This window comes from Pithys albifrons, chromosome 5 (assembly GCF_047495875.1).
Source record: "Pithys albifrons albifrons isolate INPA30051 chromosome 5, PitAlb_v1, whole genome shotgun sequence".
Classification (NCBI taxonomy): domain Eukaryota; kingdom Metazoa; phylum Chordata; class Aves; order Passeriformes; family Thamnophilidae; genus Pithys; species Pithys albifrons.
Window position 1 is genome coordinate 1,362,719 of NC_092462.1, and position 60,948 is coordinate 1,423,666.

Consider the following 60,948-nt stretch of genomic DNA (forward strand, 5'->3'; position numbering starts at 1 on the left):
CTGAGCATTTCTATTTAGAGAACTGAGGAGTCACAACATTTCTGTCCTGAAGAGAGTCAGTGTGCCAGTGCCAGCAAGACAATGGCTCCTCCAGCTCTTACAGCACCACAGACTCCACTGTCTACCCTCCTGGGACCCCCCAGAACCCTCCTGAGACCCCCCAAATCCACTTGAGACCCCCCAAATCCACTTGAGACCCCCCCAAATCCCCCTGGGGGTCCCCAAACCTACCTGGGGGTCCCAAAACCCATCTGGGAACCCCCAAACCCCCCCAGGTTCCATCTCGGGATCCACCAACACCCCCGAGGGGGGAGTGTGAGTTGGGGACCCCCAAAACCCTCCTGGGACCCCCCAAAACCCTCCTGGGACCCCCCCAAACCCACCCAGGGGTCACTGTCCCCTCTGGGACCCCCCAAACCCACCTGGGACCCCCCAAACCCCCCCAGGTTCCATCACGGGCTCCACCAACGCCCCTGAGGGGGGAGTGTGAGTTGGGGGTCCCCAAAACCCTCCTGGGACCCCCCAGAACCCTCCTGAGACCCCCCAGAACCCACCCAGGGGGTCACTGTCCTACCTGGGACCCCCAAAAACCCCCCAGGTTCCATCACGGGCTCCACCAACGCCCCTGAGGGGGGAGTGTGAGTTGGGGGTCCCCTAAACCCACCTGGGACCCCCCGAAACCCCCCCAGGTTCCATCACGGGATCCACCGACACCCCTGAGGGGGGAGTGTGAGTTGGGGACCCCCAAACCCTCCTGGGACCCCCCAAAACCCTCCTGAGACCCCCCAGAACCCACTCACTGCCTCAATCCAGGCACCTGAACCTGCAGGTTAACAAAAGCAAGGGAAGAATTCAGGGTGCAAACAGCCCATGCAGCAGGTCTGGGAAGGAATTAGGAAGTGCCAAGTCCTTCCCCAACGGAGCTTCTCTCCCAAAAGGTAAGGCAGTGGTTAGAAAGAAATTGCAAGCCTAGAGCTTTCTTTTTGGTTTGTTTGTTTCTTTGTTTAAACAAGGATCAGTGGCACAGGCTTGAAAGTTTTCCACAGACACGTGATCTTTGCTACAAAAACAGAATACAGGTTGTTTATTGCTACACCACGGAGTAGTTTCAATTCCCTGTAGGCTTTTCAGGGGTACAGTGACCACTGTCATCATAACTGCTTTGAAATGGTGCCTCCTTCCACTGGAGCAGGAAAATCAGTGCTTTTAGATTTGTCATCCTCCACCTGTCAAGGTGGGGACTAAAATCTGCCTTCCCCTTAGAGGAAAAAGTGCTGTATTCACACACTGGATCCCAGACAGGATGGGATGAAAGTCACAATCTCATGAATCAAAAGCACAGGTCCCACTCTGCACAAGACTCTACATGTTAAAAGAGCCCAAGATTATCAGATGATTCATACCCAGGAAAGTTGTTTAAAGTAGCCTTAAGGAACAGTTTTGCTTTTGCTTGTCCCAGCCACCACCCCCCAGTGTCAGAGCTGTCAGAACATGTACACACCCACAGTCTTCAAAACATCTTTTTCTCCTCTGCACACGCATTTCAGAGTCAGAGCAGGATTGGTGCAGCAAAGCTCAGATGCTCGTAGGAGCACCAAGGCACACCCCCAGGGAAGGCTTGGCTGGCTGGGCTCTGACCAGGGACAACTGACAGTGTTTGGAGAGTGAATGACTCCCCATTCCCTGTGACACACTCCCTCAGCTGTCCTGCAGGGACACTCAGTGCCAGACCCACAGGGATGGTAAGTGGCCACAGCCTGTTTTCCAGACAAGCCAAGCACCTACACTTCTTCTCCTGGCCTCTGATTTTCCCTCTGCAGGCTCAGAATGTGCCTGGAAAACAAGGGGGAGGTGTCATGCTCCAACCCCACCCTCTGGTGTTCCTGCTGTTTGGATCATAGAATGGATTGGGTTGGAAAAGACCTCTGTGATCATCAAGTCCAATCCTTGATCCAAGCCCACTGTGATCACCAGCCCAGGGCACGAAGTGCCCTGGGCTGGTGATCACAGTGGGGTTGGATCAAGACATGGTGGATTCTCACTCAGTGCCACATCCATAGAACCATAGAATGGATTGGGTTGGAAAAGACCTCCCAGATCATCAAGTCCAACCCTTGGTCCAACTCCAGTCCCTTTACCAGATCATGGCACTCAGTGCCACGGCCAAGCTCAGCTGAAAAACCTCCAGGGATGGGGAATCCACCCCCTCTCTGGGCAGCCCATTCCAATCCCTGAGCACTCTCTCTGCAAAGAATTATTTCCTGCTCTCCAACTTCAATTTCCCCTGGCAGAGCTTGAGCCCATCGTGCCCCCTTGTCCTATTGCTGAGTGCCTGGATGTGGCCCTTCTTCCAGTGACTGCAATTCCCAAGGCAAGGAAGGAGAGTGTGTAAAGCCCATCCCATAACCAGGGAAGCATCACCATCACTTGGCTGTGCTCACACACAAACCAAATCATTTACAACACATTCACTTAACACACTTTCACCTCCTGGAAAACCCTCAGAACAAACAAGGCCAGTCACAGTTGCCCTCAGTGGATACTCAGAGCCCTGTCTGTGCACTCCAAACACAATCCAACCATTCCCAAGACAGCCCAGGCTGAGGAAGTGACTCAGCTCCCAAGGCCTGTCCCCTGCAGGACTAACAGGAGCACAAGGAGAGGGGCAGAGCCACAAACACGAGTGTCCAACTGCACCCAGCACAGCAAAACTGAGCACTGGCCCTGGCTGTTCTCTTGGGAACTGTCCACCAGATCCAGGTTCTGTCACTACTTCAGTATTAACATTTACTATCACATCATGGAACTGTAAGGAATAATCCAAATTAGATTTATTTCCTCTAATATGCTCACAGTCACATAATACATCTTTAAAGGGCCAGGCCACTGGCAGCTTTGCAGAAGGTCAACAGGAGGTATTCCTTCTTCTCCAACTGCTTGTTTCTTTATCCCTACAAGATGGAGTTCACTATTTTGACCACTTCAGTCATTAATTAAGCTCCCTACAGACTAACCAGCACAGTTTCCTCATTAATGTCCCCCCCTTTCCTCAGGAAACCCTTATTTCTGTCAATTAGCACCAGCCTGCTCAAAAGGGAGGGCACAGCATCAACTCCAACTCCGCCCAGAACTCGGCACAGTTTTGCTCCCAAGTGTAATTTCCACAAAGGTTCAAACCTGTTTCCTGCAGAAATGTACCCAACTCACTGTTCAGTGAACAGAACTCCACTTTTCTGTACAAAATTCCTGCCCTTTTGCATCTATAAAACTAAGCAATTCCTGAGGAAATACATAAAGCTCCAAGTCTGGGTTGTTTCTTTCAGCAACACAGTGGATGGTGTTCAAAGAAGGGATCCTGGAAGCTTTAGGACAGAGCAAGAAGGTTTAGCAAACCATTTATAAAGGCATGAAGGAGTTCAAGATCTTTCCCCAAGTCACTGAGAATATCCTGAAGTGGCCAAGAGACTCCAGGTTGCCTCAGGAGTCCCAGAAAGCATCCCTGGGGGTCAGGAGGAAAAGGGGGAGCATTTCCATGAATTAAAGCAGGTGATGGGCAGGGTTTGCCTGCCTGGGATTCCTTTTCTCCACAGGACAAACAGGGACAAGCATCCCACTTGCTCTCCCCAGCAAACTGCTCCTCCTGCCACACAGATTTCCTCACATTCAGCTAAATTATCTTTACATGCCTAATTCCCTCTGCATCCCAAACTGCTGGGAACAGTCCCACCCTGTAAATACACTTAAGAAGTGGGAAGAGCTTTGCAGAAAAACCATCCACAACCCGCTGAGGGTGATAAATTGCAGCAATAAAAGCTTGGCTCCAGCATCAAATTAGATCCTGACTTGTACACCAAATATAGTGCTTGGAGAACATGGCTCAGAACATGGATGGCTTCCCAAAGTGCTGAGCAGTGCTTTGGGAAGCCAGTGCTTAATGAATGACTAAAGCAAATCGAGTCACACAACCCACAGAACCAGAGCGGGGCAGCTCTAAAGGGAAAAGGGAAAAGACCCTTTTAAACACAATAAAAGCAACATTCTCTTCATGTGTTGAGGGAAAAGGCAGTTAGGGGAGAAATTTAACTAAATTTTCATGGGAGAAGAGTCACTTTAACACTTTATAAAAGGCTGCCCTTGAGTGCAACCCCCCCTCAGACCAGGCTGAGGGTGTGAACGTGGCAAAGGAGGAACACTCGGGAACTTCCCAACAGCAACGCTCACACCCAGAGGGAAGATCACACTTCCACTTGGAAGATCACACTTCCACTTGGATCAGGAGGCAAAGCAGAGTCTGGATCCAGGAAACAACAACCATTAGAGGCAAGAAATAACAGGGAGAACAACAGGCAGAAGGAATGGACAGGAGGCAGAAAAGAAGAACCAACAGCTTTCCAAAAATACACTGCATTATCTCAGCCCAAGGGTTTCCTACACACCTCCCCATCTAATACAACCCTCTCTGTGCTCCCTGTAACCATCTGGGGGAAAATTTGCTCATCTCTTGCAAAGTATTCCATGAGGAAAACCACCTGAGAGGGAACAAGTCCTACTACACACCCAGGAGAACATTTCTTTGGATATTATTTCAGCTTGTGCATTTGACAGTTGAATACAAATTTAGTTTAACTGTTCTATGAACTTAAGTACAGATTTTTCTGCTTTTTTCTCACTCCCACTGCAGCAAGAAATTTTAAGAAGAGTTGTCAACCACAAAAAGCAGCAATAGGACATTAGAGACACTTGGGTTTTATTTCTAAAAGGTACATTTCAGTGTTAAAAAACCCAGTACTTTGTGGGTATAAAGCAGAAGTCACACTATGGCATTTTGATTCCTGGCTCCAGAACACTCAGCAAGTCACTGAAACAATTAATCCATTCAAGCAAAATGTGCTACTTGAGTTGGTAAAAACACAATTAAAATAACAGCTTCCAAACCAAAATAAATACAGGTTGTTTCATTCAAGTCAGCAAAGGGAACCCACCCAATCACCACCTGTGTGGAAATTATTTCAGTATCAAAAACGAGTTGCCTCAATTTTTAGCAAAAGAGGAATTTACCAAAGCTTCCTTAAGCTCATTTGTTCCCTTTGTCATAAAGAAAGGCATTAGACTGGTGATAAAGACAACAAATCCAGGCCTGACAAGTCCTTATCTGCAAGATGTTCTCCTTCTCTGAGGAAGGGATTAAGGTTTTGTACCTCAGGAGGACACAAGTCATTAACTCTGGAGCAAATGACCACAGGGAAAGGTGAAGTGGTGCAAGCACAGACAACAAAGAAACCCCAAACTTCAAGGAAAACCCAAGTGAGCAATGGGCAGGACCACGGGATCACTTTTAAAGGTATCCAAATACATTTGCAAGGCAAAAACTCCTGTTACCTTCCTGAATGCACAGGGGGACTGGCACACAGAACCACCATCTCATCCATGTCAAACACGGACTGCTGACTCAGGGTATGGGTTTGAATTGGGAAGCAAAGCCTGGGATGAAACAGAACATGCCTGAGATGCACCACACGTGGCATTGCTGTGCCCCAAACTGGGGGTCAGGCCCTGGATGCCACATCCCACTGTGCCAACTAAGAAATCACCAGTTAGCAAATCATAGAATCAGTTGGGTTGGAAAAGCCCTCCCAGATCATCAAGTCCAACCCTTGGTCCAACTCCAGTCCCTTTACCAGATCATGGCACTCAGTGCCACGGCCAAGCTCAGCTGAAAAACCTCCAGGGATGGGGAATCCACCCCCTCTCTGGGCAGCCCATTCCAATGCCTGAGCACTCTCTCTGCTAGGAAGTTTTTTCTTCTCTCCAACTTCAATTTCCCCTGGCAGAGCTTGAGCCCATCGTGCCCCCTTGTCCTATTGCTGAGTGCCTGGGAGAAGAGACCAACCCCCACCTGGCCAGAACTTCCCTTCAGGCAGTTCCAGACAGTGCTGAGGTCACCTCTGAGCCTCCTCTTCTCCAGGCTGAACACCCCCAGCTCCCTCAGCCTCTCCCCACAGCACTTGTGCTCCAGTCCCTTCTCCAGCCTCGTTGCTCTTCTCAGTTGGGTTGGAAGAGACCTCAGATTGTCAAAGCCAACCCTTGATCCAACCCCTGATCCAATCCAATCCTTGATCCAACCCCACTGTGATCACCAGCCCAGGGCACGGAGTGCCCTGGGCTGGTGATCACAGTGGGGTTGGATCAAGAGAGGTTGGATTCTCTGGCCCTGGAGGTGTTTAAGAAGACACTCAGTGACACATCCAGCCCCTTCTCCAGCCTCGTTGCTCTTCTCTGGCCCCGCTCCAGCCCCTCAATCTCTTTCCTCAACTGAGGGGCCCAGAACTGAACACAACACTCAAGGTGTGGCCTCCCCAAGGCAGAGTCCAGGGGAAGGGTCACTGCCCTGGGCCTGCTGGCCACGCTAGTTTGGATCCAGGCCAGGATCCCATTGGCCTTCTTGGCCACCTGGGCACACTGGTGGCTCCTGTTGAGCTTCCTGTCCCTCAGTCCCCCCAGGTCCCTCTGCCTGGCTGCTCTCCAGCCACTCTGTGCCCAGCCTGGAGCTGCAGGGGGTTGGGGTGGCCTCAGCTCTCACTCCTCAACCCTCCCCAAAATACTGACCCAAGCAGCAGAGCCCTGAGAAAACACCTGAGAGATGCACATGCAGACCAAACCACCACGCTGGCTCTGGGAAATTATTAGAGAAATCATAAAGTTTGTGGTTACTTCTTTATGAGCTGCTTTAAACTGATCCAGAACAGCTGCCTGAATGTGGTGTTTGGACAACCTGCTGGGGATGGAACTCTGGAGGGGAATTTATAGTACCCACATCTCATTAATGCCACAGAGGTGCTACAAGGGCAAAAGGGAAGCAAATGGACAAGGGGGCAAGGGCTCAAGCTCCTTTAATCTGGAGATCAGGAAAAAACTTCTTTGCAGAGAGAGTGCTCGGGGATTGGAATGGGCTGCCCAGAGAGGGGGTGGATTCCCCATCCCTGGAGGTTTTTAACCTGAGCTTGGCCGTGGCACTGAGTGCCATGATCTGGTAAAGGGACTGGAGTTGGACCAAGGGTTGGACTTGATGGTCTCAGAGGGCTTTTCCAACCCAATCCATTCTATGATTCTGTGATTCTATGAGCAACAAGGCTGGAGAAGGGACTGGAGCACAAGTGCTGTGGGGAGAGGCTGAGGGAGCTGGGGGTGTTCAGCCTGGAGAAGAGGAGGCTCAGAGGTGACCTCAGCACTGTCTGGAACTGCCTGAAGGGAAGTTCTGGCCAGGTGGGGGTTGGTCTCTTCTCCCAGGCACTCAGCAATAGGACAAGGGGGCACGATGGGCTCAAGCTCTGCCAGGGGAAATTGAAGTTGGAGAGCAGGAAAAACTTCTTTGCAGAGAGAGTGCTCAGGGATTGGAATGGGCTGCCCAGAGAGGGGGTGGATTCCCCATCCCTGGAGGTTTTTCAGCTGAGCTTGGCCGTGGCACTGAGTGCCATGATCTGGTAAAGGGACTGGAGTTGGACCAAGGGTTGGACTTGATGATCTGGGAGGGCTTTTCCAACCCAATCCATTCTATAGATGGGGCACTGAGTGAGAATCCACCATGTCTTGATCCAACCCCACTGTGATCACCAGCCCAGGGCACTCTGTGCCCTGGGCTGGTGATCACAGTAGGGTTGGATCAAGGGTTGGACTTGCTGATCTCAGAGGCCTTTTCCCACCCAATCCATTCTATGATTCTAGAAATGCCACATTTAAAAAAGCAACACACACATGACAAGGCAAAGCACTGGATGCTGATAATCCCATGTCATGAAATTTAAAGGTTAGAAAGAGTTTTTCAAGTCTGTCAAAAGCAATTTACAGTCGGTTGTAGCTGAAAACAGATTTTACAGCAGCTGAGTTTTTATTTAACTCAGAATCTCAGCCCGTGTGTGTTTGAAATAAAAATAAAAAGGACAAAACCCAAACAGCAAGGTCGTTGTTGCTCCACACTAATAGGAAATGGCTCAGTTTAAAAATGCTAAAAGACTCATAAAGCATGTCCTGTGGTTTGGGTTGATTGGTGGGTCAAGGGCTTATTGATGGATCTGGAAGCAAGAACTGCCTTGTTGCTTATGAGAGAAGACAAATTGGCCCAATTTAATGCACCCATTTACTTCTCTAAGGAAAACGAGCAGCTTGATCTGTCAGACTTGTGCATCCCTCCAGCCACTGCCCGGTGGCCAAAACACTTCGAATACCTCACCCTTTTCCAAACGATATAAAAGCAGATTGTGCATCTCTCAGGACAGCAGCAGGAGGAACTGTGACCCTGGGCTGCTGCCATGAAGGGAGCCTAAATCCAAACCCGAAATCCTGTCCAAAAACCAAAAGGTGACAAAGATATTTGCTAAGAATGAAAAGCTCCGCCACTTTCCAGCACCCAAATCCTCTCCTGAAGGCGATCCTCGTTCCAGAACTATTCCCTGAGAACAGCCAGTGGCTGCACACAGAGAGGGAGGGACAAACAAGGGAAACATCGCGGCACAAAAGCAAACAATTAGGAAGCAATTAAGGCCGGACATCACTGCGCTGTAGTAAACACAACTTTCACACCGAACAATGCCTTTCTTCCTACGTCTTTGTTTTTCCATCCCAAACGTTTCTATGTGACAAAGCAGCGTCTAAGATGGTTTCAAAAGTGATTTTATGGGAACACATTGCTGTGTGGAGAGCCCCTTCCCTGCTCTTACAGTAATATTACACTCATCAGGCTAAACCAGCACATAAAAACACAGGGAGAAAAGTATCTGGATGTTTGTTTTATTTCCCAGACAACTCAGCATCTCGGGAAGCCGAGGAAGGGACAACAACAAACAGCCCTGATGCTCTCCAAGAGCAGGAGCAGCCTGGAGAAGCAGCAAGACCATCAGTGGAAACAAACACACCAGCTCTGCTTTTGGGAATATTCTGCAAGAGATGGAAGGGAAACCAAGGGAAGCCTCACTGTACCTCCTGCATGTGTATTTACACACACAGTGGGATTTTAATTGAATTTTAAAGAAATAATCCATGAGAAGCAGCTGCCAGGCTGAACAAGTCAGACAAGAGAGAACACATTTCACCCCCAGTTTGGTTTACAAGTTAACTTGGCCTTCACTCACAAATGTGCCCCCAACAACAGCCCTGACCCTCACTTGGTGCTTCCAGCAGCTCTTCATCTTTCCAAGACTCATCAGGCAACAACTCCTTAAATGAACCTCATTTTAAAAACAAAAACTGCTGGAATCTTCTGAGAGGGATTCACTAGCACAATGGATTTTTTTATTATTATTTTTTTAAAAGGACAATTTCACAACTTCAAAATTAAAACTGAATCTTTTCATAAATAAAGGGTTTCCATCGAGCTTCTTTTTTATGTAAGTTTTGCCAGCAGAGGATAACACAGCCATGTCACCATCTGGCACACCCACCAGAACTATCTTTAATTTTTTTCCCTTGGAGATGTAAAGCTCAAGTCCCTGCAACTATGCTGTAATTTCCTTTTAGAGACAACTCACCCAGCAGAGTTTTTTTGGAACTGAAGACATTTTCTAGTCCGACTCCCGTTTTTAAACCCTTTTTAAAGAGATCCAGGACAACCTTATTCAACCATTGGAGAGGTTTGTAAAGGAAAGGAAGCAGCAGATCAGAAAGAGAAAACAGCGGCGCTGAAAATAACAATGGCTGTCAAACCCGAGCTGTGTTAATTCAGTGAGTCGCTCACAAGACAGTCTTTTTACAATGTTCCCCATGTCGAGAGAAGACAATGCTTCCCCTTGACTTTATTTCCTCCCCCACGTAGCTCTGTCTGTCACCGGGCCCGGCAACAGGGAGGAACAGCCACGGATTTGTCAGCGAGGGGGCCCAGGCACCCTGTGCTGTCCCAGCACAATCGCCCTGTTATCTCACGACAGGCGACTCCGCAGGAGATCGTGGCTTTTGGCATCGTGCTGAGTGTCAGAGTGACGAGCTCCAGCCAAGCTCCCGGGGAGAAACCTGCGCGGCAGGTTGGGAAGAGCTCCCCGTTCGTTCCCAGTGTGTTTGCTGCGAGTTCCAAAGCGTCAGTCGGCCCACGGAAGGACAGCGGTGGCAGCGACACAGCCAAACACCTCTGGCTCCTCCACACCAGCGAAAAAGTACCACAAAAAACTATGTTACAAGTACCGTGAACGTCCAGGAGGGGCTTGCACTTCAAAATGCAACTCTGCACTGCTAAGCCTGCAAAGTGTAACATCCAACCGCTGTGTCGAGTTAAAATCCAAATTTGACAAAAAAGGTGATGGTAACTTTCTGAATACTTCAAAAAACCCCCAAACAAACAAAAAAATGTAACTCCCTGCACAGAAAGTTTCCCTGGCGTCCCTGAGGCCTCCCAGGCATACTTTGAATTTATTTTTTTAAGAAATCAATCCCTATACAGCAGATGAGCAAACGAGGTGCCATCTACAGCACTCAGCCAACAGCAACGTTGCCAACATTTCTGGCTTTGCTGTGCAGCAACTCCCAGTTTCCATTTCTATCCTTCAGAAGGATCACTCGGAACAACAGAGGTGGGGGGTAAAGATTTGCTTTCCTACGTTTCAGAAGGGTCTGGAAAAAGAAACAAGCATCTTATTTCTGACAGAGGGTGGAGGGTTTCTTGCTTTTCCATTCCCAGTTTGCCCAATGCCACGGAGAGGGAGGCTCTCTAATTTGCAAACCAGACTCCCAGGGCACTCGAACTCCTGTCCCCCCTTCTCCACCGCAGCAGCTGAGAATTATGAAGGAGAGGGACAGCTGGGCTTCTCATTAGGAGCACGGCGTCTGAATCCAACAATCAGCAGTACCCACCTCCCGTTCACAGCTGAGAGGTGTCTTTCAAATCCTCTGGGGGTATGGAGAGGGCTTGGGAGGGCAGCGTTAAACACAAGGCAGGGATTGAGGAGGAAGCTGGCGCTGGGATTACTGGTCTCCATGAGAACACAACTCACCAGAACGCCCCAGCTCCGAGGTAAAGTCTCCCCTCTAAAAGCAGGCCACGTTCACATCAGCTGGTTATCAATTCCAGTCCCTGACACGGCCAGACATTACGGACACAGTCCCACTATCTGCTCCGAGGTAAAGTCTCCCCTCTAAAAGCAGGCCACGTTCACATCAGTTGGTTATCAATTCCAGCCCCTGACACCCCCAGACATTATGGACACAGTCCCACTATCTGCTCCGAGGTAAAGTCTCCCCTCTAAAAGCAGGCCACGTTCACATCAGCTGGTTATCAATTCCAGCCCCTGACACCGCCAGACATTACGGACACGGTCCCACTATCTGCTCGCAGGAACTCGGAACACTCAGCGGGGCCAAGGCCTTAATGGGGCTCAGTTCTGCCAGGGCGCCTTTTTCAGCTGCCCGGATCTCCCTTCCTTCCCTAGAGCGCATCTCCGCCTTAATTAATAGGTCACTCAACCGGTTTATGTTAATTGTCACAAGTACCTCGTCTTTGTTCCCAAGGGGAGGGACCAAAGTTCACAGGGTTGCTGCCCACGAAGCAGAACTGCCAAGTGCGGGTTCTGTGCACACCTGGCCTGGCACCGGTTCCTGCCTTGGGATGCCGCAGTGAGGCCTGGCCTGGCCCTCGGGCTGCCGGGGAGCCCCTACGGCCTGCTCGGCCCTCCCTGCCCCTCCAGCCGCGGCACACAACGCCCCAGCACCAAGCAGGAAGGAGAAAATCCCGTGCAAACATCCCAACAGACCGCTGGGGAGGGTGTTTTCCCCCAGCGACACCCCCGGCCGGCAGCACGGCGCTCACCGGGGAGGCGGCCCGGCCCGGCCCGGCCGCCGCGGGGATGTTTCCCAACTCGTGTGGGCTCCGGAGGGGAAGCCGTGCAGGAACGGGAAGCGCGGCTGGGCTCGGCCGCCCTCCAAACGTCCTCCTGGGGCTAAGGAGAGCAGCTGGTCCCGGGGGACCGCGGCACAAAGGGAGGGAGAGAGCGAGGAGCGGGACGGAGCGGGGCCGCCAGGCCGCCGGGCAGCGCCAGGCTGCGAGCGGGCGGCGGCCGCGTCCTCTCGGCGGGCAGCGCTGCCCTGCCCTGCCCTGCCCTGGCCGGCGGAACGGGGCAAAGGGAGAGGAGAGGCCCCCCCACGCCCCGCGGGTACTCACAACAAGAAGCTCATGGCGATGGCGGCGGAGCGGGACCGGCGGCTGCCTGGGCTCGGCGCGGCGCGGCTCCCAATGGCAGCGCAGGGCGGGCGAGTGTGGGGAGAGCGCCGCGGGGCGGGGACACGGCCCGGCCCGGCCCGGCCGCCATCGCCCCCAGCGGCCCCCGCGCCGCCGCCGCCTCCCGCACGGCCTGCCCGGGGCGCGGCCCCGCCGCTCCGCCCGCCACGGCCATCCTGTCCCACTGTCCCCTCACGGCCCCGGGGCTGCCCCGGGCACGGCCATCCTGTCCCACTGTCCCCTCACGGCCCCGGGGCTGCTCCGCACGGCCCCGGGCACGGCCATCCTGTCCCACTGTCCCCTCACGGCCCCGGGGCTGCCCCGGGCACGGCCATCCTGTCCCACTGTCCCCTCACGGCCCCAGGGCTGCCCCGGGCACGGCCATCCTGTCCCAATGTCCCCTCACGGCCCCGGGGCTGCCCCGGGCACGGCCATCCTGTCCCAATGTCCCCTCACGGCCCCGGGGCTGCCCCGGGCACGGCCATCCTGTCCCAATGTCCCCTCACGGCCCCGGGGCTGCCCCGGGCACGGCCATCCTGTCCCAATGTCCCCTCACGGCCCCGGGGCTGCCCCGGGCACGGCCGTCCCATCCCACCGTCCCTTCACGGCCCCGAGGCTGCTCCGCACGGCCCCGGGCACGGCCATCCCGTCCCCTCATGGCGATCGTCCTCAGGCATCTCCTCACGGCCCCGGGCACGGCCATCCCGTCCCACCGTCCCCTCACGGCCCGGGGGTGCCCCTCACGGCCCCGGGCACGGCCATCCTGTCCCAATGTCCCCTCACGGCCCCGGGCACGGCCATCGTGTCCCACCGTCCCCTCCATCCTGTCCCACCGGTCCCTCATGGCCCCGGGCACGGTGATCCCCCTCAGGCGTCCCCTTACAGCCCTGGACACCGTGATCCTGCCCTGCCATCCCCTCAGAGACACCCATGGGCACCCCCTGCCCTTCCATAGCCCCCTTCTCCCCTCAGAGACCCTCCCTGTGTGCCCCCTCAGCCATTGCCGTGGCAGAGAGCACCCCCTGCCCCTCCACTGCCCCTTTCTCCCCTCAGAGACACCCATGGGGACCTCCTGCCCCTCCATAGCCCCCTTCTTCCCTCAGAGACCACCCCTGTGTGCCCCCTCAGCCATTGCCCTGGCAATTGGCACCCCCTGCCCCTCCATAGGCCCCTTCTCCCCTCAGAGACCCCCATGGGCATCCCCTGCCCCTTCATTGCCCCCTTCTCCCCTCAGAGACACCCACGGGCACCCCCTGCCCCTCCATTGCCCCCTTCTCCCCTCAGAGACACCCATGGACACCCCCTGCCCCTCCATAGCCCCCTTCTCCCCTCAGAGACCCCCATGTGTGCCCCCTCAGCCATTGCCCTGAAAATGGGCACCTCCTGCCCTTTCATAGCCCCTTCTCCCCTCAGAGACACCCACGGGCACCTCCTGCCCCTCCATAGCCCCCTTCTCCCCTCAGAGACACCCACGGGCACCCCCTGCCCCTCCATAGCCCCCTTCTCCCCTCAGAGACACCCATGGGCACCCCCTGCCCCTCCATAGCCCCCTTCTCCCCTCAGAGACACCCATGGGCACCCCCTGCCCCTCCACTGCCCCTTTCTCCCCTCAGAGACACCCATGGGCACCCCCTGCCCCTCCATTGCCCCTTCTCCCCTCAGAGACACCCATGGGCATCCCCTGCCCCTCCATTGCCCCCTTCTCCCCTCAGAGACCCCCACGGGCACCTCCTGCCCCTCCATTGCCCCCTTCTCCCCTCAGAGACAGCCATAGGCACCCCCTGCCCCTCCATTGCCCCCTTCTCTCCTCAGAGACAGCCACGGGCACCCCCTGCCCCTCCATAGCCCCCTTCTCCCCTCAGAGACACCCATGGGCACCCCCTGCCCCTCCATTGCCCCTTCTCCCCTCAGGGCAAAGGAGGCCTGGTCCCAGCCCACAGATCACCATCACAGTCAGAAAAATCAGGGCAAGATCTTAACCAGCCCTCAGCACTCAGCCCTTCTTTAAAGAAACACATCAAAATGGATTCAGGTATTTCTGGGATTTCTAATATTTGATTTGTGAGGGATTTGTAAGGGGGCTGGTGAGGGTGAGCAGTCGGCTAAGGAAGGGCACACCTCAAAGGTGCAAACTGCTGAGGTAAAAAAAGCCCAGTTTCTCTAAGAAAACCTTGCCAGGCAGATTTAGTCACATCCCAGTGCTTTTTATGGCAGAAATTACAAGGGCAGGGTATAATTTCATACAAAAATCTGCCTCTGTTTAGGTCAGTAAAAAGCCAGATTTTGGAGAGGGGACAGGACAGGCAACACAAACCCCTGAGATTCCCCCCTGCCCCAAGGGCTTTCAACAACCCCAAAACCTCACACTGCTGCAGGCAGGCCAGAGGCAAACCTGATGACTTTCAGATTTATCAGGCAAATTCTTTACATCAAAACATGAAGTTTCCATATGGCAGGTCGGGGGTTTCAGCTCTAATGCCTGACGTGGCCACACTGACACTCATCTGCTTCTCTCTTGTTTTTAAATGCTGAAACTGCAGTTTCCACATTCTGGCTCTGTCCTTGAGACCAACTCAGAATGCCAGGTCAGGGCATTTCTAGGTAAATTAAAATTACACTACTGCTTTTAGGACACCTTTAAAATCCAGTGTTTTACCAGGCAGCAAAGGTATAATTAAAAAGCATTTCACAAGGCTTGCAATTTTCCTTTTGGCTGTATTAGCAAAAGCATGAAATGGGTCTTGGGGCACTTTCTGACAGATGCTGTCAGACAAATCAAACAAAAACACATCACTGATCTTGTTGGGACACGAATAACCTGCATTCCCTGTTCCCACCCCTTCGCTTCCTTCTACCCACAGAACGTTTAACTTTAGTGGCAGCTTGAAATTAAAGGTTTGGTTACCTCGGTAGGAAAGGCTTGGCCAGGAGAAACAGTTACATAATGAGCAGGTTTGATGTCCCACATTAACACTGGTCTGATGGGGCTGGCTGAGGGTCACATGGAGGGCTCCCTGCACAGCCTTATGGAAGGGTCAGATGCTCTGCTGCTCCAGGAAAGGCACAGCCAGAGCTCCCGTGGCCTCATGGCTGTCATTTCACTTCATCCTTTATGCTGCAGAGCTTCAGGAATTGCTGTGAAAGGGCCCTCCAGCTGACAAAGCACTCTGGTGCTGAGCTGGAGCTTCCAGCTTTTCAGCACAGCTCGGGAAACACGGAACGTTCCCAGCTGAAAAGGCTCAAATGTTAAGATCACAAAACTTAGTATATGATTGGGATAAGAAAAGAGGAAACAACATTTTGCTTTGAAATGTAAATTATATGGTATGTAAATAAATATGAATAATTTTGGAAAGTACCACAACAGAACACAGGGTCAATTTTTCTCAATGACCTCAGCACTGTCTGGAACTCCCTGAAGGGAAGTTCTGGCCAGGTGGGGGTTGGTCTCTTCTCCCAGGCACTCAGCAATAGGACAAGGGGGCACGATGGGCTCAAGCTCTGCCAGGGGAAATTGAAGTTGGAGAGCAGGAAATCATTTCCAGAGAGAGTGCTCAGGGATTGGAATGGGCTGCCCAGAGAGGGGGTGGATTCCCCATCCCTGGAGGTTTTTCAGCTGAGCTTGGCCGTGGCACTGAGTGCCATGATCTGGTAAAGGGACTGGAGTTGGACCAAGGGTTGGACTTGATGATCTCGGAGGTCTTTTCCAACCCAATCCATTCTATGGATGTGGCACTGAGTCAGAATCCACCAAATCTTGATCCAACCCCACTGTGATCACCAGCCCAGGGCACTCCGTTGGATCAAGGGTTGGACTTGCTGATCTCAGAGGCCTTTTCCAACCCAATCCATTCTATGATTCTATTACATAGAGGGATAAGGAATGTTTCCCAACATAAGCACCTGTTTTACTATCACCTCAGAATATCATCATTTTCCCTCTGATCAGACTAAAGAATAGCTGGTATTAATTATTCTTAACAGCAACCTGTTTAACATGATTGAAAAAGTATCAAAAAAGGCATCTTCCAAGGCAGAGAAACTCAACTTCTTGTTCCACAGCATTATGGAGGCATCTCCTGAGATTTTCTATTTTTATTCCTTTGCCTAAGCAGACTCCATTCCACACCAGCTCTGCCGAGTGAGTAAATGCAAATTCTCTTGTCCTGGGATGACTTTTCTTTCCCTCTCACAGGTGCAGAGCTTTGGATTCCTCAGGTAACTAAGGAAGCTCTGAGACTCCTGGGAAACTTCAGGTGCCCTCTAAAGGTAACTTGCACAAACCTGACAGGATACCAGCAGTGGGATTTTTCCTGTACTTGGGAAGCAAATAAATCAAAGGAAAAAGGGATGGAAGATGTGCCTCCCTTCAAGAGACCCTTCCTTGCACTCTGCTTGGGGCACAAGAGAGGAATGCACATAACATTCCATTGGTCCCTAAGATTCAGGGATCTGCTTATTTAATTAAACTGAAAGCATGAAAGCCAATTTAGATACAGATAAGTGCTCATAAGTGCATTCCTGTAGTTATCTTCATTTTTTTTATTCCTGCAACATTTTCTTGCTTATTTAAAGAAAGTTTTGAAGAGAAACCTGACAAGTAGGCTACAAAACACTGGAATGTGAACCACTTGAGTACCAAGGTCAACATTCCTTTGAAAATGTGCATAATCTGTGATTTACCTTGAAAATTCAGAAGGGTTGAGGGTGCTGCTGCCAAGAGGCTGTGCTGTTATCAGGGTTACAGTCTGCCACGTGAAAGTTTGTTACAAGAAATAGTTTACAAAAGCTGAAGCCAGAAACAAGGAGGTGACATAAAGTAGCTTGTTCACGTTTTCAAAAGGCTGATGAGAAACATTCAAGGCTTCTGATAAATGGATGTGTTGGCAGCACAAGAAGATGAAAGACTCGTGCTGAAAAACCCAACACTGTATTTTGAGTTTGATGGTTTGCAATGGCTCGAGATTGCAAGTTTTACTTGGCAATCCCAAGGCTGGAACTGCGGGATGTTGGATAAAACACAACTGTCATGGCTCTCACCATCCTCCTGGCACTGGGGTTCACGTGCCCTGTTGGCACATCCTCCTTCCTTAACAACTGCTCCTATGCCTGTCTAAATACCCTGGATCTGAGCTTTCCACAGCCTCCTGAGGTCCCTCCACTGCTGGGCTTTGGTTTTTTGGCTTACTTTTCTCTTCCTGCTCATTTGGCTTCATACTAAAATATTTTTCTGGTCTCAACATGACTTACCTTCACCATGTGTGCACACAGGAGGAGCTGGTGCCAGCTGGTTCCTCCTTATCCCTCTGAGATGCAGCAATGGCAGCAGTGCTGTTGTCCCAGATCACCTGCAAGGGAATGTTCCTTGCCAAGATGTTCAGCCAGTGTTCCTCTAAGGGTGTAAAGGAGGGATGGGAGTGAGGGGGAGAACATCAGCTCTCTTAAGACAGTAACTCTTGATCATAGAATGGATTGGGTTGGAAAAGACCTCCGAGATTATCAAGTCCAACCCTTGATCCAACCCCACTGTGATCACCAGCCCAGGGCACAGAGTGCCCTGGGCTGGTGATCACAGTGGGGTTGGATCAAGATGCAGTGGATCAAGATGTCAGTGGATCAAGATGCAGTGGATTCTCACTCAGTGCCACATCCATAGAATGGATTGGGTTGGAAAAGCCCTCCCAGATCATCGAGTCCAACCCTTGGTCCAACTCCAGTCCCTTTACCAGATCATGGCACTCAGTGCCACGGCCAAGCTCAGCTGAAAAACCTCCAGGGATGGGGAATCCACCCCCTCTCTGGGCAGCCCATTCCAATCCCTGAGCACTCTCTCTGCAAAGAATTATTTCCTGCTCTCCAACTTCAATTTCCCCTGGCAGAGCTTGAGCCCATCGTGCCCCTTTGTCCTACTGCTGAGTGCCTGGGAGGAGATGGCAGGGATGCAAATGCCTTGCCATGCTGAAGCCTGACTTAAAACTTTATGTTGCAAGTATACTGTGTTTTCTCTTTTTTTTTTCCTTTCTGAATGGTTTGATTAAAAAAATGAAGTGCTATTGATGACAGGAACTCTAAATGAGGGTTCTGATGGGTGAGAGGTTGGCCATGCCCTGGCCACGTGTGCTGACAACCTGTAAAGCCAACCGTGTCCCAGGCTCATCCCACAGCACGGGCAGCAGGGGAGGGGCGCCCTCTGCCCCTCTGCCTTGCTCTGGTGATGCCTCACCTGGAATGCTGCACCCAGCTCTGGGATGCCCAGCACAGGAAGGACATGGAGGTATTGGAGCAAGTCCACAGGAGGCACCCGGATGGTCAGAGGATGGAGCAGCTCTGCTGGGAGCAAAGGCTGGGAGAATTGGGATTGTTCAGCCTGCAGAACAACAGGTTTGAGGGGTGACCTAACTGTGACCTGAAGGAGATACAGTAAAGGTGGAGAAAAACTATTTACAAGGGCCCGGAGTGACAAGACAAGTGAGAATATCTTCAAACCGACAGAGAGAGAGTTTAGATTGCATATTGGGAAGAAATCGTTCCCTGTGAGGGTGGTGATGCCCTGGCACAGGTTGCCCAGAGAAGCCGTGGCTGCCCCATCCCTGGACGTGCCCGAGGCCAGGCAGGACGGGGAGGCGAAGCCCCTGTTCCGGTGCAAAGCGGGGACCTGGAAGCGCTTCCCGCCCGGTTCCCGTGCGGCGCCTGCCGGGAAGGGTCGCGGAGGCGGAGCCGATTCCCCGGCATGGCCGTGGCCGCCGCCGCCCGCCGCGGGCTGTCCGCGCTGCTGCTGGGCCGGCGCCCGCCGCTGTCGCTGTCGCTGTCACTGTCACTGTCACGCCCGTCGCCCGCCCGCGCCATCCCCGCCCCGGGGCCGCTCCGCGCCGCGCTCCGTTCCTACAGCCAGGTATGGCCCGGCGGGCACTGGCCCCTGCCGCAACCCGCGGCCTTCCGCCGCTTAACGCGGGGCTTTCTCGTGTCTCGGCGACAGGTCACAGATGCTCCGTCCCAGGAAAGTCGCCTCGCTGAGCAGGAGCCCGACTCGCCCAAGGCAGAAAGTGACAGTGTCTACCTCGTCAGGGCACAAGGATTCCCCTTCTCGTGCACCGAGGAAGATGTGCTTACCTTCTTTGATAGTATGGGAGTTCATTTTCCTGCGTGACTGTCCCGCGTGCTGCCCTTGAACTCAACAGTTCGTGATAATACTAAACAGGAAGAAAGTGTAGAGATCGTTAGTCAGAGAAAGATGAGGTTTTATTATTGCTGCAAAAATATCCACAATTGACACATATAAAGCAAAGGATGAATTTCCAAACTGCTGGACACCTATAAGCTCATCCTTATGGCATTTTATGTTTAATTGGACAAGTCTTTCCCTTCTTAGTGTCTCCACAGCAAAGGCATTCCAACGCAAAGTGATGCCTGTACAGAGCATTATGGCTGGCTTTATTCCCTCAACTCACCTCTTTAGGAAACTGGAATGTTTTTTTCACTGATTAGTTTGAACTGGGGTGTTGCTCTCTGATCCTATTTCATAGTCTTTAGCATACCTTTGCAGGGCTGATCCCTCCCTACTGTCATGCACAGCTGCATCCTTCCAGAGGCCAGGTCCAGGTTCCAAATTACTTACCTGCCAAACTAAATTAAGTCAGTTTGAAGCCAGAGTTAAGGTCAGGAATAGGTGTGTGCTGCTCTCTGTTTTGCACTGCTGGGGGGATTGGCTCTGTGCACTGTAGTCAGGATAAAGAGAGCCCTGTGTTTGATGTAGCTCTCTGTGTTCCTGTGTGGTCTGTTCCTGATTTCCAGGCTGCAGAATCCGGAACGGTGAGAACGGGGTCCACTTCCTCTTGAACAGGGATGGGAGGCGCAGGGGGGATGCCTTGATCGAGATGGAGTCCAAGGAAGATGTGCAGAGAGCCCTGGAAAAGCACCTGCGGTACATGGGCCCACGCTACGTGAAAGGTGGGTTTGGAACAGCACAGGTTACACTGGAACAAAGATTCCAAGTGAATGAGAACAGCTTAATTAATAATAATAAAGTGGGCTGGTGTGGAGAAGGGTGCAGGGGTGGAACTGAGCAGCAGGTCAGCCACACAGGCATCACTGATCCCAGTTTTCCTTGGCTGGACAGGAAAAGCAAAGGGGCAGGACCCCAAAGCAGGGGGAGAAATGGGATTGAGCCTTGCAGAAGGGGAAAGGTGCCTTAGGGGGATGCCTGCAGAGGGCTTGCAAACATTCCCTGCCCATGTTCCTTGCAGTGTTTGAAGTCCACGACAGCGACGTGGAGGGCTTGCTGCAGAGTCTGCGGGACGAGTCTCAAGCCATGAACGATGGGGTTGTGATTCTCCGAGGCCTTCCCTTCAGCTCCACTGAGGAGGACATTGTGGATTTCTTCTCAGGTAACTCAGCCTGCTCTGTGCTCCTTGGTGGCCAGGCATTTACTTCCTTAGGTTGATGCTGTTGTTCCTCAAAGGGACAAAGGCAAAGCAGGTGCAGCCTTGAACTTCTTAAACGCCACAGGGAGCTGCTGTTCCTCTGGAAGTCACTCAGGCTTCTTGAACAATCTTTTGACTGCAGGGTTTCCCTGCACCTCGGGTGCTGTGCAGGTCTCACCCAGGATCAGAACTTGCAGCACTCTGGTTTGGGTGCAGGGGAAGCAAAGAGGGGGAGCCAGATGTGCTCTGGCATTGGATTGCTACCACTGCAAAATGTGGCAAAGAGGAGAAGGAAGAAGGCCTGTGTGATAGTTACAGCCCAGGGGAATGCAGTGTGGGTGTTCACAGCTGTGTGGGCAGGACAGGAAGATCATGCATAGCCCTTGAAACTTCATCCCATACTCCCTGTTAGAGCAGTCCAGGTGGTTCTGGCTCCCCAACATGATGATACAAGCACAGATACTGAAACTCAGTTCTGGCTCCCCAACATGATGATACAAGCACAGATACTGAAACTCATTGGCTTTGACCTGAGTTCAAAGAGGTGGGGAAAAAACTAGCATAATAATAAGAGAAAATTTCAAGGATATTTTTGCTCTTTATTGCCTAGAACTTGAGGTCACTTATTTCCATAGTTATTAGAGACCTCAGGTTGATTTAATTTTTTTTAATTAAGCCTTCTGTGAAAATTAACAAAGTAAATAAATCAGTTTAAAAAAGGTACTTGGGTCACCACGAGCAGTTATTTCCAAACTCTCTAACTGCCTGATTAGCCAGACAAAAACTAGAAGAATAAGGAAAAAAGAAATCTTTCTCAGCTATAGCACAAGTTTCTGTCAAGGTCAATGCCTTTTTCTCCTCTCCCATCTCTAGGTTTGAAAATAGCTGACATAGCATTCATTTATCGGGGAGACAGAAGAACAGGAGAAGCTTTTGTGCAGTTTGCAGCTCCTGAAATGGCAGCTAAAGCCCTGTCACGGCACAAAGAATATATGGGAAATAGGTAGGTACTTCCTCGGGGTCCCAGGGGGAGCACCTCAGTCCCTTCCTGCCAGGTGAAAGGGCTCATCTCTCACTCAGGGCTATTGAGGAAAACAGAGCCCCCCTTCCCTTCATCCCAGCACCAGACAAAGAAGAGGAAGCAACACTGAAGTTTAAACTCATCACTAAAAAACACACTCAGTTTCTTAAAGAGAGGAGATGGGGGAATAATTCCTTGGGAATCCCTCAAACAGAAGCATAGCACAATTTTCCCAAGAGTAATAGTATTATTTAGGTAGGAAAAGACCTTTAAGGTCATTGTGTCCAACCATTAACCTAAACCCTGCCCCTAAACACCACACGTGCACACCTTTTAAATACCTCCAGAGCTGTGCTCAGGAAAGAAAAGCCAAACAACCAAGACTGCTTTCCCCCTTCTGACTTCCCTGACTTCAATAATCTGTAAAACTTTTTCTGCACCCCACATACCAAAAGATTTCTCCAAACCTTACCTGCTCTGCACACCTCCAACTTCCTACCTTGCTTCCTGTCCCCAGGATGCATTTCCTTGTGTTTGTCCCCTCCCCTACATTAAAAGTAAACAGCTGCTCTGTAGGCAGAAATTAACTAATTAAGTAATTGAATTAATTAACAGACTCTTTCCAAGAGAGATTAATTCTGAATCTACTGTTAGTTTTTGTTTTGCCATGATGGAACAAGAGCTGACCTGACTCACCCCCCTGAGCTCACACACCTGCATTTCCATGTGATTAAGCCAAGAAATGAAGGGGTTTCCAGAATTGCTTGCAATTGCCTCTGTTCATTCCTCCTGCTTTTATCCAGAACTGGCCTCCAGCAGTGCTCAGTACAGAGTAGGGTCTTGAGGAGGGGCTGGCAGCTCTGCCAGCCTGTACACAGGGTTACTTCCCCTGCTCCAGCTGCTCCTTCTGGGAAGGGAGGAAAGCCCCTTCCCTTGGATGACCATATTCCCTTCTCCACCACAGTGGTGCTTCAGTGCTGTGGGAATTGCCTGATACAACCCTGCTAGTGCAATCCCATCAATTCCATAGCCAGCTGGAGAATCTCAGGGCTCTACTGAAGTCCCTCCTGTGACCCTGTGCATCTTCTGGGTCTGCCTCTTCCATGAGCTGTTTCAGGGCTGGGTGTGGGTTTTAGTTCAGGGTTTGTAGAAAACAATTCAGTTTGCACAAGTGCAGCAAGGGGAGAACACTTCCAGTTAAATGAATGAGTCTTCCCATGCCAAGGCTTCCACCCCCAGTACCTGAGCAGAGGTGAGGCAGGAAGCATCCTGAGGGTGCTTTCTCCAGACCCTGAGTGTCAGGGGTGCCATGTGCTCTCTCCCTGTGCATTCCAGGTATATTGAAGTGTACCTGAGCAGAAAGCAGCAGATGCAAAGGCAGGGGTCTTACGACAAGCAGCTGATGACCTACTCCAGAATGAGGAGAGAATATGAATCCATCCCTGAAGAAAGGGGATGGAGAGGCATGAGAGGCTCTGATGCCCAAGAGGAAAACAGTGAGTGCCTGCTTGTCCTGAGTGTTCTTCAAGGCCCCTTCATTTCAGCTTTCACAGGAGGGAGAGGGTAACTGCAAGCACTAATCATGGTTTTTCTTTCCATTCCACAGAACTCTGCACAGAAGGAACGGAAAACTCCAGGAACGTTGTAGAACCTGGGAATGCATCACCAGCACAGCACTTTGTCCACATGAAAGGTTTCCCCACCCAAGCTAGTGCCCAAGACATAATAAATGTGAGTGACAGTGAAGCTATGGGTGAAACGTGGTTGTTACTCAGTGCAAACCCTCAGGTCATTGTTACAGCTGGAAAAACTGCAGGGTTTTGAGTTGTGTTGGTTCCCAGTGCCACGTGGCTTTGGGTGGAAGGTGGGGTACAGCTGCCTGGGGCAGCCATGGCCTCTGGGGCACCACAGGATCCTTTGCCCTCCACGACTAAGAAGGGATTAAGCCTTCCTGGGATGTGTTAATATGCATCACTTGGATTACTGTTTCCTTCTCACCACATTTTCTCCTCTTCTCCTTCTCCTCAGTTTTTTGCTCCGCTGAGGCCCACGAGGATCCTGGTGGAATACAACTCCCATGGAGATGCCACAGGACAGGCAGAGGTGCATTTCGAGAGCCACGAGGATGCCCTTGCAGCAATGGCAAAGCAGGGGGCACAGATGGGTAAGTCAGGAAAAGGAGGGATCCTGGAACCCCAGCACTGAAGCCTCGGGTAGTTTGGCACAGCTGCTGTTACACCCTGTGCAGAGAGAGCACTTTAAATGTACATCCCCAAGTTACAGTATCCCATGGGCTTTGCAGAGAAAAACAAAGAAAAATAAAATGTAACACATGCAAGTGCCTCTCACATGTTTTCCAGAGTGCAGTGCCATTAAACTCCTGCTGAATGAACATCCAAAGGCAAATGAAAACTGCTAAGGACAGTGGCACGGGGTCAGAGTTGGTAAGTGCATCTCTGTCCTTCCTGGTCTGTTTTTAGCCACGTGCACCTCAGGCTTATGCTGTCTGGTACTGGGATTTCAGGCAGCCCAAGGGATAAAGTGCAGAGTGACTCAAGGGAACCACCCCCCTCACTTGAGAGCAGGTGTCCAGGCTGGACCACCCCAGCCTGCACCTCCACATTCCACAGATGGCAGTGCAGGGATGCAGGAGCAGCAGGAAAAGCTCTGATGGGGTTGTACTCCCTGCCAAAGAAGAATAACTGTGGCTAAACATCTTCCAGGGATGTAAATTAACAGTAATTAGTCTTTGAATGGGGCAGGGTTTCACATGACCTTCCTGGAAGGTGCTGGACAACTTCTTTGCTGAATTCCCTTCTGAAAAGGGGGGGCAATGGTCACTGCTCCCCAGGGCCCTGTAACCTGCAGCAGGGAGTGCAGGCCACCCCCCAGTCCCAGGCTTGTCATCCAGGCCAGGGATACCCCCTTGGGGCATATTTAGGATGTGCATCCACCTCCCCCCTGGATCCCGTGCAGTATCCCTGGCCCCTCTCTCCCTTAGGGACCCGAATTAAACACCCCCCACCCTCTGTGCATGTGCAGCAGCCCCACCTGGAGCCTGCAGTACTTCACTATTGCCACACCACTATTCTATTCTAATAAAATTTAAACTGGGAATAAAATACAGTGGGGCATTTGGAAAAAAAAAAAGAAAGCACTAAGCTGCAGCACAGGAGTGATTGTTGGGTTTCCTCTTCTTTGTTTTCAGGCCAAGTGAACACATTCCTTGGTACGAGGGTGAAGACCAGGTGTGAGTGTCAGGAGGCAGCAAGGAGGACAAACTGTAAGATCTAGTTTAGCCCTGTCTAAGAGGAGCATGTGATAAATGTGATGGACTGTGGGGAGTGTTACAAAAGCAGCAGCAGCTGTACTGCAGGAACGGTCAATGGGTGGAGCAGTCCTGGGCTCCAGGTGCATAACAGTGCATTAATAAACACCAGGATTAGCAAATGGAAACAGCTGAGTGGTCTGAGTCCTCACACACAGGTGCACAGTGCAGCTCTCAATCCTTTCCTACTTGCAGCCCAAGTGCAGTGGGATGGAAAGAGCACTCAGGACATGGGATACAGAGGATCAATTTATTTTATTGTGTGCAACAAAATTAACATGAGAAAACCTGTGTTCCCCTCCCCTCAATCCCAATGCCCAGGTGTCACCCCACACCATACCTGAGCTGGCAGACACCAGTGCTGTCCTCTGAACAGGGCTCAGCCACCACCCTGCTCCATCGAGTTCCATCCTCCATGTCCAGTTTAGTGCTCCCTCTGATGGGGAAATTGCCTGAGTCTCACTTGCTCCTTGGGGGAGTGACTCACACTGGGTTGGGATGCAAGAGTTTGCACTGATTTGGATGTACACAAAACTACTGACACTAAATTCAGTGTTTTCTCCATCCATCTCCAGTTTGTTACCCTTTCAGAGAATTCAGGAATTCACCTAAATTCCAGGCTTTTGGGTGTTTCAACACTGTTTATAATTGTCCTACTTTAAAAGAAAGCAGCAAGGAAATGGGCTGGGAAACTGCCTCGGGGGAAATGGGTGGGGGGGGAAGAACAGAAAGGAGTAGAGGTTGGGTGGCTGAACACACCAAGGCCTAGAGAAAACTAGGAGAAGGAATTCCTGGTACAACCAGCCACAGCAGTAACCTCACCTCTGAGATGCTTTTCCTGCAGTTCCAGCCACTCTAAAGACTAGAAAATGCCTTCCAAGGAATTGACCACTAACCCCTAATAACATCTACAAAGCCCAATGCCTTTGTCTCATCAGTGCATCCAATTTGCTGTGGACTGTGGAACATTCCACGGTCAGACTGCAGGAGGTGCCAGTAGGAAAAGGAGCCATCACTCCTGTGACACAAGGAAGCCACCACTGCTCCTCAGAGTAACAATTCCTTGAGGGAACAGCAACCAAGAACAATGTAACACAAACCATCAAACTCTGAACTGTGTTAGCAAGTACAACTTCTAGGAGGTGAAAAATGTACCATTTCATGTGGATACAACAGTGAAATGCCAGATTTATTGCCACAATGTTTCCATGTGCAGAAGGGGAGAGGTGGATCCAAGTGGCCCTAAACCTGTGCCTGATGGGGATTTGGCCCAGGCCCTGAAGCACAGAGGGGGAACAGAACATTCACAGCTTGGTTTGGGTTTCCCTGTGCAGAGCAAGGCCCTGGCCAGAGCCCTGAGCCAGGGAAATGCAGGTAGAACCTTCACTTGTGCCTCACTGACCCCCTCACCCCACGCACTGGGGTCCAGGGATGAGCCAGAGTGACAAGGCAGCTGGGAAAGGAGAAATGGGATTTCAAGTGCAGCCAGACTTGAGGAATACCAACACTCCAGCTGGTTTTTAGGGAGCCCTTGCACATGCCCAACACCACACATGTGAGGGTGAGAACATTCCCAGCTTCCAGGTGCACCCAGCTCTGGTTTGGGCAGGGCTCCCTGAGCCTGCTCCAGCACATGCCAGGACTGGCCATGGGACATTCCCAACACCATTCTCCACAACACCATCAGAGTTTGGTACAGGGAAGGCTCACACTGTTGTTTGAGTCAGAAGAGACTCTGAACACCAAGAAGCTGCTTCCCCCCAACCTCCAAAGCACACAGACAAGTATCTTCACATTCCTCTTGACCAACTCCAGAAACTCCATGAGCTCCAACCAGTCAGCCCTGTGCCAGCCCTTCCCTACAAGGGGCTGCTGGAATACTGCTGGATGAGCCGCTGGTGGCAGGGGTTGCAGACGCGCTCGGGGTTGATGCTGGACGGCAGGGGCAGCTCGTGTGCTGAACAGGCCTCACAGAAGGTGCCCCCACAGTTCTTGCAGATGTTCTGGAATGCAGGAAGAGCACAGAAATCAAGGAGAGGTTCAGGATAGTTGACAGATCAACTTGGGAAAAACAAACACTGAGCTAAAAAAGGAGGAAGCTGCTAAGAGAGGGTAGGAAAAACAAAGCACTGAGCAGGGCAGAGTGGGGAACACTCGAGCTGCCAGTGATAAAAGTGAAGTCAGGGGCAGAGGGGTCTGCAAGGGCTCATGTCTTTGTCCAAGTGGCCCGCAGGAATCCCATTCCAAAACAAAAACCAGAGGGAAGCCAGTCACCAAGTGTGGGGGTGTCAATGCAAGTCCTCAGGTTACCTTAGTTTGGTTCCGGCTGCTCTCCTCCTGGCACAGCTGGCACATCTCACCGTGCCCGGGGCCCAGCAGCTGCTCCTAAACACCAAGCCAAAACCAGAACACCCTCCTGTGAGAGAGCTGTGAGGGGAACTGAGCAACAAGAGCTGGCAGGCAGAACTTCCCAGTGAACAGGACAACACAAGTGTTGTAGCACCCCAGGAACAGTCTGGGGTCTGGCTGTGCTTTGCCAGGCGCCCGGGGATAAGGAATGGATTTTGGTTCATTTGATACACCTGAGAAGAACCAAACCAAGAAGGGGAATCACTCACCTGCTCCTCCTGCTTGCTGCTGGGTGACCTGCAAGGGAACAACAGTGTCACTTGGAGCAGGGCTTCCATCACCATAAGGAATAAATGAAACATCTGGGCTACCAGGGATTTGCCTTATTCTGTTTTTAAAACGCTCCCCCCCATGTGGATTTTTGGGTAGCACTCTGACCTAAATGGCAGGAACAGGTAAAAAACTTGCAGAATGCCTTCAGGAGAGCAGAGAAGAGGGAGCAGAAACATGGAAAAGACTGTTTAGATGGTACCAACACAGTTTGAAACTGGATTTAAACTCCAGACTGTAGAAGGTTTGATCCCCACACTTGACCAGGCAGCAGGTAAAGCACCACGGGGCCTTGCAGGTAAAGCCTGACCCTCACCTGCTTAAACACTGCAGGTGAAATGGGGCTAAAAAGCATCTCGGGCATGGATGGTTTTTAGTATCTGGCAAAGCAGATTGGAACTGAGCTTATGCTATTTTTAGGATGCTTACCTTCCCTTCAGGACTCAGCATGCTGCAGCAGAGCCCTGACAGCCAGAACCTTCCCTGAGCCAAGGCCTCAGCACAAAGCTGTGCCCAGGGGCTTGGAAAACACCTTTGCAACGTTTAACACCAAACACTAAACCAGCCCTACAACAAGAACCCTGCTCTGTAATACTCAGCCTGCAGACAAGGGACCTGAACCACATTTTGGCACAACCATCTTCTTAAAAATCTTGAAGTTCTTTCTCCAACAGTTTTTATTAGCTCCAAACAGCATTGATGCTCCAACCTCCCTCCCTCACCAAAAATCCTTTGGACACAAGTTCACAAGGTCTTGCACTTGGCTTACCAAGGTCTCTTGAGCCAGAGAAATTACAAAACAGCAGATTTAGATAGAAACAAATTCAAGGGTAAATCAGAGACAGATGGAGCTTTTCCCATCTGTAAGTGCTGATGGCAAGCAACAGAACCTCCTCCTTCCCACTTTGAGAGCTACGGGAAAGCAGCAGAGACCTCAACAAAGGGCCTAAGGTTGGAAATATGTCTCAGAAAGGGAAGTTGGACTATTTCAAAGTCCCTGTCAGCACAGAAATCTGAGAAGGGGAAGCAGGATTTTGGAAAGGAAGAGAAAGAAATGAGATTAGTTTCCTTCCCTACCTGTGTGGCAGGACACTGTTCTCCTCTCTCGGTGCCTGTTTCAGTTTAGCATTTTCTTCCTGGATTCTGACCTTTCCATCCTGCCAAAAGGAAACCTTCACCCATCAGGTGCACTAGAAGACGACTCATTTCACCCCTGCCACACACCAGGGGGAGACCTGGCATTGCTATTTTGGGATGCTGGTCTGCTCCTCCTTGGCACAGAGGAGTATTTGGGCACCAGTCTCCCCTGGGAGCAGCTCTCTGTGCTCCCCTTCTGCTGAGAACAAAGAGCAGACTGCACATTTCAGAGATGGGCTCTTAAACTTCACTGGAATTACATGTAATATTGGTGAAAAAAGACAGAACTGCATCACTGAAGCATCCTAGGGAGCCCAGTGAAGCCAACTCAGGTGTGGCAGCACCTGAGAACTGTGGAAATCCTCTGTTACTGCACAGTTCACATCACTACAACCCAATACACTGCCTGGGCAGTGTGTGCAAAAACCCTTCCAAAGCTCCCTGGCTTGTGGCACATGAACACCACCTATTTATTGCCTGAGAAAGCTCAGGAAAAGCAAATGAGCCAAGTGAAATTGTACTTCAAACCTGAGCCAAAACCCCAAGCCACCTTACCTGTCTCAGCCAATTCTTTGGGCCCTTTTTGTTTTCCTGGCTGCGCTGCTGACTGTGGGACCATCTGTCTCTTTCCCGCCTCAGTTCCAGCTCCAGGTGGTTCCTGGAATATCAAGGTGGAATCATGAATAAAGGATGATTTGGGGACACAGCACTTAGAGCTGATGAACTGTTCAACCCTCTGTTCACACCCCCAGCTCAGGAGCTGAAACTGCCTCGTGGGATCCCAAGCTGTCTCACGGTGTGTTCGACCATGGTATGTCAGGATGGACCATCTCCCCATCTCCCAAGTCTTTCACCTAATTCTGGCACAATTTGGGCTCCAACTGATGCAAAACCAGCCCCATTTGCCTATGTCCTCCTGAGCCATTTGCTGGCTGGCTGAGCAGCCTCTGCAGCTTTGTGAAAAAGGAAACAAATTGCTGGGCCGGGAGGGAAAGAGAGGACAAACATCTCCCCGATGTATCCAGCAATGCTCCCACAGAACAACTCCCAGTGACCTTGCAACAAAGCTGTAGCTGCATCAGGGCTGCAGGAGGAGAGGCTCTTCTATTTTAAGGAAAGAGGATTTGTCTGTGTCCCTGACACTGCTCAAGTGATGACACTGCAGGGGACAACGTGATGGCTCTTGACAAGGTCTCTCCGTTTGGCTTCCAGCAAAAGCAAGAGCAGTCTCACCAGGATAAAAAGCACAGAGCACAGCAGTGTGTGTCAGACTGACAACCAGGATCACTCCTCCTGCTTCAGACCCTTCAGTGGCTGCTCCAGGCACAGACTGGGCTGCTCCATCCCTGCCCATGATAAGGGTTAGATTCCAAATAATCACAGAAAGGATTGGGTTGGAAGGGACCTTACACACCAGCTCATTTCACCCCCTGCCATGGGCAGGGGCACCTTCCCCTATCCCAGGTTGCTCCAAGGCCTGTCCAACCTGGCCTTGGACACTGCCAGGGATGGGGCATCCCCAACAATTCCAGGCAGCCTGTGCCAATGTCTAAATAACACCTTTTTTCCCCCAAGGATTTTCCTCCCAGGAGTTACTCCTGTTGGCATCTCCCCTGTCACTTGCCTCACTCCCACTCCAGCCCCGTTGCCCTGTGCCATCACCCCTCCTGCTCTCTCCCTGACACAAGAACAGCCCAGACAAGAGCTGGAAAAGGATCTCTTCACCGCTGTCTGCAGAGCTCCTCCACTTGCAGCTGCAGGCTGTTGATTTTGTCCCCAAACTCCTGCTTGAAGAGCCGGTTGTCCTGCTGGGCCTGCTGCCGCTCCTTCTCTGCCTGTCGCAATCTGGATTTGAGCCACATGAACTTGTGATAAAAAACAAAAGCCATGGTGGGGAGGAAGACTGAGTTTAACCAACAAATCAAAAAACCCAGTGAAAAGGTAAAGCCAAACAAAAAGGGAATGGTAAAAACAATGGAAAGGAGGAAAACAGTTCAAAGCAAAGCAAAATGGAGGTGAACCAGGCAGAAACTCTCATTTTCAATGGTTTTTATTTTATCACTACAGTTTACAGCCATTAGATGAGAAACAGAAAACATCACTTATCCAGATTCGAAGCAAACCTCAAGTACACAGAATTTAAAGTCCAATTGGATTTTAAGGTACGTTACATTTCAGCTTTGCACGGGTAACTGGGACTTGCAACATGGGTTATAGCTACTCTATTGAGAATTAGTGCAGGTTCCTGGTCTCTCCCACGGGTGCACATTTCGGCTCAAGCACCAGGCACTGGTACAGCAACACATTCCCACTCTGGCCTGACATCAGACACAGCCAGATCCTTCGTTCTGTCTGGTTTCAGTGTTACTGACGCCAACCCCACCAGCCCCACCCCTGTTCCTACAGCAGAACTGTGGGAAGGGGCTGTGTGGACCCCTCAGTCAGAGCTTCCACCTTTCCCTTAGGGTTCCTTTCTCTCCAGGCAGTTAGGAGTTGGCAGTAGCAGGTTACTGAAGGGTGGGTTTGGAGGTTCAAGCATGCGGCTCGGGCACGGCCCGCAGGTTTCCAACAGGGCTGTCCCAGTGCCTGTGCTGGGAGCCCACACTCACAGCCAGGGGGAGCAGACTGAGCCCCGTGGAGTTGTGAACACCACTGAGGACCAGGGTGTTCCCTCCCCACTTGTTTCAGTCACGTTTGCCACCCACTGCCCCAGGGAGTGCCATCCCACAGGACAAAGGGAGAACTGGCACCAAAGAATTACTACAGGTGTGTCACCAGAGCAAAAACCCTCATTCCACACAGAAACCCCCCAGATCTGATCTTCCAAATGAAATAATCTCTCTAGGAGTGCTTATAACCTACAGCCCACACTAGGCCAGCACAGGGACTTCTGTGATCAGAGTATATTAGTTTATAATAGTCCAAGCTACAGTTACTTCAGATTTTGCACCAGGGTGTTAAATTGGCAATTATTTTTCTTACTGAGAGCAGATCCCAAGCTTTAACTGTTCTTCCCTTAGCAAATTCCATTTGCATTGAGCAAGGCAAACTCAGAAGGAAATGAAGTATAAAAGGCCACTCTTCCCTTTCAACCACCAACTACTCGGACAAGGGAAGGGCAAGGACCGAATTACCATCTCCACTCCCCACTGCTCCACATTGGGCTCCTTTCCTCTTTATTTATGTGTGGTTTTGTTTCTTTTAAACAAAGGTCAGATGATTTTTTCCTAAAATGTATAACTTCCTGTTCCAGGAAGAGGAGACACCTCCCAGAACCCCTCTCTCCTCAGCTTCCTTGGCTCGGGAAGCACCGCAGGGTCTGTCTGGGGGCATTCCTGGCAGAGGTAGAAGCAATGCCAAGAGAAGGAGGTTTCCACTGAACTTACCACTCTACTGGGTTACTCTAAGACATCTATAGCTACTAATTCTGGACACGTGAAGTCTAAAGGAAGAAGGATAAGTCCCCACCCTCCCACCACATCCCTAAGGCAGAATCCAGGCAGGCTGGTTATGGGAAGGCTGGTCCTCGCCCGCTTGGATCGGACTCGGGGCTGAACCCACAGAACAGAAGTGAACAGGGAACGGCTTGGGGCACACACACAACTACTGTCAACAACTTCCAGGGATGCATTTTCTCATCTACTTCACAAAAAAGGGCAACACAGAAAACAAGTTGACTCTCCCGAGCTGGCCAGTGTGATCCCAGCTGGCCCACGCACACACCCAGGGCTCGTGCACGGGGTGGGCACCAGCAGGGTGGGCACGGCCACGACCTCCCACTCCTGCTGCCTCCCTGGGGCTTTATTGGCCAGCTCACTGGTACTTGAACATGGGTTAAATGGCAAAGTCTGGGGGGGTTATACCCGACTCTAAATCTCGGCAGAAAAACTCACTGATTTTAAAAACTCAGCAAATTCCAAATCAACTTTAGGTGACAATTAACATTTTAACAGTTGCTTTTAGCAATTCTCAAGTTCTCCCCTCATAAATGAGTTCTGATGTCAGAGCTGTGAGGTGGCCAGACATAAAAACGTCTAATGATGCTTCTGGATCAGTTTGTTTGCTGCACTATTTAAGGTTTTTGCCTGTTTCACCAAATCCTTTTCACTGTATAAATAAGTCAGAATGAGGATGATGAGAAAACAGAAAAAATAAGAACAGCAAGAGAAAAAGAGCAAATCAATTAGCTGAGTAGGTACCATAACACATTTTCCAACAGAGATTTTCTACAGACAGTGACTTTGTTTATCAAGAGGCAATCCCAACATAAACCCCAAAATGAGAGCACTAATGCAGCTCAATGCCCTTCTCATTAACCCAGGCCCAGTCAGGCTGTGGAGAGCTGTGCCAGGGCTGCCCTCTCACCTCCTCCCTCCATTTTCACGAGGGCTTTTTCCAAGCTCACATTCCTCAGGCCATCCCAGGCTGATCACCAAGGGAATGGTTCATCTGGAGGGGATTTGATGCAAAGCCAGAGATCTGGAACACCTCAGCCCCTGAAGCCTGAACTCTGCCCGCAGTGCTCTCCTCAGGCAGCTCTGCCCAGCAGAGCCCCCAGACTCTCCCCATGCCCACTGTGGGTCCGTGGGACACCCCCACTCATGGACACACCATTTGGTCCTGGTACAAGTGTCCTGCTGTACCTTTGTTCCAGCTGTTTGATGGTGGCAGCCATCTGATTTGTTTTCTCTTCCAAGCGGCTGTTGAGTTCACTCTTCTGTTTCACTCCCATGTCTGAACTCTGGGGAAAGGAGCAGTAAAACACAAATTAGCCCCAATAAATCATGTGGCACATGGAACCAACGGGACACAAGGCAGAGAGACATGAAATGTGCTAAAAAAAAAACAAGTGGCAGCTCAGTATTGTGAGGACAAATGCCTTGCCCTACAGGGGCAGGCTCCATCTGGACCCACCACAGGGCAATGCCATCATCCATTCCTGGATATGGATAATCCATATTGCAGTGCCTGCTAATATCATTCAATACCTCAACAGCATTCAACTGCTTTGAACAAAGCCACTGGCTCAAGAAGAGCACAAGCAACTTAATCCCTGTTGTAAAGTTCATTTTGGGATTTATTCTGAGCATTGTGTTGGTTTGGAGATGGTGCCATCACGCAGGAATTAACCAGGGACCCTCCAACACTGGGTTGTTCTGCAACAGAAGCTCCACAGTTCCATCTTCACCCACAAAACCACACAAGGTGCTTTCCCCAATCTCATACACACATTTCTGTATCATAATGACTTTTACTCCAGAAGAAGTGGCCTTTTCCTTTAACCTCCACCACACTCCAGTGTTCTTGCAGCAGGACACAAGAGTGCACAGCCTGTGACCTTTCCACACCCAGCACCCTTTCAATAGGAGGAGTAAAAGCCCAAGAGCTCTCGCTTTTGTCTGGAATTCCCTGCATTTCACTGCTTCCCTACCTGCAGCTTGAAGGACAGTTCATGCTTTAGGGCCCTGAGATCATCCAGCTGCTGTCTGAGTGCCACCAGTGCATCCTGCTTCTCACAAACATCCTTCTCCAGCATCTTCATGGCCAGCTCCATCTCCTGCCGCATCCCGATCTGCGCCTCCAGCTCCTTCTCCACGTCCTGGAACACAGGGAGCATTTCCAGGAGCTCCCCCACACCCAGGGATGGCCCCCCACCACAGGAGTTTGCTGCACTGCCACAGCACTGCAGTCACACATCCCACCCATCAGCTCAGGACAACCAATCCACACTTCCAGTCCAGTGTGAGAGCCAGGTGAGCAGCACGGCTAACAGGGAGACAGGGAACTCTACATGGGGTGGCACACACTAGGGAAAAGCTGGCAGACTGGATTTCCTCAGAGCCTTCTGCTCCAGAGTTTTTCTCCCTACACACTGCACTGAGCAGCTCAGAGTGCCAACTGGGGTGAGCCCCAAGCCCCCCAGGCCTCACCAGCCGCAGCTGAGTCTCCTCCTTCAGCTGTTTCCGTGCCTCGGTCAGTGCCTGCCCATCAGCACTTCTGTCCTTGGTGACCTGGGGTAACAGACACAGTTCACGTGGCATTCTGCACCACTAATCCTCACCTGGCCTCAGGATTTGCTTCTCCCCACTGCCTGGAAAAACAGTTCTGCAACAACTGAGGCCAAAACAGCACAACCCGACCCCAGTTCTTCTGCCATCCTGTCCCTGCTACCTCACCCACTGTGGGAGCTCCTGGCTCCACACACCCCCCACTGCTCCATCCCCACGGCCTGGCAGCATTCCCTGGGGCCAGGGCCACCTGTCCTCGGTGGGCAGGGCCCACCTGCAGCCCCTCCCATGAGTTTGTGTGAGACACACTAGGACATGATCCATTAACACACTGTGTTCCCCACACTGACTGCAGGCTGGGCTTGTCCCAGGGCTCAGCAGGCACAAAGACAGACACCCACAGACAAGACAGACACCCACAGACAAGACAGACACCCACAGACAAGACAGACACCCACAGACAAGACAGACACCCACACCAACCTTCCGACTGGACTCCAGGATGTAGGAACTCTCCTCCTTAACCCGCTCCATCTCTTCCTGCAGTGTAATGATCCTGTTGTTGGCAACTGCAAGCTGGGAACAAAACAACAATAGTGTTTTCTTCCTCTCTAGAGCTCCTCAGAGAAGGAAGGCTGGGCTGGAAGCAGCAGGAGTGGCACACACCACCCTGAGGGACAAGCCACTTGGCTCACAGCAATTCCAGGGAAGACATCACCACAGGCTGACAGATGACTGTAAGTACGTGGTCAAAGGCAAAAGTAACTTGGGCAAACTCCTTCTGGCTTTGTAACTCACAACTTACGTAAGGCTCAGTGGCATCCCAAGGCATCAGCCACGTTATTCCATGACAAACCCAAACAGAAGTCACCCCAGTCCAAGTGGGAGCCCTTGGTACAGCTCAGGCCAAGCACACACATTGCTGTGACGTGTGACACAGCTCATTAAGCACACCCTGGATGGCACAGCATGTCCCTGTGTCACCAGAACCCTCACTCTGCTCACACTCTGAGATTTCACTGAGCAACTGAACATTCCAACACCAAAAACACTGCAGTCACCAGTGCAACTCATCTCCTGGTGTCACAAAATGAGCAGTTTAAGGTCACTTAAACCATCACCAGCAAAGGTGACAGTCATGTCACAGTGCAGGTAATAAAACCAAATGCCACTTACTCCACTCAGGTGAGACCTCCTGTTACCCACTTTTTGTCAGAGAACTCACCCCACAAGATTTTATTACACTTATGCCATTCCTAATGAGCTGCAAGACCCATCTTACATCACAGGTTGTAGCTATGACCTCACATAGCAGCTCTTTTTCATGCTCAGACACAACATTCTGTCTATGACAGTTTTTCCTTTATTTTTTTGCACATTTACATAAACTCACGCTCAGCAGCAACAGCCAGAGAAGTTCCTTGGCAGGTGAGTTATTCCAGTTCCATCATTAAACACCCACCATTCTGTATACCAGAAAGGTGAAGAAACCCCTCCCTCCCCTGTTACTCCCTGACTCCCAAAGGCCAAAAGCACCACATAATTTTCCATGGCACTCACCTCCTCAGTCAGCTTAGTGTTGGATTTTTCCAAGGCATCCACCTTGGCCTGTAGGTTGTTCACTGTAGCACTGTTGAAGAGAAAAAGCCCTACAGTAATTCCTTCTTTTTTAAAATCCCATTTACTCTTTTCTGCTACAAGATCACAAAGAGCCAACAGACAGTGTCTTACCTTAGATGTCTGTTGAGTTCCTCTACATAGTTCTTCTGGTCCAAAATAGCAGTTATCTGACCATCTCTGGAAAAAGCAAACAGGACAACCTGGAATACTTGAATACAACTCCCAGAAGAGCAGCAGGACAGCTGTGTGTGTGCACTTACCCTTCACTGCCTTTTGTGCTGTTCCCATCTTTCAAATACATGGAGAAATCAATCACTCCAACCTAGAGGAGAATAATTGCCATTTTACATTAAACATTTGGTTTCTGAGACAAAACCACTGTCTCCACTTGTGCAAGTTCAGAAGAACATCAGTACCCGCCGTACTACAGTAAAGATCCATTATACCAGTAAGCTTTGCAAAATTAATGAGTTTTCCAGTTGAAATGAGCAGAACAAACCCATTAACTGAACACCCAGTACCTGGGAGTCCAGGTCTTCCCCCTTCATGCAGAAGTTGGCATCGATGACGTTCAGGCCCACGAGGAGCCCAGCGATGATGGCACCTTCCTCCTCCATCATCAGCGCGTTGGGCTCGTAGAACTCACTGCAGGGCACAGGGACACAGAACTGAGGTGGCTTCTCCAAGGCAGATGGGAATGAAGTGACTGGGTCAGAAATCAACTCAGGGCCAGGCTTCCCAAGAGAGAGAGGGCTGTGTCCCCTCTGCATGAGTGTTTCACCCAGTCAGAGCCAAAATCTGTGTTAATTCTAAGGGATACTTGAGACCAAGTGGAGAAACAGCAGCTTCTGAATGAAGCAAGAACACCAAGGCTCTCTGATCTCTGAGGAAGTGCTACATTTCACAAACATTAGCACTTCCCAAAAAGACACACCTACTTGGCCATTTGGGTGAGTAAGATCACAAAGACGTTGCAAGAGGAAGTCCAGCACTCACCTGAGAAGATCCTTTCTGTTAATCAAGGCCTTCATGTACTCTGAAAGTTTCTTCTGCATCAGAGCCAGGCGGAGCCAAGCTCTTCCTCTGCCCACAGGTGTCCTGCAAAGGGCAGAAACAAACAGTTCCAGGCTGTCACCAGCAGCTCTAACAGCCCCAGCCCACCTCAGGCATCATCCTCAGAACTAGGTAACCTGTCATCACCTTCCTGTTAACTCCCTTCCTCTTCAGCCTGACTGGATAAACAGCCAGTAAGGCTGTTCCTGTGCCTGACACGTCACCACTCCTCCTCTAGTGCCAGCAATAAGGACACTGCTGTCCCCAAGAGCCCATGCTCCTAACACAGCAAGAATATATCCTGTTCTCTCCTCAGGTAAGAGAGCAATGACCCTGTTTTGTCACAGCAGATGGCAGACACATATTCTTGAAGGGTCTGTTTGCCCTTCCTTTTCTTCAGGATTCTACTCACAATAAAAACCACATTATGTACTCATGCAATAAAAGACTGTACTTACTTCAGCCCTGGGAGATCTTTAACACTTGCTGTAATCTCTGCAGCCTCAGGAACGAGTTTTTCTACTAGTTCTAGGGGTCCCCAAAAGGACTTATTTTGCCCAAGAAAAGTCTTTTTGGCTAGAAAACAAAGACAAAAAATGATCCTGTTAGGCCCATGCTGACACAACACATCCCAACAGGTGAGCAAACAGCAGCCCAAACCTGCCACAAAGGGTCCTCTGGGGCCACTGCCCTGGGCAAGCAGTTCCTGTCATGGCATCCCAGAATGGTTTGGGTAGGAAGGGCCCTGAAGGCCACGTGGTTCCAGCCCCTCTGCTTTTCATCTCCAGGTACTATCAGGCCAGGGCAGCACCTACAGAACAGTCTGGTACTTGGCAAGTTGAGCTGTGACTCAATTGTACAGTCAAACACATGCTCTGCTGTAAAAGCAGCTTCAAGCCATGAGCTGCACACAGCCCAGCCCCTCAGGCTGGACAGGAAAGAGCCCTCTGGGTTGCAGTTCCTCTTCCAGTGAGGGCCCATGTCCCTGCAGCACGAGGAAGGGCAGGAAAAGGAGGCACGAGTTTGCCGAGAGCTCATTTTACCCCTGACCACTCACTCACTCACAGCCAAGACATCTGCAGTGCTGTTTTAAACATGACAAGCACCTGCAGCACCTCAGCTTTCCACCTCCAGCAGCTTCTTTGCCCTTCCTGGGGCCTGCCAAGCCCACTGGGACCACAGCAGTGCCCTGCCCAGCCTCTCCCTCCTGTGCAGGTTTGGAAACCAGAGCTGCTGCTTCTCCCCCAGCCATGGGCACCAGCCCAGGGCTCCTCCCAGGCGGGTACCTTTGAGGCCATGCTTCAGGCAGTGCTCCATCACCACGAAGAACTGCTGCAGAGGGGCATAGTCCGAGTCCAGGGTCCTGCCCAGGTTCAGCGCCGACTCGATCAGCCCCTTGATGCTCAGCTTGGCCATGTTCATCAGGTTCATGCGCTCATTAGCCATGAGATAATTGGGATCTGGTGAAGAAGGAAGAAAAACTCTGCTGAGCAACAAAAGCTATTTTTATTACAGTAAACATCCCACCTTTTTCCTTTTGTTCCTCAGCTTTGAGGACTTATTTGGGGATGTGATGCTTTCAACACAAGGCACTCTGCAGGCCTTTTGTGGAGAAGAATCAACAGGAACCAGCATTTCATGGCCAAAGCTACAGGGACATAGGAACAGGCAATGTATCACATGGAGAGTGCCTCAGTCCTTCCAGTAACTACAGAAGCTCCCAGTGTTCCTCAAGAGGAGTCTGAAGCCCAGTGTTGACCCTGTGCTTTACACCCTGGTGTTACACTGACTGTTCTGGCCATCACTTGTTCAAACTCACATCCCCAGCTACAAACTGGTGAGAATCCTCCACCTGTGGTTTGTTCTTCCATCTAAAGATCACCACAGAGCTGCTCACAACTTAGTCCAGCCATGTGTCTCTCTGCATCCCACCCTGCCTTTCTCCCTGGTTTGTGTTTTCCACAGCTTGGCTGTAACACAGACCCAGTTCCACCTGTCTCTGTTTGACCAACACTACTGGTTTTTACTGCTGACCAAAAGGAGCAGATCCTCAGGGCTTCTCTGACAGCTCATTCTAAATCCCAAAACTCACACATCTCCCAGAACTCTATTCTTCCTCTACCATGTTATAAACACCTAGACCTTTACACTTATTACTGACACCCAGTTTTTGAGCTCCAGTTGCCTGGCACGGGCAGTGTCTTCCCTGTAAGGCCCATTTATCCAATGGGAACAGCCACAGGCCCCTGAACCAAGTGAATTCACCACGCCTGGCAGCAGGAACGTGACCAGAGCACAGCTAAGGCTGCAGATCTGAGCCTGAGGCACCCTGTGAGCACCCACCAGCCCAGAGGGGAGCCCCCCAACAGAGCCAGGGCCCAGTGCCCTCAGTGTGGGCTGTGCAAAGGCACAGCACGGGGTGAGCACAGGGCCAGGGCAGCTGTGCCAGCCAAACCCAGCACCACTGGTGCCATCTCTGCCACAGTGCCAGGACAAGGCCTCTCTCCTCCCCTGTGCTCCCCAGGGTGAGGCAGCAGCACAGGACCTGCTCTGAACTCCCCTGGAACAGCCTGGGAGGTGCCACACTGCAGGAGGGCAGGTGTGTGCTGGGGCAGGGAGGGCACACACAGCACTGAGCCAGCTGGAGCTGCCACCAAGGCACGGCCACGAGCCCAGCTGTGCTCCACCCACATCTGCTCCCAAGCACAAACACCCCCTTGTCCAGAGAAGTGGCAAACACAGCCAGTTATTCCTCTGTCTCCTCCCAACCTCCTCCTGCCAAGGAATCAAGCCATCAAACCCCCCCAGGGTTTGGGTTTGCTATGTGTGTCTGCCCTGGCTCACACCTCACAAAAAGGCACTCACAACTTAATTCCACAGTTAAGAGAACTGCCAAGTACTCCTTTAGGAATGCAATTTGTTGGACAGTGCAGAGATTTAAGGTGGTGAGTGAACTCCTGTTTGAAGCTGATGGGACTGACACCCTGAGCAGTGACCTGTTGTGGGTGTGCAGCATTTTCAGGGCCTGCAGTCCAGCTGACAGTCACCATCACTGGGAATCCAGACCCAGGAGAAAAGTCAGGCATAACAGTGTGGAATCAGACACAGAGGCCTCCTCCTCCTCCTCTCTAATCATGGTTCCTCACTGGCCAAGGTCCTTGATCTGATGGGCAAGTCAGGCAGTCACAGTGACCCTGCTTGGGTGGCTAATCAATCCCTAATGCAGAATTAAAGGAGCTGCATGTGGCAGCCACCTGGAAAACGCTCCTTTGGCTGCTGTGATGAACCAATTTGAATTGAAAACTATTTTCATCATATCACACTAATCAAAGATTTCTGCTTCATTAGTCTGCTGTGAGCAACGTGCTCCACATATGCAGCTTATCTGAGATTCCAAACCAAGTAACTTACAGTGTGAAACTGGACAAAACCCCCCTGATTTATTCCCAAAACTAAAGCCCAAGTCCTTTATATCATAGCTCTGCAACATGTACACCTTTAAAAAGGCAGGCCAAGCAGGCAAAGCTGCCACTGACACAACCAGACTGCCAGGATGGCTTAAAGCCAACCCAGCCCCTGCCTGGCCTGGCCCTGAGATGCTCCATCCAATTCAGGACCTTCTCCAACTTCCTCCTTCTGCCTCCAACTGCAAAACCTCTGCCTGGGTTTTCCCACACATCCCATGTCATAAACCTCAAAAAGTAAAACCTCAGCCCTTGAACTCTGCCTTTCCACAGGCTTTGGGTTTCAAATGAAGGCATCAAACTCTCCAGACACTTTGCTACTTGAATATTGCAGCTCCTACAGAACAGAAATGTTTTCTAACCAGCTGCTTCCTTGAAGGTGTCCTCAAAAGCACCCAAAACTCCTGTGATTTGTTTAAAAGGTACAATCTGTACCCAAGAACCTGCAAGTCAAGGTAGAACCAAAGCAATGCAGGATCTCAGAGGGTTAAGGTGTCACTCTGGTCTCAGCACTTCTGCTGGTGACAACAAGATTTTATCACTCCTCAATCATTTACTCTAAAACAATGAAGAACAAACTAAAGCTGTAACTGTGATCAAAGGCAGGGAGTGATGAAACACTGGAGAAGTGAACAAACCTGCTGAAAGCAATGCCAGTTCCTTTGCATTCAGCAAGGCTCTCCAGGTCCTGAATCCATCTCACAGCAAAAACACCAACAGAGAGCAACCTCAGATTTGGCAAGGCTGCTTCTGTGGGCCAGGGAAACACATCCCACCCACACAATACAGGCAAAAACATCTGCACAGTATCTCAGGGGAACACAAGTCTCAAAGCCACTGTTCTCCTGCCCTGGAGATGCCCTTGGCTGGGAAGAGGAATGGGCTTGTTGTGCCAGGAAGAGAGGAGAACATGCCCATGGCTGAGGAGAAGCTGCCAGGCAGGGCCCAGGCAGGGAAGCAGCAGCTCCAGGAGGGTGACAGGGAGGGCTCAGTGCCCTCAGAGCAGCACAACATCAGCCCCTTGTGCTGCAAACACTTCACTCCAAGCAGCAGCAGTTGTAGTTCAGCAAGTTACCAATTCCCTGACTGCTCCCTAAACTGGGGATTCGACTGTTTCACACCTGCACCACTTTTAACAAGCAAGAAACACTAAATATATTTCTCATTTAGTATTCCACAATTTCTAATGCACGTCTGCATTACAAGTTCTAGAGTCACTTTAGCCAAGCCTTGAGTAGATACATATAAATACTTGATACAATCTGAAGCTTCAGGGTGATTTTTGCAGTCTTTTTCTTGATTCAGCTTTCATATATTGCTGCAGCCTTTTCAGCTGTGTTTCTGCCAGGCTCAGGAAAACACAGCCCCTGAATGCATTTATTACAAGGCAACCAGCCCTCCTTGAGCCCCTTTTTCTACTTCTACTTCAAGCAAATAGTAAAAACATAAAAGCAAGTTGGAAACATTTACTTGGGCAACACAGAGAAAAGGCAAGGAAGGCACAGCTACTGGCACTGGAAAGGAGAGTGCATGTTGCACTCCCAGGGACAGGGATGGCACAAACAGGGTGAGATGTGTGGGACGCACCTTCGGCATCATCATCGCGCAATTGCTCCACCACATCTGTCAAATCCTCCCAAGAGTCTTTGCAAACAGCCAAAGGAAAGGAAAAGAAAGAAAAATGTCATGCAAGCCATGATCCAAAGGAAAGAGTCAAATCAAGGTACAAGCAAAGGGGAACTGAAAGGGAGGTTGGCATCATACAAGGCTCAATTCAGAGGGGCAAGAGATGTGCAAGTCAAAAGGGGTCATTGGTCTGCAGAGAGCAAGAGAGCACACCATTTGTCTCAGATCAGGCCCCAGCACAGCTGCAGCAGCTTTGTTTCTGCATTAACACAAGCAACGTTTTTGTAAAGCACATCCTAAAAGGAAAAGCAACAAAAGCATTATTTTAGTTGTAAGATAAAAGCACTAAAGTTCAGACAGTTAAGCAATGTCAGCATGTGCTTCAGTTCCCTCAGTCCCAGCCCGAGAGGGAGACAGGCACACGTGGGAAGCAGGGACCTTCAGGAGAAGGACACACTGAGGGTGTCTCACAGCAGGTTAAACAGAGCCTGAGCTCTGTTCTCACCATCACCCCAAGTGACAGATCCCTCAGGGTGCCCCAGCTGAGCCTGATGTGGGTCACAGGCTCCCTGTCCTCACTGTGGGGATCATTCCCCAAGTTTCCCTCTCTCCTTGGCAGGAGGAAGGAGGTATCCCAGGAAAGGCCCAGGCAGGACAAGGCAAACTGGTCTGAGCACACCCACCAAGCCCCAGGTTTTCCCTCCAGAAATCCAGGCCAGCCCAAGCCCTGGAGGGGCTGACCCCTGAGTGTTTCCCACTCCCCACTCACGTGCCTGCTCTGCCCAGCACTAACCCGGGATCTGTGGCAAGGCCAGAGCACAGGAAGGGCTCTGTCCCTTCCCCAGCCAGCTGTGCCAAAGTCCTGAGCAAAGTACACCCTCCCTGCTCCCTCCCACCCAGCCAGCCCAGCCTGTGCCAGAGGAGCAGCACACACACCCCCACAGCAGCCTCAAGCCCAGCAGAGCTGACACAGCGCCGGGCCCAGGGGCTCCCTGTGCTCCAACTCCACTCCCAACAGCCCTCAGAGCCTGCTGTGCTCACATGGCTGAGCCTCAGCCATCCCTTTTCCTCACACACCAGACACTGCCACAAACCTTCCCCCTGTGGCTAAGAAGAGCAACAAGGAGGAATTCACAACAACGAATCCCTGGTGATGCTCTTCCTGCCACCAACCTCCCCCACCTGCTGCATTTATGGCTTTTGGTCTTTCAGGACAGGAGTTCCAGGCTCCCAGGAGACTTCCTGACCTCTCAGTGGTGGACTGACCTGCCTCCGGGTCAAACGGGACTCCAAGACTCAGATCCAGATGCTGATGATCCCGGAATCCCGACCTGCACACAGGTAGGGATTCTATTCCAAGTGAAGCCAAACACCATCACTGAAAGGTCTGCTCTAATACCGAGGTTTGGGGTTTTTTCTTAACCTAAAGCATAAGCTGTGGAATACACAGAACCAAAACCAGATTTACCAGCAGCTGGGTAGAGGAACAGAGAGCACAGCCAGGCTTTCCTTCACCTCCCATGTGACCTCTCTCACTGATGTTTTATTTTAACCCTCAGCCAGTGATCCAGACAAAGCTCCCAGACAAGTGTCCAGTGCACACACAAACATCTCCTCTTCTTCCCCCACAAGCAATAATCCTACCCTGCTCCTGGCAAAAACTGCAGCAATTTAACCTGGCACCACAGGAGCTGCACAGATTTAGAGGCAAAGGCACACATTTAATCAGCACTTTCATTTGCATTCATTTTTTCATGCATGCAGCTGCATTTGGCACACAGTTAATTTCTCCTCTCACATTGTACAGTTTTTCCCACTTGTCTGGAAATTCCACTGAGCAACAGTGGGGGAAAAACCCTTCACACACAACCAAATAACCCAGAAAATCACCAAGACACACAACTTCCTTCTTTCACAGTCCTTGTGGTACCTGAGACAAATTCAATACTTGAAATTATGATGAAAATATCCCAGTCTGGACAAAGTTTAGAAAACAGGATGACCAAGACTTTTAAGTCTTCATAAAATGATTAACTCATTCCAAGCAGATTCCCAGGAAGATCAGACTCCTTCCATCAAAAACAATAGGTCAGAAGTTTTTTAATAGGTCAGGAGTTTTCAAAATCCTTTTGAAGTGCAGAAGTTTGTACCACATTCCTGAGGAGCAGCTGAGTGGGCAGTGAAATAACCTGAAAAACCCCAAAGCAGCAGTTTGGGGAAGTGAGAACTGAGCTTGACAGAGGAAGTTCTGAGGATGGGGCTGCTGGAGAGGCCTGACCTTCATCTGCTCCAGCACATGCCCTGAATTGTCAGGGCCAATATTGCTCCCTCAGGAAACAAAGCTCTGCTCACACTGCTGTATTGACACTGCACTATCTGGTATTTGTTGTCTTAGGGATACATTTAATAGCAAAGAATGAGATCAAGGAAGAAAATTAAGTAGATGCTGTTAATATTATTGAGGCAGCATAATTAATTCCTTCTGATCAGGTTTGCACAGGAGGTGGGTCATGAAGTGTTGACAAAGGGAAGGGATCAGCTCGGGGTTTCAGCATCACGTTCAAACATCCTGCAGTTCCAAACTCAGGGGAGCCACCAGGCAGCATGGAATGCAAGGAGAAATCTATTCAGGATAAAGTAGCTTAAAATTATTTTTAAAACCCACTGCCTAGAATTCCCATCTCTAAAAACGTCCCTGCATACAGAAGAAAACAGCACTTTATGTGCAACAAACCAGGAGAAAAGGGAAAGGAAGAGATCAGGAAGTACAGAGGGCTTGGAAATCCCAAGGCCACTCCCCACTACAGGTATGGGACAAGAAAACACCAAAGATACATCCCAGGCATTCCTGGTGTGCTCCCACCTTAAGTTTTATTCCTGCCTCCATATGATTTCCATCAAAGAGTGACCCAATTTCCCTGTGTTGGAACTGTGGGGAGTTTCATGGAATGTTTCTGCCCAACCAGCCTCTTTCCAGAGGGCAACACATGGACAAACTACTATGGGAAATGTTTCATCCTATTTTGGCCCTTAATACACAAAGAAAACCAAAACTCCAACCCCTGAGCTTCCCCCTGCCCCATCTCTCACTTCCCAGCTCAGCTGACACTCAGGAGGCTTCTCTGCAACACTTCTGACCATCTCTTAGGGATAAAAACCTGCCCCAGGTTTCCAAGCTCTGACTTCATTCACACTGAGGCAGCTGAAAAGGGGAAAGAGAACAACTCTGAACTGTAATTTCTGAACTGGTGTCTGGGTTACATGACCTGACTGCTATTCCAGAGATTCATGGCCATGAACACACTGTAATTCATTTAACTTGCATTTACTGACTCCACATTTCTATTAAATCTGGTCTGCAGCTCCTTCAAACTTGAGACCTGGTCAGGGGTTTCTGTCACCAACTGTGTTTTAACAGGTTCTGTTCCAATAACAGAAGAATCCCCAACAGTTTCTGCCACACCTGAATGGTCTCTGCCACTCAGGCCAGTGTTCAGATTTGGTTTATGATGGAAAGGCCCAATCCATGGAGCAATTTCACCCTTCCCAACACTTCCCTGTTTCTATTCCTCACTGCTAGAAAAGTCCTAAACCTCAGGAACAGCTGCCAGTTTGCAAAACAAAAATACAACAAAGGAGGTCATGCAGCTTCCCTGAGCCTTTGGAACAGGGCAAAGAAACTTGGAAAAACACCTGGATAGAAAATGGAGAGAAAAGGTGCAATCTGAATGATTCAATAACCAATACAAGAGATGAACAGGCATGAGGTTACTGAGGGGAGCATTTGCTTTCCCTCAAGAGCTGTAGAACTGATTCTTGGGGCATTTTATACAACCACGTGTCTCAAACTAAATCTTTTACATTAGTGGTCAAAAAAAGAAAAATCTGACCTTGGTTCTACCTTATAAAAGATAAATTCATCTTTGCATGTTAAAAGCACATCATTCCAACTCCATTTTAGTGCAAATAGAGGGTTAACAGGCACAGGATACTGTAATCCCCAGGAGCTCCAAGTAAATTCAGCTCACCCAGTTAGCACACGAATTCCCTCTGGTCCCAATTACAAGCTGATTCCATCAGGATTAAAATTCCCACAGCTCTCCTGTGAAGCTCCCCATGGTTATTCCAAGCAGAAACTGAACACCCAGTAACAGCACCCACAGCAGGCCACTCTGAGCAGCTTCTCCCCAGAGCTGAGGGCAGTGTCCATCCCATCCACACTGTAACATCCCCCAGGAACACCATCCAGGTGTTTTTCACCTCAGAGACCACCACACACACTGCAAACAAACAAGGCTGAGCCATCGGTGTCGGGTTTCCTTCTGAGGAGCCTGCAGAGCACAGGAAAGTTCTTATTATCTTACTGAGAATCGCTGTTTGTTTAAAAAAATAAATTCTTTTCCTAAGCCAAGCTGATTGGCCGTAAACACCAAAATCAGCTTATTTTCGTGCTCACCCACGACTGTTCCAAAGAGCTGAAAGAACAAATGAATTGCTTTTCTTGTTAAACTGACCTCCATAATGAGGCTCTATGGAATATACACAGTGCCAAGCAGCTCAGGAGCTGCACTGAGGCTTTACCCTTCTGCTCCAGGCCGCCTGCACATGGAACGTGCTCAGAGTTCCTCTCACTCTGGAATGCAGGGAGGGAACTGCTCTGAAGGCAGGATGGCTGAGGAGGGCTGGGGGAACAGCAGCTCATGGAGTGGAGAGAGGCCAAGCACTAGAGCTGATGGACAGCAATGGGAGGCTTCAAACCCTTATTTCAATAAGCTGCTGCATTTCCTACTTACTGTAACACATATTTCACATGTCTTTATTTGTCAGGAAAAGACCTGCAGCCCTTTGTTAAGCCCTGGGTAGGATTCTACAGCTTTTTTTCTTACTTGACAATCCCTACCTTTGGACTTGTGTTTTTTGGGGACACTCCAAGGGACACAAGCCCCTGATGCTGTCCCTGTGCACACCCCGAGGACAGGCAGCACTGCTGATGCAGCAGCATCAGATCCAACAGCCAGGATACAGCTGGGTCAGCTTTTCTATTGTCAACACTTCTCCTGACCTCCTATCTCTGGTCAAAATAAGACTTGGGTCCAAAAACACCCCTCCCAAACAACCAGTCTTTGTGCCTCTGAACAAACAACTTTAATTTATGCATAAACATCTCCATGAAGGTCGTTAGGGTACAGCTCTCTCTCTGCATTCATTTTTGACATATGAATTAAATGACAATGAAATGAGCAAATACTATTTCCTAGCCCTTTTGGGTACTCACCAGAGCCAGTAATTACAGATTTAGCAACACCTGAGTAAGACCAAGCACAGTCTGAATGTCACACTCAGGCACGTGGAAGTGGCAGAGAGCTGAATTCCTGCTCTCCCTGTCCTCAGCTCCCTGAGCCCCTGGGATATGATCCACAGGGAGCCTTAAGTCTCTGCTTTGGAAACCTCTGTCTGCTGTCCCACTGTGTGACTAAGTACCTGGCAAGCCAAATCCAAACCCAGGGGCTGCTGCCACTGAAAGCAGCTGTGAAATGGAAATTAAATCATCCCTTGGGAATTCATTTTCAAGCCTAAATCCCCACACACAATTTCAGACACTGTCAGACTTGCTGACTTGCCAAGCCAGCAGCAAACGGGTCCAGCGAGACTGCTCCGAGGAGTGGCATTTCAGGAGTTACTGGAAAAGGGGCAGGCTGGAACAGCCTCCCTGCTCCAAGACCTAAAGGTGCCCCCAGCAGAGGCACCGGGAACACGGCAGTGCTGGTGGCTACCGAGCAAAACTCCTGCAGAAATCCGTCACCTCTCCTTCTTCCCCACTTGACTGGCAGGGATGTCCTCTGGTGCTTTCAGGACTCAGAGTTGCACTCCTCATCCCGGCATTGAACTGTGTTCACCATCAACCCACACCCCAAGGAGAAGCAAGACGTGCTTCCCTCCTCATGCCAGGCTTCCCAGCCCTTCGAAAGGGCAGCAGCTCACCCGAGGCCAGCGGGGGCACTGCTGATGGCACTGTCACTGTCACCTGACAGGAGCATCGCTGTGTAATCGCCTGGGGCTTTCCAAGCCCTCCGCACGCCCGCCCGGCGCTGGGCACTGCCAGGGCTGCCTCCGGACGGGCTGGCAGCTCCAACACAGCCATCGGCCCCGTTCGGGGGGCACAGCCACGCTCCAGTGCCCTCCCTGAGCACACACCGCGGGGCTCCTCCTCCCCTGAGACCGCTAAAAACATAACGACAAGGCACGAATCTCTCAAAGGGCTGGGTTTCCAAAGGCACAACAGATCCTACGGGCATCCTGAAGCAGGACTGTGGCTTTCTAAGGATGTGCAGGCTGTGCGGGAGGGACCAGAGCATCTCTCCCGGAGACACCCCCTCCCATCCCGCGGATGCGGCGGATCCCGGGCAGCAACCGGACCGTACCTTCGTGGGTAGGCTCGGGGTCGGGTGTCAGCGAGATGTCATCCAGCTCCCGCAAGCAGAGCCATTCTCCATCCATCGACACGCGGAATTTGCAAAGATAGATGGTCTCCATGGCAGCCTGAGTGATCTTGTCTGTGGTGGGGGTTGGCATGTCGCTTTGAGGCGTCAGAGCAGACATGATGACTCAGCTGGTACAACAACAACGGGGGAAAAATAAGAACTAAACCCCAAAGCTTTCTGAAGAAGGAAATCAGGAATACCTTGCGATGAAAGGGCAGATCGCTCAGGATCACAGAGGCTGCTCTGGCCTTGGCACAGATCGAGCAAGGTAAAAACGCGGCTCCCTCCCCGCTCCGCTCCTCCCGCGGCTGCGCTAGAGGCGATGGATCCGCAGCATCCACAGCGAGCGCGGCTCCCGCTCCCACGGCAGGAGGGGAGAGGTGGAAAAACACCAAACGGGGGAAAAACCCGCAGAGCAAGAGCAGCGGGTCTCTGCGGCGATGACCCCGCCAAAACAAAGGACGGAGGCAGAAGGATGCCCAGGAGCCGGTGCCGAGCGCGGTGTCCCTGCGAGGGCCGGCGGTGCCGCCGCGATTGGCTGCGCGGCGAGCAGGGTGGCGACCAAAATGGCTGACTAATGAGCTGTGCTGCCCGCCCGGCCCATGTGACCGCCCGCACTTCCCAGGATGCTGCCGGCACGCCGCGGGTGCGGGGTGGGCCATCCCATCCCACCGCATCCCTCCCGGGCGCACCGCACCCCATCCCATCCCATCCCACCGCATCCCTCCCGGGCGCACCCCATCCCATCCCATCCCATCCCACCGCATCCCTCCCGGGCGCACCGCATCCCACCCCATCCCACCCCATCCCACCGCACCCCCGGCCAGCGGTGCAAAGACACATCTGTATTCCTGCCGCATCCCGGGATGCCACCGCAGGCATCCCACGGGCACCTTTGTTTTCTCAGCAGGGTGTGCGAGCCGCAGGTCGGGCTTTACTCGCTGTGCCACCCGCCCAAAGGGCACCTCGCAGCAAAGATTCCCCACGTACAACAAGACCTTGGGATGCATTTATCATCTCAGGGAAAACATAGGGAAAAAAAAGAAATCATCTGGCACTGAGCAGCTCAGGGCCAGAGGAGGCAGCTCTTGCACGTGGAAGAACAATGAGGGAGAACACCACAAACACAGCTGGGTGACCCGATCCTACACCTGCAAAACCTCACCTGAGAACTGGTGAGGGGGCCACAACTGTGTGCTGATGGGGACACACCACTGATACACAGCACCCTAATTGTTCTGCACACTTTCTGCTCCCTAAAGAAATAGTAAAAAAATTGTGCAACTGTTTTTTAGGGGTGTGAAATGACAGATCACTGGATACAGAATTCAGCACAGCAATGGCATACAGCTCTTGGGAAAGCATGTGCCATGTGAAAGCCCTTTTTTCCAGTTTGATGAGGTTAAGAGCTGCTATTTCTGACACACCAGAGGAAGCAGTTGTTTTCCAAGCTTCCTGCAGCATTTTGACTCAGCAAGTCTTTCCCCCAGTGGGCCAAACCCAACCCCACAGCCTGTTTGTACAGCAATACCAAGGGGAATTATTTCCCCACCAAGATACCATTGTTCCTTCTCCCTGAGAGAACAGAGTTTATCAACTGTGCTGACAGTGCCTTAACTCATGGATTCACACACCCTTTCATCAGTGAGAGCCTCCTTCACATTGCACCACCCCAGACTTCAAACCCTGAGCAAGTGGCTGTGCCACAGAGCAGCTGCTCCCCTGGAAACCTTTGCAAAGGGACTACACGGGCAGCACAGAGGAAAACCAACCCTTCAGAACCCCCAACCACAGAACCTATTGCTGTTATCCACCAGAGCTCATTGTCAGAGCGGTTAATTTATTTGTTTTGAGGCCATTAGGAACACAAACAGCACGGGGTGTGACTGCAGCTCCCCTTTCACAACCCCAGCCTTCAGCTGAACTCAGCGCTGGGAGGTGACCCCACACCAGGAGCACAGGGCAGGTCTGCTAAAATAATACCAGTAACTGTCCAACTTGCACTGGTTTGCTTGTAACATGAAGAAATAACAGGAGCCAACCTGCCCCTTCCAGCTCAGTTCTGTTCTCAGGGTCCTTCAGGCAATGATTCTGCTGCAAATACTCCACAGGGATATTGAAAGTACTTGGAAAACGTTTTTCATCTTTATTTCCAGAACCAAATAAATAACCAAAATCCCAAAAAGGAACTGTTTGACTTATTGACTTGTAACCTCTGTATCACCACCTGAAAACCACAGGATAAGCCTCCCCCTATCCCCATTCTGTGCCTCCAAATTACAAAGCAACAAAGCATCTTTTGAAGAAACAAAAGCAAGGTCTGAAGTATTTGTGTTATTATAAAACCTTTGGTAAAACTACCAGGTAACTCAAAACCCCCATCTGGGTTCAAGGATGGTGAATGGACACAGCAATACCCCGTGCAGAGAGGAGAGAGGTTTCTCAGGATGAATCACTTTATCTCAAACCAGTCAGACAGCCTTGACTGGTCCTACAAACCCTCCTGTGAGCCACACTCTGGCACAAGCCCTTGGAGGTTTTGGCCAGATTGCCAAACAAGGCAGAGTTTTGCCAAAATGTTTCTGAGATTAAAGAATTACCAACTGAATGCACTGGAATTTTAAGACTAACCCCCTGAAAGTAAAGCACCTTTTCAGGCACCAGTGTTGGAGAGCTCAGCTGTACTGGCAAGTCTTCACAAGCTGAATAAATCAGAGTAATCAAAGCAAAGAAACCCAAACAAATTCCCAAACCACCCTTTGGACTCCAGGGAGCATCTTCAGGTGTATTTTTCCTTGCAGAGCCTGCAAGCAAGCTGAGTTTCCATCATTAGCAGAAAACTTGCCCTCCCTCCCTGTGTGAAGATCAGAAAGCAAAAAGGACAAAGCCATCTCTGACATGGAGTGTAATCTACTAAGATAAATTTAGCAGCACAGCATCCACACAGCCAAGTGTGCTTCTGACTCCTCTGCCAGCACAGACATGCACCTGGCCTCAAATAGCAGCTACTCTGAACCTGCAACCCCAAACAGGAGTGGGCAAAACAAAGTTTAACAACCCAAAAAACTGTGACACAACTTCATTAATTACTAAGTGACAAAGTGGTGGTTTTGTTGCCCACAGTGAAACACAGAGATACTATTTAAGGCTTCAAGTACCTCCCAGAACTGAGGGTATAACTAAAAACAGGAAGAAAAGGTCATGGTATTGTGTAGGTTTTCAGTGGGAGCAAGGAATGGGTTTGACTTTGGTTTAGGTCTGGGGATTTTTCCAAGACAGCCTAATCAGGTTCCTCTGCTGTACTTCAGCATCATTTGAAGGTTTTCCTGCAGCTAAGCATTCTTAAGTAAATCTTCTTGCTCCTTCTGTCTGTCTGGAACCACCTGTAACAAGGGAGCAGGTGCTGCTGGCACGGAAGGCTTTGGCAGTCTCCTTCCCTGAGCAGCTCTGGCCTTCACCTGAGGATTGGAATCAGGTGAGAATCAGAGAGAACAGTTTAATGATTCTGTTATAGCAGAAAAAAACAATTTTTAAATAAACCATTTGGTGTAGAGGCCCAGCCTCACTGTAACAGGAGCCCTGGCAGCAGAACCCACTGCTCCTGCTGCCCCACGATGAACAAATGAAAGCTGCATTAGAGGGGTGAGAACTGGGAAAAACCTGAACAAGAGATGATGAAAGAGATTTACAGACAGAGCTGGCCCCAGGAGAAACAGAGCCCAAGACATCATGCAAATAGATGATTCCTGATCCCTTCGAGCACTGCCATCACAGCCCCACAGTCACAGAACATTCTGAGCTGGAAGGGACCCACCTCAGTCAGTCCCTGAGCAGACTGTGACACTCAGGACTGCCCAGGCAGCTTTACCTGCTCGGCTGGCAAGAACAAAAGCACCTGAACATGCATTGCATAAAGGGTGTGCACAAAGCCTGCACCAACAGGCACCAAGGTAAGGCTACCACAGGGTAAAGCACTGCTCAAGCACTGAGCTTCACCTGCTCCTGTGAACAAACATGCTCACGGGATGCTTTGGTTTCTCATCTACACAGGAGCCTCCCTACAACTAAGTCTGAAAAGCTCCAAAACTATTTTCCTTTCAGTCTTCTATTCCATTACAAATAGCTCAAGCCCTTGCATACACAACACAAGTCTACTGAGGATAAACATCTCCTGATTAAGAAAAGATTACAAGTAAAAAAGAAGGGTTTGACAGGGAGGTGCCAGTTCAAACAACACCAACAACTTCCCAGGCCGGGACTTGGGACTGTGGACAAAAGTTGGCAGTCACAGACAGTCCTTCCAAGAGCTCAGAGCAAAGTCAATGCATTTCATCTCCTCTTGGCATTACAGGCATGGACTTCTTACCTCAGTGGTTACAGCTCTGCTGAGTAATGCCTTCCAGTCCAGCAGCTTCCAAAGGAGACACAAACAAACACCCACTCCAAAACATCAGCTCCTGCGTGAGCAAACCCTCACCTGGGACAGGAGGGGACAAAGCAGAGGCCAAGAGCTCAGTCACACACACCTGGGCCGGGCCCAGGGGATGAAGCCACTGGCTATTCTCAGGCAAGATGAACAAGGGAAGATGGAAGATCTCTTCCACACACCCACGAGTGTAGTTTTTGCTGTATTTTAAAACACACCCAACTATTTCGCAGCGCTACTCCAGCCTACCCAAACACACCACAAAAATATCACAAAGGAGAAAACTATTCACCCCCAACACACCCCACACAGCGATGCCCTTCAGCCTCCTCTCGACCCCTCGTGCTGTGCCTTTGCCTCGGATGTGCCCTCCGTGCCAGCACCAGGAGGGATCCCGAGCGGGCGTTCCCAGCCCCGAACTCCGCGCGGAGTCCGGCACAGCCTGTTGGATTTCAGGGGCGGCTCCACCTCCCCAAAGGGCGCAGGCAGGACCGCCAGGAGGGCTGGGCTGGCACACCAGCTGGGCCACGAGCGCTGCCCGTCCCTTGCCGAGCCAGCACCCCCCCAAACCCTGCGGGGCTTTGGGGCGGGTACCCCCTGCCTTTCCCGGCCGCTGGAGCATCCCCGGGAGTAGGAGCCATCCTCCCCGAGGGGGCAGGAGCCATGCCCGCTCCCCGAGGGGGGCAGGAGCCGTTCCCCGGGAAGGGAGGGGAGAGGAGCGGCTCCCATGGATCCCCCCGGCGCGGGGCCCCGCCGTACTCACGGGCTCCGTCGGGCCCCGAGTAGCTGAGCAGCAGCACGGGCAGGGCCGCCGGGGGTCTCCACAGCGCGGGCGGCGCGGCCGCGGCGCCGCCTCCATGGCCGGGGTAGAGCAGGAAGAACGGCGGCGAGGAAGGGCGCGCCTCCTCCTCCTCCTCCTCCCCCGCCGCCTCTACGGGCTCTCCGCGCCGCTCCATGCCCGGGGGCAGCTCCGCTCCGGGCACGGCCCCGGCCCCGTCCCGGGAACTTGGCGGCTCCGCTGCCCGCTCCGCCTCCGCCATCGCCGCCCGCGCCGCCCCGCCCAGCCCCGCACGGCCCGGCCCCCGCCCCGAGAGGTGTGCCCGGAGCGGCGCTGCCCGCACGGCACGGGGGGACACAGCGGCAAGGGGGACACAGCCCCGGCAGGGGGGACACACACACACACCCCCGGCAGAGGACACACACACACACACACACACACACACACACACACACAGACCCGGCAGAGGGGACACGGACACACACACACAGACCCGGCAGAGGGGACACGGACACACACACACAGACCCGGCAGAGGGGACACGGACACACACACACACACCCGGCAGAGGGGACACGGACACACCCACACACACACAGACCCGGCAGAGGGGACACGGACACACACACACACACACACACACACACACACACACACACACACACACACAGACCCGGCAGAGGGGACACGGACACACACACACACACACACACACACACACACAGAGACCCGGCAGAGGGGACACGGACACACACACACACACACACACACACGCCCCCCCGGCAGAGGGGACACGGACACACGCACACGCCCCCCCGGCAGAGGGGACACGGACACACACACACCCACACCCCCGGCAGGGGGGACACACACGCACACACACACACACCCCCGGCAGGGGACACCCACACCTGGCAGGGGACACACACGCACCCCCAGGGGCCCTGACCGAGAGGCAAAGCCTCTGCAGCGTGTGCTGCCTCCCCCCTGCGAGGACAGCAGCGCTCTCACATCCTGGAACAAAAGATGACAATACAAAGTCTAAGTGTGTTCCTCAATATTAAAATGGTCCAATAAATAGCCTTTCAGAAGGCAGGGAGTAACACAGGGCAATTAACGTGGACAGTAGTGTAGTCAGGGAGCAGAAAACATGAAGTCTGGCCAGTTTTACAGAATACTCTCCCTTTGGTGCACTCAGGTTAAGCTGAAACACAGCTGCTTTTTACATCCACATTGAAATGGCAAAAGCAAAGCTGTAAAGGCAACTGATTTCTGGAGGCTGATTTTGCAGCGCTGCCCCAGGTCATGCAACATGCTGCAACTAATTCAACAGATGCTTTAAGTCATTTTACAAATCTCACAGCTGAAGGTTTGAATTTCTGCTTGCTAATGAGAGTAAAACAATGTCCAGACTGCGTCTGATGGGATATTATGGAAGACAACTAGGAAGGCATAAGCAAAACTCAAAGCAGCAACAGATGTATTCCCATGTGGGATAGTCAATCTATTTTCCTTGCCCTGCATAGACACTCCAGGCTGTGATACAGAAAGCATTGCCCACCCTCTGCCTCTGTACAAAGACAAAAGAGCAGCTCATACTTCAGAGCTTCCTACACTCTGCCTATGCCACTTCAAATATGAATCAGTGCCAAATATGCCAGTGCAGGCAGGACTGACTATCCCTTGGATTCCTGTGCTCCAGGCGAGCAGTTGCAAAGCACCCGGGGCAGGCCCCTCCACGGCCTTGGGGGTGATGGAGGTGAGGCAGAGCTGTTACCTGAGCCAAGTCCCAACCAGCATTAGGTGCTGCTGAGCCAACAGTCCTCTCCAAGCAGGACCCTGGCCAGGAAAAGTGCCATCCCGTGGCTGAAGCATGTCCTTGGCAGCATCAGTGCCTTCTCCAGACATGGTACTGGAAAAGGTAAAAAGCAGCATTACCTTGGCTCCACTTCTTGTTTTCCTGATCATCTGTGATCCTTTTCTAATCTCACCTCCTATTTTCATAGGGATTTTCAAAACCTGTTTACCACCAGCACAAAACATTCCTTTAAGTATTTCTCAGAGCCACAGCACAGTGTCCCCTTCCCTCCCATGGGGTTAATAATCCCGGCCTTGCCATGATCACTCAGACATGAAACCATGTGGGAATGGTATTTATGGCTTTGCCCCATCTCTGAACTACCCAAGTGGACATAATGCCTGGTTAATCTTCATTAAAGCAGGAGCCCTGCTGTGCCATCTGCTGGCAGCCAGTGCCTTCCCTCCAGCCCTCCCTGTAATCCCAGTGTTTCTGGGGAGCCTGTCTGGAATGGCACACTAATTGCTTATTTCCCTTATTTAATGCTCACATGGAAGTGGCCACAATTTGCTTGCCAGCTGCCTGGAGCTTTCCAAGGAAGCAGAGTCAGATCCATCAAAGACCCTGAGTGAGCCCTTCACTTTTGCACTGAGTGTGAAACCTGCACAAGCAGGTGCTGCAGTGACCAGACCAGGGAGCAGCTCTGCTGGGCACTGCCCACATCCCACATGATGCCTGTTACACACCACCATTCCTCTCCAGAAAAGGTACATAAGCTGCTTTTCCCCCCAGCACCTTACCTCTCACTGACCTTCTGTAAAGCCTCCCAAGCTTAGTGTGCACTATCAGTCACAGCCTCCATCACAGAATCTCCCTGTGGAGTGAGGAAAAGGTGGGAAAAGCTCTACTTCTCCCAGGGAAGAAGGAGCAGCCACCACTACTGATGGCAGCTCAGAATAAGGGCAGATATCTAAGCACAGGTTCATCCCCACAGCCCACACACCTCATCTGTGGCCACCAGGGTACAAAGAGCTGCCCTAAGGACAGGACCTGTTCAGTGTATCTGGACATCAAGGGGCTGTTCCCATCTGTCCACGTTAAGCTTATTTAACCATCCTTGAAAATGGCCAGAATATTCCTGAGGCAGCAAAGAACAGCATGTTCCTGGCAGGAACAGGCCTGAGGTATAAAGGTTTGCACCCTGTGGAAGCACATTTCACTTCCAGAGGATAGGCAGAACACCTGCATATTTGAATTACAGCACCTGGTCTGTCTCAGAGTCAGCATCACACACTCTTCCACCAAGAGTATCACACACACAACACCCCCCCATGATCCCATTTCTTGACTAGGCAATTATTCTCTTTCATTTCATACAGGAAACTAATTCCTTTCAGATGGTACCAACCAACAAGTCAAGGCATGGGCTCCCCAAGTCTGTTCCAGACCAAGTGCAGGGCTTACCTGAGACAGTTTTTCTTAAACTTTAGCAAAATTAATCACTTGTTCCTCCTTTACAGTGTGGACAGGAAGTGGGCACTCACCTTCAGCTCCTGACAAGTACTTGATGTGGTGTTAAAACACATTTACCCCCCAGAGGGCTTGAAGTATTCCAAAGATCCTGAAATTCCACCTGCCAGCTGAAGAGATCACCTTACCCCCTTGTCCTGCAGCAATGCTGCTCAGTCCTGTAGCAGCAGAAACAGTTAATATTTATCACAGGTGAAGTTAATGTGTTCATCAGAGGTGGTGTTAGGAAATCCAGAGAAGTCCCTGCTTGGCTTCTCACTGAACTCAGGAGGGGAAACAGTTTCAGATCACGTGGGATTAAGTAATTTAAGACATGATAAAAGTGGTACTCATTCAAGAACTGAATTAATTAGAAGAATTAAATACCATAACCACATCTCTCCTGCAGCTCAACACAGCAACAGGACGGACTAGAACGAGACAGCAAAAAGGGGAAAACAAGAGGTGCTGAACCCCCTTTTCAAGCCACCCTCAGCAGGTTCATCCCTCCCATTGAATTCCCTTTGCTTGACACATCCCTTTCAACCTCTCAAGGGTCCCTGTCTATGGAAACATGACAGCACCACAACAAAACACCTTCACACGTGGGCCAGGTGCAGAAAGGGCCCTGTGCCACCTGCAGACAGCAGCAGCCAAAACCCCCCCTCTGAAAAACAAACCCAACCCAAGTACCACCCCAGCCCAGATTGCCCAAGAATGAAATTCACTGTATCCTTTACAAAACTTTTATTGGGTTCAGCACTGTGCTTGGCAGCTGTTCCACAGAGGGGACTGTCACTTGAGCTTCCTGCCCTTCTTGACGCCGGCGCGGATGCCCGAGGGCTCCCCCCCGTAGCGCTGCAGCTCCCTGCGCACCTCGCGCACCTGCCCCTTGCGCCGGATCTTGGCGCGCCGGAACTTCTCCCGGTGCTTCACCCTGGGGTTGCGATCGATCTTCCTCCTCTTGGGCGTCAGCCCTTTGTTCTTGATCATCTGGTAAGTCACCCCCCTCTTTTTACCGGGATCCTCGTCCTCCGACACCGCCTCCTCTTCACGCACCTCTTCTCTGCCCGTTCTCTTCCTCTTCAGCGCCAGCTTCTCCTCCATCAGCCTGTAGTACTTCAGGGCAGCCTCCTCGTCCAGCTCCGACTCACCCGACGACTCCGCAGCAGCAGCCTGGCCATTGGCAAGCACAGGGGCACGTTTTGGTTTGCCTTTCTTGCTATCCATGGTGAGAAACACGGCAAACTTGTTTTCCTTCCGTAGGCTCTCTTCCTTCTTGTCGTAGTAGCTCCTGAGGAGCAGGCGGACCTGCGGGGACAGCTTCTGGTCTACAACAGCGAGGTCATTGATGATGTTCCTGTAAGCCACCAGCCGCTCAATGATGGGGTGACTGTGAACCGGCAGCCTCTTGGACTTCAGAACCAGGTAGAAGCTGATATTGGCACAGTAGTTGAGGTACAGATGGTACTTGGTCTGCAAATAGCGACTGCCCTTCCCCTGGGGGATAGTGCCGTCTTTGACCATCTGCAGCAGCGGGTGCAGCTCGTCCTTGAGCTCCATGAGCTTCACTTCAAAGTCCTCCATCAGCTGCAGGAGCTCAGGAGACTCCTGCTTCAGCAGCTTCAGCTGCTCCTTCCTGGAAAGGGCCTGCAGATCCTTGTCTATCTTCTGCCCCTTGCTGTCGACGGCTTTGCGCTGCTCAGCCAGGTAGCCCTGGATCATGTCCACCATGTAGTCATCCTCACCCAAGTCCTGCACTAACCGCCTCTGGATCACCTGAGCCTCCTGCTCCTCTTCCTCCTCCTCAGCATCGATCTCCTGCTGGCTGCGCTTGCCCTTGGCCTGGGCATCGCTGCCATAGTCCGTGTCGTAGTAATGCTGCTTGCGCTGGCCCCAGGACAGCTCGTGGGGGAGCTTGGTGTCTGGATGCCGCTCCTCCAAGTCGCTTTCCATGGACAGGTCCCCACTTTCATCCTCAGCCTCATTTTCCTCCTCCTCACCTTCTCCATCCTCATCTTCCTCCAAGTCTCCATCCTCAACCTCCTCTGCGCTGTGATCCACGTACGGATCCAACCCCTGCGATTCCTCCTCCTCTTCTTCCTCTTCGCTCTCCTCCTCAGGCAGCTGCAGCCCCAGCACTTCCTCCTCCTCCTCCTCCTCGCTGTCCCCGGCCTCCTCGCCGCTGTCCAGGGCTGCCATCACGGCTCGGAACTGCTTCTCGTGGAACTGCTCCACGCCGTCCGCCAGTTCCTCGGGGCCGGCGCGCCCGCTGGGCGCCTCGTCCAGCGCATCCTCGTCCAGCGCATCCTGCTCGGGCCGTGCCCGCGGCCGCACGACGGTGCCGCGCCGGCTCCGCATGGCTGCCCGGACCCTCCGGCCTCCTCCGGCCCCCGCCCCTTCCGCTTCCACCGCCGCCTTCCGCTGCTCCGCCCCGGACCCGCATCCGGCTCCCTGCCCCGGGGAGGAGCCGCCGCCCGGGGCCCGCCCTCGCTCCTCGTCCCCAAGGGCGGCGCAGCCCCCCCCCCGTCCCCAGAGCTCCATCCCCATCCCCTCCCGTTCCGCACGGCCCTGATGAGATGGTGGTGCCCCGAGCAGCCCCTGGGAGGGAGGTTTCCAGCCGTGACAGCTCGCAGCAATCAATGATCCCATGGGGAAAAATAAAATTAAAAAAAGCCCTCCCTTCCCGCCCTCCTCGGGGTTTCTCTTCCCCAAAAAGCCCAGGCAGACACAGCTGCTGTATGTTGTGGTCATCTTGCCGAACGAGGGGAGGGGGGGAAAGACATGGAAAATAACACCTGACACGTGAATCCCTTGAAACCAAAACTCGGTGCTCAGTTCCCCGCCACTAGATCACTCTAGGAGGAGCAGAAATATTTGCAGACAGCCCTGGACACTTCCGAGGGACAGACGTGAACTCTCCCGAGCGAGCCCTTCCCATCACCAAGTCACTCCTTTCCAGGGCCAGAGGCAGCTCCAGGCTGCACAGCTCGGCAGGTGCTGCTCCAGCACCCCTGCATTCCTTGAATCCCTCCTGATGTGGAAACAGATCCATGCATCCCAGACAGAGAGCAAAGCTGGTATTTCAGCCCTCACCAGGAGGGTCTTTAAGGCAGTCTCTACTTGTGCACCTTTGAATTCTCATCCTGTATTTTTCTGTGTCTGCCATCCACATCAGAGCACCCAGCCCACCCTCCAGCCTTCCCAAGGATAAAATCCCATTATTACTCAGCCACATGGAAGCACAGTCAGCTTTGGAAACCTACAGGCAGCCCTGTCACAAGAACAGAAGGGGGCACATCAGTGTAGTCCAAGCTCAGAAATCCAGAGCCTGGTAAATCAAGCCCCCTCACGTCCCAGCAAGAGCAGTTCTGTGTTCAACAAGTGCAGGTGCTTTTCTCTCACC

At 51.5% G+C, this 60,948-nt stretch overlaps 4 protein-coding genes across 13 annotated transcripts in view; 1 reads left to right on the plus strand and 3 right to left on the minus strand.

Moving 5' to 3' along the window:
- Positions 1 to 12,260, minus strand: part of MOB1B (MOB kinase activator 1B) — a 27,007-nt gene extending 14,747 nt beyond the window's left edge. Inside the window, exon 1 of the mRNA XM_071555327.1 lies at positions 12,137 to 12,260. Coding sequence (XP_071411428.1) covers positions 12,137 to 12,150 — 14 coding nt within the window. The 5' untranslated portion in view covers positions 12,151 to 12,260. The remainder of the gene's footprint in view (positions 1 to 12,136) is intronic.
- A 6,624-nt stretch (positions 12,261 to 18,884) lies between these two features.
- GRSF1 (G-rich RNA sequence binding factor 1) lies at positions 18,885 to 25,084 on the plus strand. Its single transcript, XM_071555050.1, has 10 exons — positions 18,885 to 19,085; positions 19,170 to 19,314; positions 19,985 to 20,140; positions 20,437 to 20,577; positions 21,487 to 21,616; positions 22,970 to 23,130; positions 23,241 to 23,365; positions 23,663 to 23,798; positions 23,995 to 24,078; positions 24,843 to 25,084. Exons 1-9 carry the CDS (start codon positions 18,924 to 18,926, stop codon positions 24,051 to 24,053), a joined length of 1,215 nt encoding a protein of 404 aa, XP_071411151.1. The 5' UTR covers positions 18,885 to 18,923; the 3' UTR covers positions 24,054 to 24,078; positions 24,843 to 25,084.
- A 114-nt stretch (positions 25,085 to 25,198) lies between these two features.
- RUFY3 (RUN and FYVE domain containing 3) lies at positions 25,199 to 54,512 on the minus strand. 10 transcript variants are annotated; one of them, XM_071555329.1, is made up of 19 exons: positions 48,972 to 49,609; positions 42,511 to 42,567; positions 38,746 to 38,919; positions 37,918 to 38,035; positions 37,403 to 37,504; positions 36,928 to 37,051; positions 36,667 to 36,728; positions 36,518 to 36,583; positions 36,347 to 36,416; positions 35,270 to 35,362; positions 34,709 to 34,789; positions 34,210 to 34,377; positions 33,422 to 33,519; positions 30,504 to 30,623; positions 29,334 to 29,436; positions 28,719 to 28,798; positions 27,581 to 27,608; positions 27,273 to 27,347; positions 25,199 to 26,965 (listed from the first exon to the last, which is right to left on the minus strand). In XM_071555329.1, exons 1-19 carry the CDS (start codon positions 49,147 to 49,149, stop codon positions 26,822 to 26,824), a joined length of 1,941 nt encoding a protein of 646 aa, XP_071411430.1. In that variant the 5' UTR covers positions 49,150 to 49,609; the 3' UTR covers positions 25,199 to 26,821. The 10 variants fall into 10 exon arrangements, with proteins under 10 accessions (XP_071411430.1, XP_071411429.1, XP_071411436.1 ...); XM_071555328.1 differs by lacking the exons at positions 42,511 to 42,567; positions 48,972 to 49,609 and adding an exon at positions 54,221 to 54,512; XM_071555335.1 differs by lacking the exons at positions 42,511 to 42,567; positions 48,972 to 49,609 and adding an exon at positions 53,761 to 53,780.
- Positions 54,513 to 58,274: 3,762 nt separating this feature from the next.
- Positions 58,275 to 59,942, minus strand: UTP3 (UTP3 small subunit processome component). Its single transcript, XM_071555051.1, has one exon. The coding sequence runs from the start codon at positions 59,901 to 59,903 to the stop codon at positions 58,338 to 58,340; it is 1,566 nt and encodes a 521-aa protein (XP_071411152.1). The 5' UTR covers positions 59,904 to 59,942; the 3' UTR covers positions 58,275 to 58,337.
- Positions 59,943 to 60,948: the final 1,006 nt, after the last annotated feature.

Bases quoted from the DNA above. Each gene is read 5' to 3' on its own strand.
- RUFY3 (XM_071555328.1), bottom strand. From the start codon at position 54,497: ATGGCGGAGGCGGAGCGGGCAGCGGAGCCGCCAAGTTCCCGGGACGGG. The intron at 34,378-34,708 runs GTGAGGCCTGGG...CCTGTGTTCCAG, and splicing joins AGGAGACTCAGCTGCGGCTG to GACGTGGAGAAGGAGCTGGA. The intron at 33,520-34,209 runs GTAGGGAAGCAG...TCCTTTCCCCAG, and splicing joins AACTGTCCTTCAAGCTGCAG to AGTTCAGACATGGGAGTGAA.
- UTP3 (XM_071555051.1), bottom strand. From the start codon at position 59,903: ATGCGGAGCCGGCGCGGCACCGTCGTGCGGCCGCGGGCACGGCCCGAG.
- GRSF1 (XM_071555050.1), top strand. From the start codon at position 18,924: ATGGCCGTGGCCGCCGCCGCCCGCCGCGGGCTGTCCGCGCTGCTGCTG. The intron at 19,086-19,169 runs GTATGGCCCGGC...TCTCGGCGACAG, and splicing joins CGCTCCGTTCCTACAGCCAG to GTCACAGATGCTCCGTCCCA. The intron at 23,799-23,994 runs GTAAGTCAGGAA...CATGTTTTCCAG, and splicing joins AAAGCAGGGGGCACAGATGG to AGTGCAGTGCCATTAAACTC.